Raw genomic sequence first — 72089 nt, 5'->3', positions numbered from 1 at the left:
AAAGAGGACACTCTGAAAACACTCAGACTTCTAACAATCAGATAACAATAAGAAACACAAGGCACAAGGGCATCAGTGAAATCATCCAGAGGGGCACCACAATCATTTTTTTTTCAGGACCTGTCTTTGATATTGTGTAGACACTTCAACAGAGACATCAAAATAACGGAAATAAATTTGGATTTCATCAGCAAACTTCCTGAAAATCAGCAGCAGGTGTGATGAAAACAGAGTAGGACCCAAAACAGAGCCCTGTGTTACACCAAAGGAAACACGGGCTAAGGAAGAGGAGGATTCCGCGATGGCTACAGAAAACAGCCTTTCTGACAGACATGAGCCTTCAGGACCAACAGCATGCTCCAGTTTAGATGAATGAATGTATGATGACCACAAGAGTCCAAAGCGATCTGAAAACTTGCCAGGACATTTTTAATAATAGGCTTCAGCTGGCACACAGCCTGATGACAAAGAAACATTTAATAAAAGTAAATTATACTAAAATATACTGTACTATATCCCTGGCCCAATAACGTGGAGCGATTCATTAAGAAGATGACTGGGGAGGATATCTGGAATGGAATTAGAAGCTCTTAAATAATTACTTAATTTCCTTCCTTCCTTTCCTTACTTCCTTAAAGATTACTTCCTTTAAAACAAAGAAATGTCCCAGGCTCAGGAGTGTTTAGGAGGTAAGACCAGGCCCAGCACAGATTTTATTCATTTTCACAAAGCACAGAAGAAGCCTCCACAGGAACAGTCACAGGTTTGGACACAGCCCGGGCAGTAACGGCTGCCATTAGTGAAACAAAGAATTGTGGTGAAATGAGGTCTGTCTGTCTCTCTTCCTCACTGTAATGCGTTTGGAGACAACGACGATGATGTAACTCTAGATTAAATTTGGCACTCAGGAAACAGGAAGCAGAGCTCAGGCGCTCACAGCCAAATCATGCTGAGAAACCGCAATGCCACAAAGCTGCTGACGAGCCTGGTTTATAGTTTCACACCTGAGTCATTCACACAGCTTTATGAACACACAACTGTTCAACCCATTGCTGTAAAGTCACTGTGTGCACCAGGGGGAGCATCTACACTGTGATAAAGGGACAGAAGGTTCCAGATGTGTGAAGGAGCTGCTGGTTTCACTGGAAATGCAGATATTATGTGGACTCGGTGTCACTGTATGACGTCCTGCTCTATGTGAGGCGCCTGAATTCCTCACAAACAAACTGACTCTTTCATATGCTTCAGCAGCGGCTTTCAAACAGACACATGGGAGAGAGGCAGCATCAATGCAGCTCTCTGTTTCTGAACTGGTGACATTGAGGTCAGTGCTGTTAATGTTCCAACAGCTGCAGCGTTCCCTCACCTGCTCAGAAAAGACACGCCTTCACATTTCATCTGCAGGGCGACACAGGCGAGCCACCCTGCAGGCTGGACTCCACAAGTGACTGGATTTTAGTGTGCTCATTTCAGTGTGAAAAAAGCTGCAGACTTCACAGTCCAATCCAATTAGAAGCTGAGACACCCCGTGCATTCTGTACCACCCCAAAAACAACCACTAACAGACTAACTGACCACAGTGGACGTCTGTGTCTGCGCATGTTTAAACAGAGCAAATCCTCTTTGTGTGTCTATATCTATCACCCGGCATAAAAACACACATATATACCTGCAGGGACGAGAGGGGAATTTTAAAAATATATATACAGCCTTCCACCCCCAGGGAAGAACTCTGGAGTAAAAAGTAAAATAGCACAAAATATTTCGAGTTATTGCATGTCACTGTCACATGGGGGCGCATGTGAGACTCTTTTATGCATACATTTAGTGTTGCCAGCATGCTGCTAGGCAAGACGTGAAGCAGCTTATGGCGGTGAGAAGCGACCGTCAGAGGAGAGCAGACACACAACCTGACCACGACCAGTATTCTGAGAAACCTTCCTACTATGGCAAATTGTCCTACCCGTATTATAATTTGACGGTAACTTCTGACTGAACCTAATCCTAACCATAACCCTAACCATAAGAAATATTCACAATGGGTTAAAAAAATGAAGTAAATTTGGGTTTTGTGTTGAGCGCATGCACAGCATATGCTCAGAAACAGCAGGATGGTTTGTGAGGTAGGATGGATTCCCAAAACAACAGGTTTTCGAAAAGCTTTTATTTTGAGAATTCCACTCACCCGTACAATAAATTTGCACGTTAGCTGGGGGTGACGTGACGTTAATGGCAGAGTGCTTTTCGCCCGCTCCTACAGCTTGGCATTCGTTTAGGCTTTTATATATGTCTAATTCGGTTAAAGTCTGCTTTATTTCCACCTTCAAACTTTGTATGATGCCAAGCACCCAGAAGAAGCTCAACCTTGGTCCAAAATTGGGCAAATCTGGAGAAAACCACCCTCCGCTGAGCGACCAGCTGCAACGGTAAAGGCTCCCCATCGTTTTCACCCCTCTGCCAAGTGGACACCAAAAAGCTGGTGGAGACAATAACAGCGGAGGTGCTGAAGGCTGTGGAGGCCTCCTTTGAGAAGAAGATTGACCCTGTTCTAAAAAGACTGGAAACATGCACAGCTAATATATATGCATTGGAGGTTCAAATGAAGGAGGCAGAGGTGCGCATATCAACGCGGTTCAGAAAGGCGGTCTTGCCACTCCCTCCCTCCCACAATACCTCTGGGCTGCACAGTTTAAATTTCTCACAGAATGGTTTATAGGTGATCCTGATTTCATTTACCTGAGTGCTGAGTCCACTCCTTTAAAGGGCATTCCATTGCAGAACCTGCTATATATTTCCATAGATAAAGCCACACAAGATAATATGGTGTTAAAAAATATGTTCACTATTTGGCACAAAGTCAGGCACCTGGAAGTATATGGTAATTGTTTCTCCCTTCTTACTCCTATTCATGAAAACCCTGACTTCTTACCTGGTCTTTGGGCTGGTTTTGCCGACCGGTCTCAAAAAGGGATTAATATAGTGGGTGATCTTATTCATGGGAACTCTTTTCTTATATTTAATCAATTGACAATCAAGTTTGGTCTGACCAATAAGGATTTTTGGAAGTACTTTCAGATAAAGAACTTTATTATTTCTAAATTGAAGGATTTTAATGGAGGGTTTGGTGTCTCTCCTACAGAATCCATCATACTCAACCAAAATGTATAACTAAAAAGATTTATAACATTCTCTCTGATCTTAGAATGGATAACTCTAACAAAATCAAGAGCCAATGGGAATCATATGAAGGCGTGATAGATGCTGAGGCTTGGGATGAGCTGTGTTGTCAACTTTTAAGGAATTGGCATCCAGTTCTATTTGGGAGAGGCAATTTAAACTCATACATAGGCTTTATATTACACCTGAGAAAAGACACATAATGTTTCCAGCTTTCTCAAATCTCTGTAACAAATGTCACGCTGCTGTTGCTTTTCTTTTTTTTTCAGTCTGTGGAGCTGTTCTGTTATTCTACAGTTTTTTTTACATTCTACAGCTATGCATCATATTTAACCCTCTGGGGTGCAGAGTATAATTGGGTGTTTTTGACTACTTTTGATTTTACCTCTATATATTTCACATTAAAAAACTGTTTAACTTGCCTTGTTTGGTATTATTATTTTCAGCACAACCTCAAACATCTGAAATCGGAAGGTTTGTTTTTCATTTTGACATTCTGTATTAACCAGTGTTGGGTAAGTTACTATTAGTAAGTTAGTTACATTACTAGTTACTTCTATCAAAAGTAACTCAGTTACTTCAAGTTACTCATACTTTCAAAATAACTAGTTACTAGGGAAAGTAACTTTGGTTTTACTCAGAATTCTCTTGTTAATGTGTTGCTTCCGTAACTGGATACCCAGCAAGATTGCCAGTCTTCTAGCTTGCTTACTTGCCACAAGTGCACTGTGCCACCTACCAATAGAAAGGAAAAAAATAATGTGCATATTTCCACGAGAGAAATCCCACGACTGGACCGTCGTTGACCGCCACCATGATTCTAGCCTACGTCACAGCGTCATGTGCACTTTTTACATCCAACACCAAAACTGCAGTCGTGGTCCTTTGATTGTACTCAGAACTCAGAAATTCTGCCTTCTGAAAAGGAAGATGTAGGTAACACCAGACTGCAGATGAGCTGCATACAGGGCTGGACTGGGACAAAAAAATCGGCCTGGGCATTTTGACTAGAGACTGGCCCACCATTATAGGAAAAATCATAAAGGCTTTGAATGAAAACAAACGCCGTTGTGACAGTGATGCACACTGTTCTGATGGTATATATGTATCAATCATTTGTAAGATTCAGATAATTACTTTTTAAAAGATAGACATTTTAAATGAGAATAACAAAGAAAAGTATTTCTTTGTGCCCCCCTTTCCCTGTTAATGCCCTAACTGGCCCCCTGGCAACACTTTGCTAGACCCGGCCCTGCACAGTTACCAGTTGTCAGCTACTTAGAAAAGGATCCTGGTGTTATTTGTCTCTCAGAAACAGTTCATAACTTCCCTTCAACTCATTCATGTCACCTAAAAGGTAAACCTGTTTCTCCATCACCTGTTCAGCTCTGATGATTCAGTGAGGACATCTCCTGGTTTCATCTTCATGTTTCCCTCTCACCAGATAACCAAACCGATATCATGACCAGCAGCTTTTACAGCTGTGGCTCCAGCAAACATCAGCTGATACTAGAAATTAATATTAAATAAATTCTAACAACAGCTGATCAAGCTTAAACGTGGTGCTGTTGTTTAGCGCGACATCCGACATCCTCTTTTTTCTGGCGCGAAGTGGGCGATAAACAAACAAGAGAGAAAAGCTGATCAGCTGATCATTGATCAGTTTCATGATTGAAGTAGAAACGAGAGAGGGAGGGGGAGAGAATGAGAGAAGAAGAAACAGCTGCAGCGTAAAGACAATAACTCCAGCTTTGTGTCTTTTTCATTGTAGCTGAAGTACAGGACAAACTGTATTTCTTTTCACCTCAATACGAAACGCGTAATATTTTCTCTGAATATGGGACAATTCCATTTTTTACAGGATGGTTGGCAACTCTACAAACTAACCTTATGAATAAAATAAAGTTCAACATCAGTAACATCATAGCACCCACCCAGCTGTATAGAAACTCCATCATGCTAGCGAGTACGCAGTAAGAAAAAAAATTAATTCCACCTAAACTTGGTTTAGGGAACTCAAAACTGGATTATAGATGGCAGACAGTTGGTGTCGTAAACCACCGCCTCTGTTCAAAGATGGTCGCTCACAGTGGACATAGATGGCTTCTTTCACTCCTCTTTCAAACCATCTGTCCTCTCTGTCCAAAATGTTAACATTGGCATCCTCGAAAGATCCTTAAGATGCAGAAGGACTGCTGTGTCTTGTCCCGTGGAGATGGCTCTTCTATGTTGTGCCATGCACTTGTGAAGTGGCTGTTTGGTCTCTCCAATGTAGAGGTCTGGGCATTCCTCGCTACACTGTACAGCATACACCACATTGTTGTTTGTGTTTTGGAGTTTTGTCTTTCGGGTGAACCAGTTTTTGTCTGAGCATGTTGCTGGGTCTGAAATGCACCGGGATGTCATGCTTGGAGAAAACTCTCCTGAGTTTTTCTGATACACCGGCTACATAGGGGATGACAATGTTGTTGCATCTGTCCTTCTTATCCTCCCTCGCTGTTGTCTGATCTTCTTTTCTGTGCCTCTTTGCTGACTTTAGGAATGCCCATTTAGGATAGCCGCACCTTTTGAGTGCTTCTTTACATGTGTGTGTTCCTTCTTTTTTCCTTCAGGCTTAGAGGGAACATGTTCTGCCTGGTGGTGTAGGGTCCTGATTACTCCAAGTTTGTGTTCCCTGGGGTGATGGGAGTTTTTGCTAGTTTACCTTACATGCATTAATGTAATAAAGTGGTTAGCGTACTCAACGTAAATTACACACGAACAACATTAAGCTACTGACACAGAGAAGAACGGCTGCTGCTGCCATCATCATCCGTCATCATTTCTTTTCTTTTTTTTTTTTTTTTTTCTTTTTTTTGCCTGTCCCGTTTGGCTCTTTTGCCATCAGAATTATTGTCTAAAGGCAAAGAAAGATGCCCAACGGATTTACTTTACCAAATTGACCATCCCAGCCTTGTCGTAATGGTCCATTTGATTCACCTTTTATTGTTTATTTTATTTTCACTTACTGAATACGGGACAGACTTGACTGGGGGAAAGAAGGGGAGAAAGAAAGAGGGAAAGAGAAACCGCTGAGAAGAGGGACGGGGGAGAAGGGCAAAAAACAAAAACCAACAGAACGGGCAGAAAAAAAAAGAAAAAGAAAAAAAATGCATATATCGATCACCTGGATCACCTGCTGAGAAAGAAAAAAGAAAACAAGCAGAAGAGAACAAGAGTAATAGAATAAACAACATCACAATGATATATGGGAATATGACAGTAAATACTAAATCTTAAACATTATTGTGCAGCACATAAGATCAACAGAACACAGTGTGCTTTGAGGTAGAAGCCAAAAAGGGTGTAGTTTGTGGGTGAGATCACCAGTGTGTACACCTGTGAGCATGGACGCGCTTGTTTTTTTAAAAGGTTCCTTCATGTAATGATCTGGTAGAGGGTGTGGGGGGGGCCACAGCCCCGTCCTCCGGGGCATGAAGCAGGTATGGAGGAGATCAAAACTCCAGACATCCAGAGGCCCCCAGAACACAAGAGACCAAGGAAGACCAACAGAGGGGCAGCCGCGCCACTGTCCCAGAAAGAGCTGAGGAGAGTCCCAGATGAGGGCTCACTCAGCAGCCGCGGAGCAGAAGCCAGGGGGAGTTGCAGTGACGCGCCCGTGAGCTCTGCCGGCAGCCAGCCGTGCCTGAGTGACCGAGCCCCAGGCCGAGAGGCCGGGGGCACCCCACCTCCGAAGTGGCCCGAGCGAGCCCCAGGCTCCAGGCCCCGATAAGCGGCCGCCAAGGAGTGAGCCGGTGTGTACCTGGACGCCCATCCCCAGACACAAAGAACCACCAACGCACCGATGTCTGAGGGAGTCCGCCACTGGCAGGGGAAGTGGTGGTGGGGGAAGATAGGCCTCCAAACCTTGGAGGGCCTGAGATGTCCCCAGAGAGGTGGTGTCTGACACCCAACCTGACATATAGACACAGACCTACAGGCACACACAGATACAAACATCCATTCCCACCCTCATGCTCTCATATGCACTTACTCCACACTCAACCAACGTGGAGACAGACATAAAGAGACGCTGTACACACGATCACACTCCCCAAGCGTACTCTACGAACCGGGTCTAGGTACCCTTGCCCCTGGAGGGGGGAACTGCACCCAGACCCAGGTGGTGTTACCCTTTTCCCTGCGGTGGGGGGAGGCAGACCGCCCCGACTCCGCAGCAGCAGGGAGGCCCCACACTCCAGACCGCAGTCGGACGGCCAACTCCTCCTCCTAGCCCCCCCGCTCCAGCAGGCCGCAGAGAATGGGGGTGAGAGAAGACTCCAAACCTCCCTCCACCCACTCATTGTAGTGTTGATGCATGTGTGCTCTAAGGTGCATTTAAAACCCAGGAGGGCATGGAGCTACCTGCCAGAGAGCAGCAGGTAAGCGCATGGTCCCTCCTGCTAGCCCTCAATGTCTACGTGTATTTAAAATTGAGAGGTGGGCAACGACGCCAGGGGTGAGGTGTACACCCTGATGGTAATTTGGATTCCGTGTATCGTGCCCACCCCCAAGATCCTATATGTATGTGTAATGAGAGTGTGAGTAATGTGAATGTCTAAGTTGTGGGATAAAATTGAGGAAGAGGCAGCCAGAAGGGGACGGGGACGGGGGGGGGGGGGGGGGGGTAGCCTCCTCTGCACCCTGGTGACATACCCCTACTCCAAGGTCCTGCATGTGTGGGTGGTTGTGGTGGAGCGGGAAGAGGGAGGCAGCTGGAGATGGGGAGGGAAGGAAGGGAGGGGCAAGTGACCCCTCCCTGGGGCCAGCTCCCCCGCTGACCCCAGTAGGCACCCCCATACTCTGCGACCCGCTAGGGAAAGGGGGCCCAGGCCCATCCAGACCGGGGCCCAGTGCAGCAGCGCCTCCCGGCCCCACAGAGCCCAGGACAGTCCACCCAACCCCACCACAGAGAAAACTGCACCCACCCCACCATCCACTCATCTTCCAGACTACATAAGACAATAAACGCCCAGGCTGAGATCTTCCTCCACCTCTCCTGTATCTCCCCCTCCTGCAGAGAGAGTTCCTGAAGAGAGGAAAGTTCCTGCAAGATGTGACAATCTCCCCCACCAGTTGAAGAGCCCCCCAGGTGGCTCGATGCACTGGCGGCACCCTGCTCCAGGGCTGGGCCCCCATGCACCCACCCGCCCACAACCCCGGCAACACACCAACCAGGACCCAAGCCCCCCAGCCCAGAGACGGAGCGCCCCCAGAACCTCACGCCCATCCCGGACCCACCCAGGGGCAGCCAGGCTACCAGGTCAGTAACCCACGTCCGTCAGCACAGACCCTCCCCTAGCCCCGCTGCACGCAGCCGCGACGAAACAGTCACCTGAGAGCCAACAGAGCCCCTAACCGGACATGACCGCTACCCCAGGTTGAGCCCCCCAAGGAAGATGCCTCCGGGGAACCCCCCGACGCCCTAAGCCTGTCCCTACCCCCACACCAATCACAACAGTGAAGGCGGGACCAAACTATGACCCCCCACCCCCACTAGGTGATGGAGCTGATAAAAGGAGCCCAGAGCAATTGATCTGATGTGGTGGCAGAGGCTGTATCAAAACTAATGTAATCTAATATATAATTTCTATATTGGTTAGAATTAAGATTATTTTTATTTTTCCAGTTCATGAGGACTGTTTTCTTGGCTATGCATAGGGCAGTGAAAACCATATGGGCGATATTCTTTTCTGAAGTGACATTATCTAAGCTGCCCAACAAGCACACTAAGGGGGAAGTTGGAATGTTACATTTCAGACACTTCGATAAGTCTTCACATATCTCGCGCCAAAACTTCTGAACTGGTGGACAGAACCAAAGAGCGTGGATATAATTGTCCGGTGAATTGGTTTGGCAGTATGAGTAGTTGTTGGTAGACGTAAAGCCCATCTTGAACATCCGATGACCTGTATACAGTGTTGGGAAGGTTACTTTTAAAATGTATTCCATTACAGAATACAGAATACATGCCCCAAAATGTAGTCTGTAACGTATTCCGTTACGTTACTCAATGACAGTAGCGTATTCTGAATACTTTGGATTACTTAATATATTATCATACTTTTTACAACAACGTGAATGTACTATTGCTGTGTGATTTATTACTATTACTGAAGGTCCGCGACTCCGAACTGTAGTAAAGGGACCTCTGGCTAATACGGCGGGGTCCCTGTCGCCTCGTAGCCGAAAAATAGCTTTACTTTGTTGTGCGGGTCAACTTTTCTTGCGAGAGACAGAGAGAGGCGTTGAAAGGCTGCTCTAACGGAACTTATTGTTTTCGGAGGAAAACACGAACACGGTGTACAGTCGAGTCTTAATAGCTTACTTACAACTGGGCTCGTCAGGCACTCTTCTTGGCTGCAGTGGTTATTATTATATTTACATGCTTCCAGCTCCCGTTTTTCCTCGATGACAACTCGTACCTTTCCACTCGCCTTTTTCTCCCTCCTCGCGCTCACAGACCCATAACGGGTATGGCAGTCCATTCTCCCTGCAACACGGACTACACTGCCCATGATGCTACATTCTTTAGAGCTATGCTTGTAGCATTCTGCCTGTTAGCTTAGCACAACAACAACAACAACGAAAAGGCGCTCTCTCACCCAGGAAACACACAGTCACAGAGAGAGAGCATCACCCTGTAACCATGGCAACCGTAACGCTGCCGCCTGGAACAACAGAACGTAGCTGTCAAACAAAACCCAAACAGTCCTGACCCGCGACAAAATGAAACAGGAAAGTACGGCAATGTAATCCATTTATTTCAACAAAGTAACTGTATTCTGAATACCACCTTTTTAAACGGTAACTGTAACGGAATACAGTTACTCATATTTTGTATTTTAAATACGTAACGGCGGTACATGTATTCCGTTACTCCACAACACTGCCTGTATAGTGCACTCTATGTAATATTTTGTATTGAATTAATTGAAGACTGGGATTTCTAATTAGATGAAAGGTTTTTAAGCAAATCTGAGACCAGAAGTTTAGGTCTAAGTTAACTGATAAATCCGCTTCCCATTTTGCAATAGGAAGTGATATTGATTCATCTGTTTTAGAAAGCATTCTGTATATTTTGGATAGTAATTTGGGGGTTTTAAGAGTAAGAAATTGAACCACACTTGGTGGTGTTTGTAGTTCAACTTGACCCGGTTTAAATTTATTTTTTACTATGGATTTAATTTGTTGATATTCTAAAAATCTTTTCTTGGTGATCCCATATTGTGTAACTAGTCCGTCAAATGAAATAAATTCTGTTCCTTCTAGTATATGTTCTAAATATTTGATTCCTTTACCACTCCAATCTGAAAAGTTTATCATATTATTGTTTTGTAATATGTCAGGGTTGTTCCAGATAGGTGTACGTTTGCATGGGATTAATGAAGACGCCGTCAATTTTAGAAACTCCCACCATGCTGTCAGAGAAGAGCTGATGTTGATGCTTTTAAAGCATTCATGTCGTTGGATGTTTGAGCTGATAAATGGTAGGTCTGAGATCTCTAGATTATTGCAAAGTGCTTGTTCTACATCTAGCCAAGGTTCATCTAAGAGGGGATGTTTTAGCCATCCTGAGATAAACTGAAGCCTGTTGGCTAAGAAGTAGTGCTGAAAGTTAGGCAGTTCTAGTCCTCCTTTATCCTTGGTCTTTTGTAGTGTTTTTAAGCTTATACGTGGGGGTTTATTTTTCCAAAGGAATTTGGACATACATGAATCTAGAGATCTGAACCAATCTTGTGGCGGTTTAGTTGGGATCATTGAGTATAAATAATTTATTTTTGGTAAGACCATCATTTTTATAGCGGCAACCCTTCCCATGAGTGATATGGGTAGACATTTCCATCTAGCCAGATCATCTTCTACCTTCTTTAAAAGTGGGATATGGTTTAATTTAGTTAGATCTGCAAGCTTGGGAGAAACATTAATACCTAAATATTTTATATTTCCCGATTGCAGTGGTGTAGAAGAGGAATTATGGAGGGAGCAATTAATCGGTAGGACTGTAGATTTTGACCAGTTAATTGAGTAATCTGATATTCTTGCAAAAGAGTTTATCAATTCAATCACCCCAGAGATATTGGTTTGTGAATTTTGGAGAAAGAGTAACACATCATCCGCATAAAGGCTGATTTTATGTTCCACGTTCTTGCATTTTATGCCCTTAATTACTGAATTCTGTCTAATTGCTGCTGCTAGTGGTTCAATAAAAATTGCAAACAGTGAAGGGGAGAGTGGGCATCCCTGCCTGGTGCCCCTCAAGAGACAGAAGCTGGATGATGTCTGGTCATTTGTTCTAACACAAGCTGTTGGGGAATTATATAATATTTTTAACCAGTTTATGAAAGAGGATCCAAAACCAAATTTGTGTAAAGTTGCAAATAGAAATTTCCAGTTAACTCTGTCAAATGCTTTTTCTGCGTCTAAAGAGAATATTGTAGTTTCTAGGTTTGTACTGTATGAGTAGTCTATCAAATTAAGTAATCTACGTGTATTTGTTGATGAGTGCCTACCTTTTATGAAACCAGTTTGGTCAGGATGAATTAAGAGGGGGGTTATTTTCTCCAGTCTCTTTGAGAGAGCTATACAGATTATTTTAAGGTCTACATTTATAAGGGATATTGGACGATAGCTTGAGGGATATACAGGGTCTTTGCCTGGTTTTAGCAGGAGATTAATGTTTGCAGAATTCATATTTGATGGAAGTCTGCCCTTTTCTTTAATTTCCAACAACGTTCTGTAGAAAACTGGTGCTAGAATCGACCAGAATTCTTTGTAGAATTCTGCAGGAAAGCCGTCTGGACCTGGAGCCTTATTATTGGGCATACTTATCAGGGCTTCCTGGAGTTCACCTGGTGTCAGTGGTGAATCCAGTGCCATTGCTTGAGTGTCTAATAATTTTGGAAGAGTTATGTTGTCCAAAAACTGATCAATTTCTTTTTTAGATGGGTTTATTTGTGGTGAATACAACGTTTTATAGAAATCCCTGAAAATGTTGTTTATTTGTATCGGATCATATATTGTGTTCCCAGATAAATCTTGAACAGCACATATAGCTGTTTTTTATTTATTTATTTTTAGCTGGTTTGCTAGAAATTGACTGGATTTATTACCATGTTCATAATTTTGTAAGCGTAGTCTTTGTACTAAGAATTTTGTTTTTTTATCAATTATCTCATTTAATTCTAGTTTTGTTTTGCTGTCATCATTTCTGCTACACTGACAGGGCTAGGGGCCAGGACTCTCCTCTTCGGGTTCTTGGGGGATGTTGCTAACTCCCGGTTCGATAACAGGCACCACACCCATAGTAGGTACGGTGCATTTCGCAGCTTTAAAAAAAACCCGGCTTTAAAAAAACCCGCTATGCGTCACCAGGTGTTTCATCAGATTCAAGGTGTTACCTCCTTTGCACAGTATCACCTTAAAGCACTTGTTGCAGGTTGCTGAGTTTGCATTTTTTCCTGTGAAGACTTTTGACCGCTGGGCATTTTTAATCTGTAGCTCTGCTCTAAAAGAACGTACGTACCTCGGACCGCCTACTATCCTTGGAAACATAAAATGATTGGCTAGAATCTGAAGTGTATCACATCTCAGGAAACAAAAAGCACCGAAATAAAGCACCGAAATGTGCGCTGATTTTAGGTCTGGTTACTACCGTTTATGTCAGAACCGGTGCCCATCCCTAATTACAAGTATTATGCTGTAAAAGCAACAGGCTGCACTCTGCTTCAGCTCCTGTGCAGAGCTGATTATTAAATATGTGCAAACAACAGCATGTTTTCAAGTCTCTTGCCACATCTGTAAAAACAGTAACACCAAATTAAAAGCAAAAAAAAGCTTGTACCTCAGTAACTCCTCATTAATCAGTCTGGGGAGTATCCGAGTATTTATAACATTACACAAACCAAAGGTCCCCATCACAGTGTTCATTAAATGCTGGGTGTATCCATCTTCTGGGATTTAAATAGTTTTAGATCCATTACACTCACAGTCTTAAATGTTAAAATCTCAAAGGACAGCATTACATTTTTGATATTAACAATAACTCTGGTCCTCTGTGGAGTGTGCAGCTGATCTTATCGCTGTCTAAAAAAATGGATAACAAAACCTAAGGAGTACTGAATCATTCAATAATACAGACTATTAGAGTAACAGTTGTATAGCATCGCTAACTAGCTAGCAACAAGCCTCCAACACATTGCGTATGCTAGCGGCTAATCAAGAAAACAAATTAACTGAGTGATTTTAGATGTTGTAGAATTATAAGACGTTAAGCTGTGTGTCTTTTTCATAACAGTGACATAGTTGTGTTTACCTTAATTGAACGAGTCGTCAGTCGGTATACCCATCAGCAAATAAACTGGAGCAGCCGGGCTACGTAAAAAGTATAGAGGGGCATGTTTAGGGGCAGGGATAGCTCAGTAGGTAAAGTGGTCGCCCCATGATCGCAAGGTACCGTCCCTACACACTGCTCCCCGGGCGCCTGCTTAGTGGGCTGCCCACTGCTTCACTGAGTGAATGGGTCAAATGCAGAGAAAAACAAGTAATTTCCCCATGGGGATCAATAAAGTATCCATTATTATTATTATTATTTGCGGTCACATCCAGCGGATGTGTGGGTGGGAGCGTGACACAGTCGCTCCACTCTGGCTCCAAAAATGCAAGATGGCAGCCTCCACAAGCGGGATATTTTGGCTTCATTTTTGCACAACGGGAGGCCATGTTTTCTACAGTCATTGGTTAGGACTAAATGATGAGCTACCTGCCAACTTCCACAGCAAAGATCTCCTTCACATATTGTTGCTCTATGCTCAAAAGTACATTATGATACTGTGGATTTCTGATAAGGGATACCAGATCAGGTGCTGGTGCTGATGGTGCTGGTGAGGCCTTAGGGCCTCTCAGGTGCCATCGGTTATGCCGTATAGTCTGCCCCTTGCTAGTGCGGATGACGAAAGGCGTACAGTCTCTGCAGGTCGAACGATGACAGCCAGTTTCCAGCTTCCTGTCTCATGCTGAAAGCGAATGTGGCCCCCTGCTGCAGCCGTGGTACGAGTGTGGTGCTGCGATTGCAGTATCGCCTTTAGTGCTCTTGTCTTTCCATCCGTTTCTTTTGTACCACCCTCTGACTTATGACGCGGGATACCAGCTGGTATCCGGTGATAGGAAGCACTCATCCCAGACGTCGACTCATGAGGAGCTGCACTGATGATCTGAGGCCGTCAACTGGTGTGTTCTTTTGCTCTAATAGAGACAGGTAGGGATCTGCATGAGCTTTATCAGAACTGATTTGGCTGTACTGACTGTTTTTTCGGTGAGGCCGTTGCTTTGTGGATACAAAGGGCTTGAGGTTATGTGGATAAGTCCTATGTGACTACAAAGTCCTTGAACTCTGGACAGCCGTACTGTGGGCCATTATTGCAAATAAGCTTTTTTGGTATTCCGCGTCTGGCAAATATAGCCTTGAGCTTTTGGATGACTGACCCTGCAGTGGTGGAGAATAGCCTTTTGAGCTCAAAGTAGCAGCTGTAATAGAGATTGAAAATGTGATGTCATTCAGGGGTAAAACCGTAAAGGATTCTGGGAACTCGTGGCAAGAGGTACTAGCGCATGCAGGCTTTCAATTGAAATCAGTTACACAGCAATAAAAAGAAACACAAAAAATGGCAAGAAGCTGTTGTGTTATTAACTGCAATAGCTGGTTGCATGACAGCCACGGGAAGCCGACGGGTAAAGAGATTGGTTGTTATCAGATTACGTCGTTGAAGAGAAATTGTTCAAGCCATGTTTCCAAAGTAACAAATAGCCGACGGATGGCCTGGATTGCAGCCATTCAAAGACCAAATATAACGTCCCAGAACACTCCAGCTCACATGTTAGTCTGCTCCAATCATTTCCACAAAGGTAAGTGTTTTGTAGTAGACCGACCACAGTATGTGAGAACTCAGGGCTGTGTGTTGGACAGGGTCGTCTGCAGTACGGGGGCCCCACAGGGAACGGTTCTGGCTCCGTTCCTCTTCACCATCTACACTGCAGACTTCTCCCACCATTCCACCCAGTGCTTCCTGCAGAAGTTCTCTGATGACTCTGCAATAGTCGGCCTCATCACTGATGGGGACGACAAGGAGTACAGAGGACTGACTCAAGACCTAGTGGGAGTATCTGTTAACAACAGAGGCGGTGGTTTACGACACCAACTCTCTGCCATCTATAATCCAGTTTTGAGATCCCTTCCCAGACGCCTTAACGCCCACTCACATCCTGGGCCATCTGACCTCAGGAATTCGCATGATAAGGTGGGGCCAGGTTTCACAATGAACTCACCCGAAACTCTGGCTGATTGGGACCCACACCCAGTTTCACACCTTGGCTCAGGCGATTAGAGGATCATCAGGGGGTCCTTTTGTCCCTCTGTGGGGGGATACTCCCACTAGGTTTATATCTGGGACTCTCCACCATTTGACCTTAGAACTGAAGAAGCTTCTCGGATGAGAGGTGAAACGTCTTCAAGTAACTTAAAGAAGTCCAGACGCTTTTCTTTGCAAGCTCCTTTGACTTCGCAGGTCTTTCCTCCCCACTGCTGTCAGACTGTACAACAAAGACTCCAACTGATCAAACACACACATCCACAAATGTGCAATAACACTAATGTGCAATAATCTTTTCTGGCATCATTGTATTTTTACTCAGTTGTATATAGCATTTGTATTCTATTTTTATCTTATTTTATTTTATTCTATTCTGTACAGTTGTGTACTGTATTTATTCTTATTGTATTCTAATTTTTGCTTCATAACTTTTGCACTGTCCACTTCCTGCTGTAACAAAACAAATTTCCCACGTGTGGGACTAATAAAGGTTATCTTATCTTATTTTTCTTATACATAATTGGTGATATAGGTTACAAGCACGTCGGGCGCTGATCAGAAATTGTCACGCTATGCTCCTTGTTTATTGTGCATAAATAGTGAATTGTCCTGACACAATATTGTGTTTCGCTTCTGTTATTACCATGGTACATTGACAAAAACATATACTTTTATTCACAGGATAAAACAGTTTTTTTGTATCACTAATTGCCCAGTACGATTACAGCATACAATATTATTGTCACTGCTACATTTCTGTATCGTGTACCAGAAATTATTTCCACTACTAATTAATTACCGTTGAGATCAAAGGTCCTATTAATAAACGGTTAACGATTGTGTATTTATGAAGACGATTTGTGAGACTGGTAAACTTATGATAGGTACCAGGGTCTTTCGTTCTACACGGTGCATTTCAAGGTCCTGTACCCATCTGTCGGTAAACTGTACCTGGGCTTGTTGCAGTGACCTGAAGTTACTAAAAACTTCATGAGTGTATGCACTCACTCCAAGAACCGTATAATTATAAATATGAGCGTGGTGAAAGTTGGGCAGCACGCTAACGTCTTTTGTCCACTCTGTGTGCTCGTAAGGGTCTAACCCTTTCACTCCTTTGATTTTTTTTCCTTGTATCTTTTCTTTGACTTTTCATCAAGTCTGTCTTTGTACAGACCGGCATTGTTCTCCTTCGTTTTGTACATAACTTTTTGGGGGGCCAAAGAAAAAGCAAGAAGGTATTGGAACCGGAGAATGAACGTGTTGCAGTACTTGGATTGTTTTGCCACGAGTTTCCGGCATGCAATGCGCGAAAGTCACGTGGTCTGTCAATCTCTAAAGTCCACAACTATGATGTAGTCTCGTCCACGCCATGTGAAGAGGTTGAGGCCACAGCCTTCCATGGTCTCTCAGGAATCTGGTGTGAAATCAGAGGTTCTTTAGGGTTCGTTGCACGCCTCTCCTGACATATAGAACAGTCCTCTACTGTGGCAGCAATGTCATTGCCCATGCCTGGCAAGAACAGGGCATCCTTAGCTCTCTGCAAAATTTTGTCTCTGAAATTCCAGAAATCCAGAAGGGTTTTAGGACATTTTTTCCTGTCTTCAGGCCAGCCACCATGTACTTTGCTATAACTGGGTGAGCTGTGGGTCGCTTGCTGTAGCAGCTTGTATTTCCGAGATTTTTTTTATCACTTACTGGAAGGCTGTCTATCACTGAGTGGACCTGGTCCTCCATGCCTTCATTTAACGTGCTTGTCTTGGTCGAGCAATGAATTTTCTGGACAGAGTGTCGGCCACAGGTATGTCTTTTCTAGGCCGGTGCACAATCTCTATGTCATATCTCTGAAGCTGTAAAAGCATGCACTGCAGACGAGTTGGGGCTACAGAGATTGGCTTCTTCAGTATGTGCTCTAATTGCAGGCCCTGGTGGTGGAGCAGAGATGAGACAGTTGGCATGACAATATGGGCTCCAACTCACAACCCTCTGTCCCACCCAATCCAGGTGAGGGTTATGATGCCTTAGCCAGGGGAAACCTAAAATTATGGGTGTGTCACGGGATTGAGAGGAGTAAAAGATCAGTGTTTCTCTATGGTTGCCGGAAGTAATCAAAGTAACTGGTGTGGTGCGATGGGTTATGTAAGAAAAGACTCGATTGTTTAATGCTTTAACTGGGATGGATGGGTTTAACTCAAAAAGAGGGATCTGAAGTTGTTCAGCAAATCCCCTATCAGTTAAACTCTTCTTGGCCCCCGAATCAATCAGTGCTTGTGAGGCGTAGGCTCCCTGACCGAGCAAAAGTGTGACCGAAAGTAAAAAGCGGGGCTTAGTGTTAACATTGGTTCCGCCCACCCATTTTCCCTGACCTACCGGCGGGCGGCCTCTTTTCCTTTTTTGGGGCAAGTGTCACGGGTAATGGGAAAATACGGACTCAGTCGCGGAGCTCTGGATGCGAAGCAAACAGTGCGTTTATTTACAGTGCTCAAAAGCAGTCTCAAAACACAAAGCAAAGTGCAAAAATCCAACGATCTTCTCTAAATTCCAAGTGGTGTGCAGGTGAGTCTCCCAAGTGATTATCCGAGTGTGTTTCTCCTCCGAGAGCTTAATCCAGTGGGCTCCTGACTGACATTCATGCTTTTAACAACGGGCTGGTCCGGACCGGCCTAATTTGAGAAACATGAAACACGTTGTGTACCTTCATGTTGCGCGGGAGGGCCAGCCGGACAGTCACTTGCACAGACAGCTTGCACAGGACAGCTTGCACAGAACAGCTCAGGACAGCTTGCACAGAAAAGGGTCCAAGGAACCTGGGAGCCAGCTTCTTGGACTCAGTCCGCAGAGTGATGTTCCTAGAGGAAAGCCATGCCTGCTGGCCCACCCGATAGGCCGGTGTAGGGACACGGCGGCAGTCAGCCAGTCTCTTATTTTGTGCGCTCGTACGCAGTAGGGCCGCTCAAGTTGCCCGCCAGATCCGTCGACAGCGCCTCATGTGATGTTGGGTACGGCCACCTCTCTCTCCATGATGGAGAGGAGTGGGGGTTGATACCCCAGGGATGCTTCGAAGGGACAGACACCTGTAGCGGCCGACGTGCTGGAGTTATGGGCGTATTCGGCCCACGCCAACTGCTCACTCCATGATGACTGGTTGGAGGAAACAACGCAGCGCAGCATGGCCTCCAACTCCTGGTTCGCTCACTCTGTTTGCCCATTAGTCTGCCTTGTGGAAACCAGAAGACAGGCTGACCTGGACCCCCAGCTCGGCACAAAATATCTTCCACACCTGAGAGGTGAACTTGTGCCCACGGTCAGAAACAATGTCCAGAGGAATGCCGTGAAGGCGAAAAACATGCTGGGTTAGGAGCTGGGCAGTCTCTAGAGCGGTGGGAAATTTGGTAAGGGCAACAAAATGGGCAGCCTTAGAGTAACAGTCAATGATGGTGAGTATAACAGTTTTACCAGAGGATGGAGGGAGAGCAGTGATGAAGTCCAGATCGATGTGTGACCACGGCCAGCTGGGGACAGGCAGTGGTCTAAGGAGTCCCGATGGAGGTGAGTTGGACGTCTTATTTTGAGCGCACACAGGACATGCAGCCACATACTCCCGGACGTCCTGAGAGAGAGAGGGCCACCAAAACAACCTTTGTAAAAAGGTTACAGTTTGATTCCTACCCAGATGGCAGGTAAACCACGCGGTGTGTGCCCAGAGGATAACCTTACCCCTGACCGCCGAGGGAACATACAATCTACCTTCCGGACCGGTTCCGGGGTCGGGCTCTTGTTGTTGGGCATCTCGGACCACCCTTTCTATCTCCCAGGTGAGGGTCCCCACAATGCACGAGGCCGGCAGAATGGGTCTCTCCTTCTCCTCAGGGTCTGTGTCTGGCGCGAACTGGTGTGACAAGGCGTCTGGTTTCGTGTTCCGGGACCCGGGTCTGTAGGTAATGGTTAGGTTAAGCAAAAAACAATGCCCACCTGGCCTGTCGGGCGTTCAGGTGCTTAGCCGCTTGGAGGTAGGCAAGGTTCTTGTGGTCCGTCCAAACGACAACAGGATGTTCGCTCCCCTCCAGCCAGTGCTGCCACTCCTCAAACGCCAACTTGATGGCAAGAAGCTCCCGGTCACCCACGTCATAATTCCTTTCGGCCTGAGAGAGACGACGGGAGAAAAAGGCACAGGGGTATAATTTAGCTTCCTTGCGCTGAAAGAGAACCGCCCCAACTCCCGAATCAGAAGCATTCACTTCCACCACGAACGGCAGGGCCAGTTCAGCCTGGGCCAGGATGGGGGCCGAGGCGAACAAGCTTTTGAGACAGTCGAATGCTTGTTGAGCTGCTGGAGACCACAGGAACGGCTGTTTGGGTGATGTAAGTTGTGTGAGAGGCAATGCTACCTTACTGAAGTCCCAGATGAAACGTCTGTAGAAGTTGGCGAATCCAAGAAAACTTTGCAACTTCTTCCGGGTGCCGGGCACAGGCCACTCCAACACAGCTTTGACCTTAGCCGGGTCTGCTCGCAACCGGCCCTGTTCAATGATGAAACCCAGAAAAGAGACAGTTGAGGCACAAAACTCACATTTCTCCCCTTTGCAAAACAGCCGATTCTCCAGCAGACGGCGCAACACCAGTCTCACATGCTTAACATGCTCAGCTCTGGATCTGGAGAAAATCAGAATGTCATCAAGATAAACAAACACGAAGTGGTTCGAAAAATCTCGTAGAACATCATTTACCAGGGCCTGGAAGACAGCAGGGGTGTTTGTGAGTCCAAACGGCATTACCAGGTACTCGAAGTAGGCCAGATGGGTGTTGAAGGCTGTCTTCCAATCGCCCCCCTCGCGAATGCAGACCAGGTGATAAGCATTGCGGAGATCAAGTTTGATGAAAAGGGTGGCTCCTTGAAGGAGTTCAAAAGCTGAGGCGAGCAGAGGTAGAGGATATTTGTTTTTGATCATGATTTTATTTAGTCCCCGATAGTCAATGCAGGGGCGTAGGGTCTTATCCTTCTTTTCAACAAAAAAGAAGCCTGCGCCCATGGGAGAGGTGGAGGGGCAGATGATGCCAGCTGGCAGGGAGTCCGTAATGTAGCGCTCCATAGACTTGCGCTCGGGTTTTGAGATACTATAGTGTCGGCTAGTGGGCAAGGGGGCGCTTGGGAGCAAATCAATCCCGCAGTCGTACGGACGATGGGGAGGCAGCGATTGGGCCCCGTCTTTGCTAAAGACTTGACCTAGGTTGTAATATTCGGCGGGCACGGTTGACAAGTCGGGGAGAGTGGGCAGCCCCGCAGGATTGTCAGACATACAACCTGGCACCACAGAGTGTAAACACTGCTCATAGCAACCGGTGCTCCACCCAACAATACATCCCTTGGTCCAATCAACCTGTGGATTGTTTTGCTGGAGCCAGGGGAATCCCAAAACTAAGGGTGTGTCAGGTGCCTTGAAGAGAAACAGGGACATCTGCTCAGTGTGATTGCCGGAGAGAGTGAGTGTGATTTCTTGGGTGCGGTGAGTGACAGCAGCTAAAGGACTGCCATTAAGTGCTGACACTTGGAGCGCTTCAGGGAGAGGAACAACAGGCAAACCCATTTTGTGGGCCAAAGCCTCATCCAAAAAACTTTGTTCAGCTCCCGAGTCTATTAGTGCATCACAAGAATGGGTGCGGGAAAGAAACAGTAATTTAGCTGGGCAGCTGAGGTGGAGGAATTATTAACCGGCGCACCCGTCAGTATCCCCACCTTTACTGACGGGCTGAGTCTTTTAACCATGAGGGACAGGCGTCCGCGAAATGCCCCTTCTTCCCGCACACAAAACACTCACCCACCAGTTGTCTTCTCCTCCGGGTGAATTCAGTCCGTCCCAGCTGCATGTGTTGTACATAGGGCTCTGGTGGTTGAACAAGTGCTCTGGGTGTAGCAAGCAACATACCTTTCAGTTCAGATACCACCTGTAGTAGCACGGACTGCTCCTTGGCAACATGCTGCAGCATTTTTTTCATGTCGTTCCAACTGTTCAGCTTGAAACGCGAGTTCGCGCTCGATGGGAGTTGAGTCCGCTGAGTCCATTGCTGGCTGGATTGTTCTGTCATGGGTAATGGGAAATTACGGACTCAGTCGCGGAGCTCTGGATGCGAAGCAAACAGTGCGTTTATTTACAGTGCTCAAAAACAGTCTCAAAACACAAAGCGAAGTGCAAAAATCCAACGGTGATCTTCTCCAAATTCTTAGTGGTGTGCACGTGAGTCTCCCAAGTGATTATCTGAGTGTGTTTCTCCTCCGAGAGCTTAATCCAGCGGGCTCCTTCTCTCCAACCTTCTGCTCCGTATCTCTTCCTCCTACAAACAAGCGACAACAACATGTGAGAAGGCTAGCCGGCTAAAGCTATGTTACGAGTAACAAGCACTCTTTACTACCGAGCTTCAAGTACAATCCAGTGTCGACTGCCATCAGGACACAGTTAAATACCTCAGCCCAAAACGAAGAATGATTAGTGACAGCTGGGTGGCAAATTAGGGGCAGGTGTGTCGGCCGCTGGGTGGAGACAACAAGGGTGGGGAGGAGGAGAGAGAGACACACACACATACACATAGGCAGGTCTTCTGGGGAGGACTGTCCAACCAAGACAGCAAGAGGAAATCAGATGCTAAATAGGAATAAAATATTAATTTCACAGTGCTCGATACAGTTATAGATCCAGAGGGCAGATTCTTAATCATAAAACTATCTATACTTGATAAAAAGCTATGTATTGTAAGTGTATATGGTCCAAATGTTGATGATCCCTCATTCTTTCATGGCTTTTTCAGTGCACTCTCTGAATACTTAGATCGCACACTTGTTCTTGGAGGGGACCTCAACCTTGGACTAAATGAAGAAATGGATAGGCTCAATACAGCAGGAACTCAGCGTAATTGGCAATCCACAAATATAATCAAACAGTATATGAGCGACTTTGGCCTTTGCGATGCATGGCGCTCCCTTCACCCCACCAGTAAGGAATATACTTTTTTCTCACATGTTCATCACTCCTACTCTCGTCTGGATTATTTTTTGGTCAGCAGCTCACTGCTGAGTGACATTTCAGACACTGAGATTCACCCTATAGCTGTCAGCGATCATGCTCCTGTATCTCTAACACTAATGCACAAGAATAATACTACACCAAGTAAAAACTGGAGATTTAATACATCACTGCTTAAAGATGAAGACTTTATTAAATATTTTAAAAAAGAAGGGACTCTATATTTAGACTATAATGACACTCCTGGAACTTCAGCATCTGTTCTATGGGAGGCAGGGAAAGCTGTGATGTGAGGTAAAATAATGCAGCCTGTCCTGCTGGAGGCAATACAATATAAATTAGATTGTAGTGCATAAATATACTTTTTTTCCCATGTCAAATATATTAAGTTAACATACCTCCAGCAGACAAATGTGTTTGCTGCACACCTGGCTTGTCTTCTAAAATCACTACTAGAAACCTAAAATACAATAAACATCAAATACATTTCAACGAATTTTTAAAAAAAGCACTAAAAGAAAAACAGCCTGTACCTCGAACCTCTGCTGTAGAGGTTTAAAACAACTGTTTGTGTAGAAGACAATTAAAACTAGTGATGTGACGAGTAATGGAGGGGCATTTCCACGATGCGCGTAACAAGGCTTGCTTCATTTATGGGAGGAGCTGAAAATGATGACCGCGAGCTATGACAGCGATATAAACCCCCCAGACTCCATTCAAAATGTGGGTATTTGATGGAGAGTTGCGGTTAGTGAGAGTTTGGAGGTTTAGGAGAGTGAGGAGAGAAAGTCAGGAGAGAATGGAGCCAGCTAAGAAGAGGAGGATGTCCTCCCCTGTGTGGGAAATTTTTGATCTTATTCCTCCCAACAAGGTATGTAAATTTCTACAGAAGATGTATTTTCATAATACTGATGGTGCAATACAATTTATGTTGAGCTGTCTTTACTTTTGTACAAGGTGAAGTGTTTGCTATGTGCCAGGGAGCTGGGATATAACAACAACACGTCATCCATGCTTAGGCACTACAGAGCTTTGCCTGAGAATAAGTGGAACACCGATTGAGGAGCAAGACCAGGTGAGCCATCAAATGCCATGATAATATAGCATGCAGTAATGTTACTAAATGATATAACAATATTAGTAATAATATAAATAACAACTGTAATAAGTTACGTGTGTGATATTTATATTTGTGCTTTGTTTTTATTGTCTTTCCTCAGGAGAACAATCTCAAATAGATGAAGACCTGGTTAGCATGGTGATTGAGGACTCCCAGCCATTTAGCACTGTGGAGGACAAACGATTTAAAAGATTTGTTAAATCATTAAATCTAGCTATGTTCTCCCCAATAAAAAGGTCATAAAAGCAGTGAAAATTTAGTTTTTACAGACTAAAATGTGAACAGGCAGGACTGTGTAGCTACACTACACACTGCTTCACAGCCACGTCGTACTTTTAAACAAAATGTTTTTTCTTTCCTGTAGGCCCTGAAAGTCATGGTGGAGGCCAGGTAACAGGAGATGAAGGAGAAAGCTAAGGCCAGCATTGAGAAGGCAGCAGCTGTGAATCTGACATCAGATATGTGGACCTCCATCAACACAGAGGCCTATCTTGCAGTCACCTGCCATTTTGTTGATGAGTCCAGCACATTAAACACCGTTGTTGTCACGGTCTGGCTGGCAGACCATGGGGGTGTAGGGAAGGAGGACCCAGGCGCGGTGCTCTGTGTGTAAACAGTGCGTTTATTTACAGTGTATGAAACTAAACAACAATAAATCCCCGTGCTTTCCCCAGACTCCCGTGTCGTGTCTTCTCCCAGTGTTTGTGCTCTCCGCCCCCGTGTCTCAGCCCTCCCCGTGCTGGCTGCTGTCTGGCACTCCACCCCTCTCCTGGGGACACAATAGAAGCAGCCGTCAGGACACATACAACCGCGGGCATACACACACACTAACCAAGCACAACTGGGTGACTAACGTGGAGTCTCAAGCAATGATCCCGCGTCAGTGGGAGCTCCAAGACTCTCCTAAGTAGCTCCCCTGACGAGGCGGACGAAGCAGCAGGTGTGTGGCTTCGGGTGTGGCCAGACCGCCAGCAGGCCCACACCAACCAGGCCTGAAGACCCTGACAGTGGTTTTAGGAGTGCAATATTTTCCTAATGCACACACTGCAGAAAATATTGCACAAGTGAAAGGCTCACTCATGACAGTGGACAATTACTGACAAAGTTACATGCCTAGTAACAGATGGGGCTGCCAATATGGGGGCTCGTGCAAGGGAGCTACGACTTAAACATGCCATATGCATAGCTCACACCCTGAACTTAGTGGTGAAGAAGGCCCTTGACCAGACCCCAGAGCTCTCTCACATCCGAGCCAAGTCCAGGAAGATCGTGGGATATTTCAGGAGCAGTACCACTGCAAAGGTAAGTTCTTAAGTGGATTAATTACAGTTTCTTTAATGCTACTTAAGTGTATAGTTCTGCTCCCTTGACAATCTAATGTATGGTTTTTTAAATTGTATTTTGTAAGGAGAGGCTTTCAGTGGTGCAGGAACAACTAAGGAAGCCTCAACTCAAACTAATACAGGAGGTGGAAACCCGCTGGAACAGCACTTATAATATGCTGCAAAGACTGTTCGAGCAAAGGGAGCCAGTGGGTGCTGCTTTGGCAAGTCTCACAACAGAGATCCCACCTATTTCATCTGAGGAATTTGGTATAATTTCAGAGTGAATAGAATAGAATAATCCTTTAATTGTCCCACAAGGGGAGATTTGGGTGTAACAGCAGCAAGAAAACACATATGCAAACAAACAGTACACAAGACACAGAACAGAAACACACACAATTTTTACATATTTACATGAAGGACAATGGTTACCAAAAACTGAGTACCATACTGTTGTTAAATTAAATAAAATTAAATATAGATAAGAGGCAACCCTGGTTATAGTGTGAATCGGTTGATAAAATAGTGCAAGATACAGTGCTGATGTAAACACCTATGTTTGTTGGGAGCAGTTCTGATTGTACAGTCTGATCATGCAGGGAGCTGCAGGGAGGAAGGACCTGCGGAAACGCGTGTCTGGTTGTCCTAGTACCATTTAACGATGCAACCACTGAGCTCTCTCAGGAAAAAAGAGTGTCTGGGTCAAAGATCATACCTTTGCTCACTATGCTGGATCATTGCCTCAATGAACAAATGGAAAAATCACCATCCATTGGGTCTTCTCTGGCTCAGAAGCTGAGGATGCTATTGAGAGAGAAGCTGGATAAAATACAAACCATGAGCATTATGTGCCTTGCGACACTGCTGAACCCAAGGTTCAGAAAACTCGGGTTTCTCAGTCCTACAAGAGCTAGCGAAGCAGAAAAAAGACTGAAAGCAGAATGTGCTTCCGTAATGAGGGCCTCCACCACCTCCTCGTCCTCCGCACTACCACCACAGCCATCAATGTCACAAACTGTTGAGGCTGTTTCCCACGGTACTATTGTTATTGCATTTGAGTTGCACTTATATAACCTGATTGTACAATAATAGATACAGAGGAAAACCCAACAATCTACTGTACAATATAAAGTGCCTTGAGGCGACTGTTGTTGTGATTTGGGGCTATATAAATAACAATGAATTGAAAATTGAATTGTTAGTATCACATAAAACTCTCCTTATTGTTTAGGTAACAACCTGTGGCTGGATGAAAGTGTCAGGCAGACACAGACACAAAATGTGACAGCAGACGCGAATATTGAGGTCCAACTGTACATGATGGAGCCAAATATTGGAAGGCTGGAGGACCCCCTTAAATACTGGGAGAGACAAAAATATGTCTATCCTCACTTATATAAGTTAGCACTGACATACCTGTGTACCCCTGCCTAATCTGTGCCCTGTGAGTGAGTGTTTTCAAAAGCAGGGGAAGTATTGTCCAAAAAAAGAAATCGCCTACAACCTGCCACAGTGGAGAAACTGTTGTTTTTAAATAGAAATCAATGATGTGTCCCCTAAACACTAATCACTGTCCATACCTCAACTTTACAAAAGCACAACCACTGTCCATACCTGTCCAACCTCACCTCACAGTAAATGATCATTTCCATTTGGGTCTTATCACCAACGGTGATGAGACGGCTTACAGGGAGGAGGTCAGCGCCCTGACCCACTGGTGTCAAGACAACCATCTCACCCTCAACGTCGCAAAGACAAAGGAGTTGATAGTGGACTTCCGGAGGTGCAGAGAAGTACACACCCCCATCACCATCAACGGCGCTGCTGTGGAGAGAGTGAGCAGCTTCCGGTTCCTTGGCGTACACCTGGCTGAGGATCTTACGTGGTCAGTACACACAAACAAAACAGTGAAGAAGGCGCAGCAGCGCCTCTTCTTTCTCAGGAGACTGAAAAGATTCGGCATGAGCCCCCGCATCCTCAGGACCTTCTATCACTGTGCCATTGAGAGCATCCTCACTGGATGCATCACCACCTGGTATGGCAACAGCACCGCCTACAACTGCAAAGCTCTCCAGCGAGTAGTGCGGTGCTCTGAACGGATAATTGGAGGTGAGCTTCCCTCCCTCCAAGACATCTACAGGAAGCGGTGCCTGAGGAAAGCGGGGAGGATCATCAAGGACTCCAGTCACCCCAGCCATAAACTGTTCAGACTGCTTCCATCAGGAAGGAGGTTCTGCAGCATCCGGTCCCGTACCAGCAGACTGAGAGACAGCTTCTTCCACCAGGCCATCAGACTGCTGAACACGTCATAGACACCTCAGCTTCACTACTGGAACTTCAACATTATGCACTCCACACTGTATATAAATGCCACTTGTTTTGCACATATTAAACTCTGTATATTTTATATATTTTATTATTATTATTATTATTATTATTATTATTTTATTTTATTTTTTTACTATTTAATTTGTAAAAATGTGTATACACACACACACACACACACACACACACACACACGTAGGAAAATATTTAGTATACACATCCAAAAATGCATACACTATTATATATTGTACATATATTTATTAGTTTCAGGTTGGCCATTCTTGTATTTTGCTCGTTTGTGTTGTTGTGTTTGCACATCTCTGTTGCTTGTGGGGCTCGCACACAAGAATTTCACTCGCATGTGCTGTGCCAGTGTGCCTGCACATGTGATGTGACAATAAAAAGTGATTTGATTTGATTTGTGATTTGATTTGATTTTAAGCATTTCCAAATAATCATTTTTCATACTGCCAGTATAAATATACACAGTATACTGCCATCACTACAATATACATGTTTTACACACTCCTTTTTTTGTTGACATTTACAGGCTGTGTGCAAAATGCCACACTTTTCCAATTCATGCCAACTAATATTTTTACATCCAATGTAATCTAAATCAGCGGGAGCTCCCAGACTCACGTCCTACTCCATCAAAGCTCAACCGGAAGTCCAATTTTTGAGAAGTTTAAGTGCGCCTTATAGTGCAGAAAATACGGTAAGTAATCCAAAGTATTCAGAATACTTTACTGATTGAGTAACTTAACGCAATATGTTACAAAATACATTTTGGGGTATGTATTCTTTAATCTGTAGTGGAATACATTTTAAAAGTAACCTTCCCAACACTGCAGTACAAGTTACTCACCAGAAATGGAGATGGAAGCATGTAAATATAATAATTACCACTGCAGCCAAAAAGAGTGCGTGACGAGCCCAGTTGTAAGTAAACTGTCAAGACTCAACTGTATACTGTGTTCGTGTTTTCCTCAGAAATAAGTTATAATATATTATAATATAATAAGTTCTGTTGGAGCAGACTGTTAACGCCTCTCTCTGTCTCTCTCTAGCAAAGTTGACCCAGACAACAAAGTAAAGCTAGTTTTCAGCCGCAGACCTGTTTTATATTCGCAGGGAATAGTTTTCTACACGAGATCACTGCAAAAAGTGCAGCCTTACCCACCCTTCTGTTACTCATTTTAGATTAAGATCTAAAAATCTAGTTGGTATTGGTATGGCAAGTAACCTTCAGTAATAGTAATAAACCATACAGAAATAGTACATTCATGTAGTTGTAAAAAGAATGATCACTTTAAATATACCATACCCATTTGTATCATTGCAGTGTGACAGTGGACTGATAAAAATTCATGCTCAGAATAAATCAGTACATGAAAGTTGTGACTTTCACACTCCTGTGTTGGACAGTTTCTGTTTTCCACTCGTGCACTCGTGTCTGCTTTCATACACTAATGTATCCACAGTTTGTCCTCAGTGTGGTCATGTCATTCATAATTCAATCATCATTCATGTGCCCCCTTCTGATTCATGCACATGAACTCAAGACACAGACATGGTCTCATTATTTACCAGAAGTGTTGGTGAAGTTACTTGAAAAAAGTAATCAGTAACTAATTACTGATTACGTCCCCCAAAAAGTAATCCCGTTACTTTACTGATTACTTATTTTCAAAAGTAATTAATTACTTAGTTACTTAGTTACTTTTTAAAAACACGATTTACAACCTGAATAGGTGATAAAGCGATAGATCTTTCAGCCCAATTCTACTTTTTCTACATAATCCATCATACAAAATGTAAAACTTGTTTTATTAGTTTTAATCTTTTAACTTTAAGCATCAAGCAAAAATGTAATTATATGCACCATTCTCTGACTGGAAGAAATTTCTTTTAAACCTATTTAAACCTATTTTCTGCACATTCCAGCACATAATTTTTTTTGTGTGTGTTTACACTCACTCTTTCAAATAGATGCAAGTAAAACACAGCAGAAAATAAAGTCAAAGACTAGCGGTCCTGTTGCTCTATTTTCACCTGTAAAGCAGGAGTAGGGTAGGCAGAGGTTTACCCTGGTGCAGGTGTGCCGCAGCCGTCAGTGGAAGAATCCGCGAGTTTCTCTGTGAATTTCCCATTACGTCGTAGCGCACTCGGTGCTTGCTTGGAAGTTTAGGGGGTTGTTTTCGCTGTAAAAAGAAGTTTTCTTCCCACGCACGATGGACGCTAATGTTTTTGTCACTTTTTATGGAATCAAACTAAAAGTAAGGTCAGTACTTCCACGCTTTAAACGCTGCACGCTCATACTCTCTCCCGCACTCGATCCATTGTTGATCTGCACACAGCTGTTGTCACAAACGTCGCACTTGCTTACGTCACTGTCATGAGACATTCTCGCAAAAAAAATCACGGTTTTAGTAACGCAGTAACGCAGCGTTCCTACGGGAAAGCAACGGTAATCTAATTACCGTTTTTGCAATAGTAATCCCTTACTTTACTCGTTACTTGAAAAAAGTAATCGGATTACAGTAACGCGTTACTGCCCATCTCTGTTTACCAGAGGGTCGGTAAGGTGACAGAACATTGTCTCTGAGACTTCAGTATGTAGAGTCCAGAGGTCCAGTTAGTGAAGAGACAGACTCTGATCTCTTCACATAAATGCTAAAACATGCATTAAACACAGTGAATTGACTGCCCAGTGTTACACTCTCAGCAGAGCTGTAAGCAAAGCTGTACATGGCGTCAGGGTGTCCTTAAAGCAGAAGCAGTGCTGAAAGAGATCAAGTGTGCACGCGAAAGCCGCCATGAAAGAAAGATCAGACGAGTTTAAATCAGATGTGTTTTCATGGTTCCGCCTGTTTCTAAACTAATGCAGTTCCTCTCTCTGCGTCCAAATGACTTTTCTCTGTGCATAAATCATCTCTGCAGGAAACTGCAGCAGCATGCTTTTACCAGACCCCAATGTCTAACAGCAGGCAGACTATAGATGTTTACACAATAGATTAAAACCCTCATTTCTAGCACAGTGTTGTCTAGAAAGCTTGTTTTTTTTTTTTTGTTTATTTGATCGTAATTCTGTTTATTTGATCGTAATTCTGTTTAAAGTAGTGCGATTTTGCAGATTTGTCCTGTTCTGTGCCATTGTCCTGTTTTTGGGGAGTCTAACTTTGTTACGTCCCCCCCGAAGGGGTCTAGGCATGCGAGTGAGGGGACCAGTAACAAATGAGTCCAGAACAGAATGAAAGGAAAACAGACAGGTGTTCTTAGTAAATAACAGTCTTTATTGTAGATAATCATAACATAAGGAGCCGGCAACGCCGTATTACCAATAACATGCCGAAAAAAGGTTGCAACAACAAAGAACACAACAACCAAACAAAAACTCCACACCACGAGGAGGCACTTCCAGGGGCCCACAAGCTCACCCTGTCACTAACAGCAGCTGGCTTTACTGCTGCCAAGGCCCACAAGCCCACACTACTCACGTAAAGCAGCTATACTGCTTCCACAATTCCACAACTCCACACTTCAGGCAGGCTACCTACACACCAAGCAGAGACACCCCACACCCTGCTCACAGCTCATCCCCAGCTTATATGACCTCAGAGAGGTGATTGCTGACTGGGCCCAGGTGGTAAGTGAGTCCAATGAGCAGCAGCTGTGTCCTGGGGAGAGAGAGAGCAAGAGAGAGACAGGGGGGTGGAGCAAAAGAGGAGGAGGCGGAGAAAAACACCACGCCCACACAAGGGCAGTATCAGGAGGCCCAGCTAGGGCCGTAACACTCTGCAAAGAGTCTGAACATCGAAGACATGCCATAACTCAGCTGAGTACAACAAAGAAAATACTCCTTTAAAAGGAAATCAGTAAATGCCCTTTACACTCCAGAGGTTTAAATCCCGTTACAGTTCTGGAAAAGGCGCCACCTAGTGTTTAGCCATAGAATGACAGAGACGTTAAAACAAAAACTCGGACCCATAGCTATAGATGAAATAAACTGCATTTATTTTGAAAGGCACAAATCTGACAGCTCAGCTGTAATATTACATTCAAAGGATACATTCACTGTCACAATAATAAACACAGGTATGAACAGGAATTTTAAAAAAAGAATGAGAGGAATCACAACAAATAAGAGTTGGATATGAAGAAAAGCCGAGTTTTCTAAATGTATGTGCCTTGAGACAAAATTAAAACTGAAAAACTGAATTTCATCAGGGTTTAAATGAGGATGTGAAAATCTCTGAAAAGTTTCAATTCTTAATCCTGGAAATCACCCAGAAGCAGATTAGGATTACACATTCACATCAATGCAGACTAATCGCACAGCTGAATGAATGAAATGACAAACAGCAAATAAACATAAAAAAATACATTCTTAAGTACAAAATGTTAAAAAAAAGGATTCAAAACATGCCTGCAGTCTCATGTGGATGGTGGAGCCTATCAGCTGTTGTTTGTTGGTAGGTTTTAATGGTCAATGTCCAGTTAGTCTGGTGAGTAACCTTCTAATGGGTCAAGGTTCATTCATGGGCGGCAGCTGGCAATGATTCCAGTAAAAACAGCTCTTTAAAAGCTTTCACAAAGCAATCACAGACATTGTCACCAAACATGTTGGTTTCGACTCTGATGATGTTTAGGAGACCAAATGGAGTTTGAAGGTGCTGGTCTGAGGGCGAGTTTACTACAATGAGCTGATCAGGTGTGTTGGGGATTGGACAATCCCCCTTGCTCTTAATTTGAAAATTCATGTGCTTGTGTCGGGGTTTTTGGTACTGATGGTGCGATTGGGGTGGCTTTAGTTCTGGTTCTGTTCTGGAGGGTCTTTCTAACCAAATGGTGCAGCAGGTGAAGAACTGGATTATGAGCAGAACCAGGACCAGTGGGCATGAAAGTTGTGGGAGGAGGGACTCACTGGAGAGGCAGCTAATTATTGCTGCCTGTGCAGGTCACATGGCTATTTTAGCACAGGAATATTTCAGCTGTGCAGGATTGAACATCAGAGCCTGTTTCAGTATCCTTTCTGAGACCTTCAGAGGACACGAAGTTTCGAGTCGCCATCAGTCTTTTCAGGAACACATCAGTCAGCTCTTCCAAGGTCATTTTTTATCCTCGCTTAGAGCTCATCATCTGCAGGTGAAGGAAATGATGAGCTCTGGGCTTCATTTGTGTAGTAAAGACAGCAGGAGGCTCTGTGGGAGACTCGTCTTCAGTCATCACTCACAAAATAATCACACACAAAAAGAAAATGCAGGAGTTGGAATATTTCATGATTAAAATAATGAAGTAGAACAAGAGGTGTAGCATGGGGTTAGAACTCTTTAGCTTCTAAATATTTTTCTCTGGATTTTAAGAATCTTATCGGTGTGACAGAAGTGAGTCAGTTTCGGTGTTAGAGACCTGGAGCTTCAGAGATCAACCCACGAATGTCTTCACATGGTGAAAGAAGCACCACTGTTGCTGGACCCGTCCATTGAGCGCCGAGTGGAGGACATGTAGAAGTCGGAGGTGACTCTGGAGAAGCGGCGTGGGGCCATGTACTTCTTTCCAAGACACCACAGGTCCCTGAAGATCCTCCTGAAGTGGTTCCTGAAGTTCACTCCCACGAAGGCGTACAACACCGGGTTCAGGCAACAGTGCATGTAAGCAATGGTCTGCAACACCTTCAGGGCCATCTCCAATGTTTCTGCATCATCACACGAGCGTTCTTGAAACAAGGTGACCGTGTCGTACAGCAGCACTATGTTGTAGGGCAGGTGGCAGATGATGAAAACGGCCACAACCACCAGCACCACCCGCACCGCTCTGTGCCGCTGGAAGTTTTTGGCCTTCAGGAGGGTGACGATAATGGCACTGTAGCAGAAGATCATGATGAAGAGTGGCAAAAAGAAACCCACGCTGATCTGGGTGCTGGGGACGGCTACCTTCACCTCTTTGGCTGTTTTTGGGTCTTCAAACTTGAACTCGCAGACGTACTCAGAGGTTGAGTTCAGCATCTGGATTGAGATATCATCGTCGAATATGATTCCAGTCATGTGTGATGGCTTGTACCAGTCGTAGAAGTAGAAGGTGGGGACTGACACGAGTATAGCAAAGATCCAGACAATGGCGGAGATAATGCGGCTGTATGACAGCGAGCGCAGTCTGAAGCTGCGCCGAGCCTGGACGATGGCGATGTAGCGGTCGGTGCTGATGCAAGCAAGCAGCAGCATGCCACTGTACAGGTTCACACTGTAGGAGCCACGCAGCAGCTTGCAGGCCACCTGCCCCATCGGCCATGACCACAGCTCGTTGTAGACAATGAATGGTAGTGCCAGCACAAACAGCAGGTCGGCGATGGCCACGTTGAACAAGTAGATGTCAGTCATGGACTTGGTCCTCTTGTAGAAGGCGTAGGTGACAATGACCAGGCTGTTCCCCACAAAGCCTAGGATGCAGATGATGGAGTGGACATACGGGCCAATCACCTTCGCCATACTCTGGTTTTTTTGAAACTGACAAAACCCATCATAATCGTAGTTTTCTTCTTCATCTTTGGTTTGGTTGTATGACTGGTTGAACATCCCCGTGGTGTATGATTGGTTGAATATCTTCGTGGTGTATGACATCAAATTCTTTGCAGAGTAGACTGTAAAGGAAGCAGAGATAAAACATCAAACTACAGCAAAGGTGTCTGATGAACTCACAGTGAAACAAAGGTGATGGCAAGAGGAAGACCTGAGGGCACACGATGAAAAAGCTGTGTGGATGCTATAGCATCTTCAGTTGGCACATTAAACAGCTCTGTATCTTCATAATAATTAAATGAGAGCCACGTTTTTTCATTTGCATCTCTTCAAACAATTAGCAGCATAACTAAGGGCAGGTTCAGGTGACCATGCACCTGAACCTGCACTAACTATATACTTTAGCACAAAGGAAAGTTTGAAATCTAATCTTAAATCTTAAGTGTCTGTCTCCTGAATCCAAACTGGAAGCTGGTTCCATAGAAGAGGGGCCTGAAAACTGCATGAACTAGTATTTCATCATCCCTCGGAGACACAATGTTTTTAATGTCGTTGCCCAAGAGAATTTTCTGCTTCGTCCTTTCTCAGCTCCTTTCTCTAGCCACTCCATCATTTTCCTCCATCTTCTCCTATCCCAGCATCCTCCTCTGTCACACCAACCCTCTGCATGTCGTCCTTCACTGACCTCCTCTGAGGTCTTCTTCTTCTCCTTCTGCCTGGCAGCTCCATCTTCATCATCTTTTGTCCACTATATCCACTCTCCCTCCTCTGCACGTTTTCAAACCCTCCATTTCACTCTTGCCTGTTCTTCCTACTTCCTCTCTTTTGTACATCTATAATGTGAAGAAGTATTGGTCCCAGCACAGAACCCTGTGGGACTCCATGTCTAATGCTGTGTGTGAGGACGACTCTGTTTTTTGGAGTCTATTAGAGAGAAACAACTCAAACCAGCGCAATGTTTCTTTTAACACCTTTTTGTTGCAGTGAAACTCTGGCAGGGCGAGCACTAAGATGAGTTCACTGTCCAAGGCCACGAGACAGCAGAAAGTAGCCTGAGCTGGACATCCACAGACCTGTCTATGGATCCCAGACCTGTCGTCCTAAACCACCCAAACTCTAAGAACTATGTGTCACACCACATAACTTTAACCTGAAGCAGGCGTGTTTCAGGCTGATGAAACAGCATTTCAAAATACCACAGTGACTGTTGTTATTCATTAATTTAAACACTGTTTTTGTGACTTTGATGCAAACACAGTGAGGAAGCCTCACAGTGGTTGTAAGCTCCACAGTTTGTTTCTTGGAAACGTCCCGTTGTCCACTCAAATACTCTAAATGTTCCCTTTTTTCCATTGTCTCCCTCTGAGGAATCATAAGTTTTCACCTGATCAGAGGTTATATCTCATTTTCATGTTTCTGCTGCTGTTCTCTGCATGTGTCACACTCATGTTCCTGCGCTGTAACATAATTGGATAATTTTTATGCCATCATAAACTAGGCAAGAAGCCCGCAAGGCTCCTGGCTCTCGTTTGGGTTGTGAGCTCGATGTGACAGTAAGAGTCGGCGTTTGTCAGTGAGTTTTCACTCTAGAGTGAGATGGAAACAGCTTCTGAAGAAAGTCTGGAATGATTTTTAAAGAGTAAACTTTCACATCAGACAGTGTCAGTCACAAAACTCTTTGAGATTAATAAGTGACACACTTTACAGCCTCCAGATTTCAGCGCTCACTCATGCTCTGACTCGTCCCCGCTAAGCAGCGAGTCCTGAAACCTGAACAGGACTTTGTCATGTTAAACATGTGAAAGTGGTGCAGATGCCGGCTCCCTTGAGCTGCTGCTGCTGGTAAATTCCGATGCAGACGTCCTCATTGCGGTGCCATTGGTGCACATGCCACACCGTTTCAGGTGTTTGAGCATTTGCAGGAGGTTTGCAGAAATGAGGTCAGAAACAGCGAGTGACCCACTTCATGCATGCATGGCTTCCCCCTCAGTTACTTCCCCCAAATCACAAGACGCTCCGCAGCAGAATGAACACCTCCCCCTCTTCATCTTCCTTCTTCCTCACATATTCACCTTTTTATCTTCATATCAAAGATTAAAGTCGAGCAGAAAGAGCCAGGTGTTGGTCTACCTGAAAGGCTCAGGTGTGTTTGTTTATCAAGGGGTTTCCTGTAAATAAGAAAACTTCTTCCTAACCATCAGCAGCAGTTAGATGTCAATAAATGTCCAAATGTCACGAAATGCCATGTGCAGAAAAAAGGCACAAGTCCATTTAACTTAATTCAGTGTAACTTATTTTAATTTCATGTAATTCAATTTAATTGAATTTAACTTTATTTTATTTTATTTGACCCCGTGTGAGTAAGGGAGCAGCTTTTATTCATCATCTTTTTAATATAATTTCATTTTTCATTTAGATTTGATTTATTTTCATTTTTATGTCTCTATGATCTTTTTACCTTTGTGTAATTTATTCTTATTTATTCTGCAGTCTGTTTTATTTTATTTTACAACATGATTTTTATACCTTTAGTTTTTTAAAAACTTTATTTTTTTACATTTTGTTTTATAGTCTGATTTAGTTTAAATCTTTTTGTATTTTCTTCTGTCTTTATTATTTTCTATGGTTAAATTAATGTATTTATTTATTACCTTTTTAAACTTTTGTTGTGATTTGGTATAAATAAAAAATATAAATAAAATTAAACTGAATAATGTAGTCTGCCATTTTATTTTTGACTGTCTTATTTTTATATCTTTATTGTGTTTTTAATTGATTTCTGATTTTATTGGTGCGTTCATGCTTTAAATAAAGTTCAGTCAGGGCAGTAATCACAAGGCTGGAAATGTAATAGATTACTTGCAGTATGTGGGCAGGTGTACTAAATGCTGACCTGAGATCAGCTGCTGGTTTTCAGGAAGTTAATTACACAGACACCTGAGCAGGTGACAGGACACAAACAGGAAGTGGCCATTTCCCGCCGCTTGCACATCGGACAATTCTGCTGTGTGCGTCCTTCGGGGCAGCGCGGCAGATGAAATCATCTGAGGTCTTCTGGACCTTTCGCTTCCCCGCAGGTGACATTTGAAATACGGGAAGTCTGAGGGGAGAAATTACAGCCGAGGGCCGCTGGGAGCAGAAGTGCAGAGCAGGAACCTGAGGTATTTGAGGAACTGTTTATTTCTCCTTTAAGATGAGTTTAGCCTGCACGACACAGACGCCACATTGCTGTCCTGCGGCGGGTAATGGGAAATTTCTCTTCTGCTTGTGCAGAAATGGGAGCCAGTTGTTCAGGACAGCTCGGAGCTCGCCTCGGCTGGCACTTTTATACTCAGTCCTTCTGAGAGCAGCCCCCCAACTGTACTCAGGCAGGTCAAAGGTCAATTTCTCATTTCAGATGCTTGGAAAAGTTCAGGCTGCAGAAAACATGTTGAACTGATTATAAAAGTTTTTATTTATTTTTTGTCAGAGTTTAAAAAACAGATTTCTTTTGTAAAAACTGTAAACAAGTTTTTTTTAACCTGCAGGTGATGGTGAATGTGGTCACGACCTCTCCTTTCAGCGCACACAAACTTTATCAGATTTATCAACTGTGTTTCTGAGCTGCAGAGATGCTGCACAGCTGAGAGACTCAGTTACTCTTTGATTAAACTTTGTTCCTGAGGTGGTGATGATTTTTGTAAATGTGTGGTTTCTGTGCTCGTGCGAGCAGCTGACGGAACGTGCCGTTTGCAGGGAAACGCCGTCTTATCGGTTCAATCTTTACAAGATAAATCAACAGAAAACGCCTCTTCACAGCACTCCTGATCTTATCTAAAAAATATCCCACATTACATCATCTGACAGAGTTTAACCCCCAACTTGCTGAAAAGCAGGAAAAACACACCTGAAGGTTCAAAGTGCCACCTCTGAGCTTCAGCCTCTGTTTCCAGCCTGAAACGTTGAAACAGTCTTCAGAGTCAGAGTCTTCTGACTGTCCAAGTCAGCGCTACGGCAAAAGCTCCGATCAGAAGACTCACAGGTGTGGTGGCGGATGATGAAGCCGGCTGCTGAGGCTGCACAGCTGAGGACGAGGATGACGAGGGCGATGATCCAACAAACACTAAACGCTGCGATTAAAGAGAAATACGAAGCAGTGAGAAACCCCAGTGTGAGCCTTCCTCTTTACCCTGCCCTCTCTCTCTCTCTGTGTGTGTGTGTGTGCGTGCGTGCGTGCGTGCGTGTGTGTCTGGCCCAGCACACATTACTGTGACGTCCGCTCTTCATCTCAGCTTCCTCTCACACTATGATAAAAAATGAAAGGCTGAATTTTTCCATTTTTCTACTGAAGACCCCGTCACGTCCCCTTTATTCACACTGAACCTTATTTATACCTCCTTTGGAGACAGAGCTTCATAACATTTGGGGGTCACTGCTGTAAGATTAAAGGCTGTGTGTGTGTGTGTTTGCTGATAAAAATAATTTTTGTATTATCTGTTGTGTCGGTTTCCTGTTGTGGTTCCTCTCGTGCTATCGGGGGTTAAAACTGTCATAGCAGCATTACACATGATTTATTGTTTATAGTTTTGTTTCACCTCAGATGACTCTCAGACCATCAGTGACGTTCAGACTCTCAGCTTTAATATAGTTCTGCATGGACCGCTCAGCATTACAGACGTGTCAGGAACATGTAGTAACACAGTCTATGGCATCATTACATGTTTAGATTTTCTGTAAAATTACAGTGTAATTATATTTACATACAAACACATGCTGTAAGTAAGCTTTGCCCGTGTATAAACTAAGAACATCATTATAAGCTCGCATAGGCCTGCAGGTTTATTCTTTATTGGGAGGGAGAACAGTCATTACCACGTTCATATCTGTAAAAGAAAAGCTGACATCCATCATGCACAGCAGCAGAGTGAATATTCAATAGAGATGTAAAAAGGAAGATTCCCTCCGTAATGCGGCACACACCCTGAGGACAGACCTGCAGGGCCTGGAGAAATAGTTTGTTGCTTTATAAGAAAGCCTTCCTCAAAGCCAGAACATCTTACTATTCATCACTGATTGAAGAAAATAAGAACAACCCGAGGTTTCTCTTCAGCACTGTAGCCAGGCTGACAAAAAGTGAAAAAAAAAAATGACTCATAATCATCTCAGATGTAACATTACCTACAACTACTTTCAGTACCATTGATATTCATTTAGAGTCTTTCATTTAGAGGCAGTATCAACAGAATGCATAGCATACATTTTCACTGCTATGCAGATGACACCCAACTTTATCTATCCATGAAGCCAGATAACACACACCAATTAGTTAAACGGCAGAAATGTCTTAAATACATAAAGACCCTAATGGCCTCTAACTTTCTGCTTCTTAATTCAAATAAAACTGAGGTTATTGTTCTTGGCCCTGAAAATGTTAGAAATATGGTATCTAACCAGATTCTTACTCTTGCTGACATTACCTTGGCCTCCAGTAACACTGTGAGGAACCTTGGAGTCATTTTTGACCAGGATATGTCCTTCAATAAACATATTAAACAAAAATATAGGGCTGCTTTCTTCCATTTGTGCTATACCTCAAAAATTAGAAATATCCTGTCTTAGAGTGACGCTGAAAAACTAGTTCATGCATTTATTACTTTTAGGATACTTGTTGTTCCTAGAGTATTTAAAAGTAGAATGGGAGGCAGAGCCTTTTCAGGCCTCTCTTCTGTGGAACCAGCTTCCAGTTTGGATTTAGGATACAGACACTATCTCTGCTTTTAAGATCAGGCTTCCTACTTTCCTTTTTGCCAAAGCATATAGTTAGGGCTGGATCAGGTGACCATGAATCCTCGCTTAGTTATGTTGCAATAGGTGTGGGATTCCCATGATGCACTATGTCTTAATAGGCCTCTCTGCAGTGAATGACACTTATTAATCTCTGGCTCTCTTCCACAGCGTGTCTTTTATCTTGTCTTCCTTCTCTCACCCCAATCGTTCGTGGCAAATGGCCGCCCCTACCTACCAGTGACCCAGCAACACACTCAGACAAAAACTGGTTCGCCCGAAAGACAAAACTCCTAAACACAAACTTAACAATGTAGTGTATGCTGTACAGTGCAGCGAGGAATGCTCAGACCTCTACATTGGAGAGACCAAACAGCCACTTCACAAACGCATAGCACAACATAGAAGAGCCACCTCCACAGGACAAGACTCAGCTGTCCATCTGCATCTTAAGGATAAAGGACACTCTTTCGAGGATGCCAATGTTCACATTTTGGACAGAGAGGACAGATGGTTTGAAAGAGGAGTGAAAGAAGCCATCTATGTCCACTGTGAGCGACCATCTTTGAACAGAGGCGGTGGTTTACGACAGCGGTTCCCAACCCCCGGGCCGCGAGAGTTGAGGCTCGGGTGTGAAATGTATGGTATTCAGGGTTTTTATCAGTTTTTAGCATTATTTTGTTATCGTTTTGATCGTTAACTCTGTTTTCCTGGGTCTTTTCACGTGTGTTATGAATAAATCTTCTTTTTTTTCGGTACCGGTACTAGTTTTATTTTGTTGTATTTATCCGCGACACATTAAAGGCCGGTCCATGAAAATATTGTCGGGCATAAACCGGTCCGTGGCGCAAAAAAGGTTGGAGACCGCTGGTTTACAACACCAACTCTCTGCCATCTATAATCCAGTTTTGAGATCCCTTCCCAGACGACTTAACGCCCACTCACATCCTGGGCCATCTGACCTCAGGAAATCACATGATAGGGTGGGGCCAGGTTTCACAGTGAGCTCACCCGAAACCCTGGCTGATTGGGACCCACACCCGCTTTCACACCTTGGCTCATGTGATTAGGTAGAGGATCATCAGGGGGTCCTTTGTCCCTCTTTGGGAGGAAATTCCCACTGGGTTTAAATCTGGGACTCTTGACCATTTGACCTTAGAACTGAAGAAGCTTCTCGGATGAGAGGTGAAACGTCTTCAAGCAACTTAAACAAGTCCAGAGGCTTTTCTTTCCAAGCTCCTTAGACTACGATGACCTGGATGACTGAGAACCTTCACAGACAGAGGGCTGTCAATGTTAACGCCGTCATCACGATTAAAGCGATTAGAATTTTAAATGCAATCAACCCATGTGGAGCGCAGAATGACCAATGGTCCGAAATACGTTGACAGAGACATTTCAGGGATTTTCAGTCATTCAGTGCTCCAAATTGATTAATTGCGTTAAAAATTCTAATCGCGTTAATCATGATGACGGCGTTAACGCGTTAACGTTGACAGCCCTACAACACACACAAAAACTGAAGACATTATGATATAAACGTATAATTTGCACTGATGTGTTTTCTAAAATCTATCCCACACATGTACGCGAAAAGTGAGCACGAGGGCCCTCGGTGTGCCTGCTTGCTTCTGATGCTGTGCTGAAGTCTCACAGGCAACTTGTCGAAAGAGGAGGGGGCAGGCTGCTTCCAAATAGTGCACCTTTCATTCAAAAATATTGTCAATCCAAGCCCATTATGCATTAATTATTTTTCCTGCGTTGTGTGAATTCCTAGGAAGAAAAAAAAACCTATACAGTGTGTAGGTCTATTAGCTTATGTTGTGGGTGTTCATACTGGAGAGCAAAATTACTGATCGAAGATGTACAAGAAAAGGTCAAAGCAATCAGGTCCTCGGTTTAGAAACAAAACAGAAAAGGAGAAACAAGCAAAAGATACAGGTAAGCAGGTAAGCAGCAGTCTTTGGAAGGTATTATGTAACATGAAACAAGATAACATTCATTAGTAGTGATTGGGAAAACTTGTGTTTACCTTTGTTAGCCACTTGGCTATGATAGTAAAAAGTAGACAGACAGTATACACTGATGTGGCTTATTGAATCTTTTGGACTGTGTTCAGAACAATATTAATTACCCATTAATTGCTGATTTGTCTGCTATTCTCAATGTGCGATGAAATATAATGGCTGTTTGTTAGCCATGTGCATATTCTCTCTCTCTATATATAAAATATTTATCTGGGTAAATTCAGTTTGGTTCCGACAACAGTTTTCCATAATAACATATGTTAATATACAATCCTTAATATGTTTTATGTGTGTGTGTGTGTCGGGGGGAATGGAGGGTGGCAGAGGGAGTGTTCGCCCAGGGCACCAAATAGGGTAGGACCGCCCCTGAGTAAACCAGAGTTTTAAAGTCTGCGATGCCTCTGAACAATAAAATCAGCCCCGAGCACCGACAACCTCTCACCCTGCTACATTTTCACTGAGTAATGAGAAACAGTCTCTGTTTCTGCTTTTTACTTATCTCTGTTTTATTCACACACACACACACACACACACACACACACACACACACACACACACACACACACACACACACACACACACACACACACACACACAGGATGTCTTGATTTATGAACACAGAGCTTTATTCTTCACTGAGACTGTACAAGCTTAAATATCAGGATACAAAGAAGAGGTGCATGATGGGAGGCTCAGCCGACGTCCTCCATGTAGTCGGCTCCATGACTCTGACTGAGCTGAGAGATGCTGACGTCCTGAGTGGATTCATCCACCTGTGGACAGAGACAGAAATGAGCCTGAGGCTGCAAGTGGAGCTACAGGTGGAGCTGCAGGGGCATGGTCTCACCTTGTCGCTGTGGTCGGGGCCCTCAATGGAAACCTCCTCGATCTCCTCGCCGATGCTCAGCTCGCTCTTGGAGAACTCAGAGCGGTGACTAAACAAATAGAAGAAGAAAAGTAAGACGATCCTCCATCTGCCCAGCCTGACTGCAGGACAGATATCACTTTAACGCAAAACATGACAGTGGCTCTGTGGCACTGCGATCAGCAACACATCTGTCCTCTGTTCCTTCGAGCTGAATCTGAACAGCTGCTGTAAAGGTCTGGAAGGTTTCAACTACTTTCTATTTCTATTTATTTATTTATATAGCACTTTTAATTACAACAGTGGTGTTGACCAAAGTGCTGTACAAACATACAAATTACACAATAAAATAGCAATATCAATTAACATCAATACCAAATAGCTAATAACAAATAAATAAGTAAATAACTCTCATGCAGAATTAAAAGCCAGTGAGTAGAAATGCGTTTTAAGATAGGATTTAAAAAGGTTGAGGGTAGGAACCAGTCTAATGTAGAGAGGCAAATCATTCCACAATTTAGATGCCACAACTGCAAATGTACAATCACCTCTAAGAACTAGTCTCGACCTTGGTGTGCCCAAGAGCAAAAGATCACCCGATCTAAGAGCTCTAGGGGGCGTATAAGACTGCAGTAGGTCTGACAGATACCCTGGGGCCTGTCCATTCAGTGCTTCATAAGTCACCAATAAGGTTTTTTTAAATTGATTCTAAAACGTACATGGAGCCAGTGAAGCGATTTGGTCATAGCTCGGGAACAATTCAAAAAAATTTGAAAAGTCTTGGATAAAATCTTTATGGTATTTTGGAGGTCTGTAGACTGCTGTGACAAGTGTCGGTCGAGGATGCCCCACTTCAAACCACAGAAGTTCAAAACTTGAATAAGAGTCAGTTAAAACCTGTTTGGATGCGAGCTTACTTTGTGCAGAAACATTTAAAAATCCCTGAATTCTGAGAGCAGCAAAAACGGTGAAGCGTTAAAATCACAGCTGTGATGGTAAACACTGATTTAATCCATCATCCACATCAGTGATTACGACGCAAGAAAAACCACAAAATACTTTTCCTGTCAATGTCTAAACTCTGGTCTAACACGCTTTTACGAAACATAACTTCATTTTGCCACTAGATGGTGCTATGACTGCCGTTAGCTGTGTTCGGGATTGGACTTTCATCAGACATCTGGAGCAGGCTGGATTTCTCAGTGAAAGTTCAAATAAAGTACTAAAGTAATAAAGTACAAACACGGTGCCATAGAAAACATGCTCTGATGTAATAATAACAATAATAATAATACTAATAATAATGATGATGATGATGATGATAGCGATGCGTGGAGCAGATCCAGCAGCACCTTCGAAGTGTGAGTGCTCGACTCACAGATATCACAGGAACATCAGACCCTCTGAATCCTCGTGAATAAAAAGGACGTGAATAAAAACAAGTGTGTGTGTGTGTGTGAGAGAGAAACTCACACACTGGTACGTACCTGTTGAAGTCGTCGTCGTACTCGACCTCGTCATCTGAGGGAAAAAAGTGAAAACCTCGTTAATCGTCTGACTTCATCCAGTTCAGAGTCAGGGTGGTTGAGGACCTGTTTGTTTGTTTGCATTTTATTTATGTTTCTGTCATTGAGCAAGAAGAACATACAGCTAGCTGTATGTGCTGCTGCTGCTCACTTCCTGTTCCTGCAGTGGACACTTGTGTAAACAGGAAGTTTGTCAGTACCAGCTAAAGGTGTGGGAGCTCAGGCTCATCTGAACTTTATCAATAAATCGTTTTTTTTAATGTTCTTTGTTTACTTCTGAATGTTTTTGTTTATCTTGGCCTGAGACCAATTGTGGACCACTATTTCATTAAGTATAATCATTTAGTTTTGTCTGTACAGGATCTGAGCCTAAGATATGAAGGATCTAATCTGTGTCTCGTATAAAATGAAGGGCTTGAATAGTCCAATTAAAAGAAAAAAGGTGTTGAACCAACTAAAAAACCTTAAGTGCGCCATAGCAATGCTCCAGGAGACTCATCTCTCTGAAAAGGAACACAGGAAGTTGAGGAGAGAGTGGGTTGAACAATAACATAGATCTACTTATCAGGATGGGAAAAAAGAGGAGTTACAATTCTTGTTAACCAGTCAACATATTTCCACCATGAAAAAATATTTGCGGATAGAGAGGAGCGCTATTTGATGGTGACTGGCTCTGTAGGGGGGGGGGGTCTAAAATTACTTAACTAAATTTATATGCACCAAATGAGGACTGTCCAATTTTTTTCAAGAATACTGCATCATTAATAGCAGAAAAATCTGAAGGAATGATCTTGGTGGGAGGTGATTTCATTTGTATTCTGAAAGCAGCTGTCGACAGACTCCCGTTACACAATGGCCCCAAATCCAAAAAATCTCATAGTTTAAATACAATGATTAAGGAACTGGGCCTAGTGGATGTGTGGCGTCAGTTGCAACCCCAAGAAAAATATTTCACTTTTTATTCACATGTACATCGCAGCCATTCAAGGATAGATATGTTTTTAATGCCTAGGACCTTTATAGGGCTAGTCAGTGTGGCATAGAGGCAATCACTATCTCTGATCACGCCCCGGTTTGTCTGAAATTAAGAATCAATCCAAACAATCATTTTAAATATTGGAGAGCCAACATATCTATATTGAATAATGAAACAACTCGACAAGAACTTCAAAAGAGTCTGACTGAATATATTCAGTTCAGTGATAATAATGAGGTGCCCCCTTTAATCTTGCGGGAGATTGCAAAAAGTTATTTGAGAGGTAATATTATAGCAGTCTCATCAAGACTGAAAAATGAGAGATTAGCAGAACAATTAGCAGAACATCAGCTAACTAAAGAAACTGGGACTTTGAACTCATTGAAAGAGCAGAGGCAAAAGTTGGATGATTTACTAACATTTAAGGCAGAGGGACAACGACGTTTTGCTAATCAGAAGTACTACCAACATGGTATTCGGGCAAGCCGACTGCTGGCATTTCGGCTGCGTAAGGAGCAATCAAGTAGGGTTGGTCATAAAATCAAATGTCCAAACTCCAGAAAAATTGTGTGCCAATCTAAGGAAGTTGCAAAAGCATTTTTAATTATATAAAGAAGAAAATGCCCCAAATAAAATTGAAAAGATTGAACAATTTCTTAACCCAGTCAATCTTAGTAAACTGTCTCAGGAAGAGGCTGGACTAATACCAAATCTAATCACCATTGAAGATATAAAAAATAGTATTGGAAAACTGAAAAACAACAAGTTTCCCGAAGTGGATGGCCTGCCTGGGGAGTATTACAATTTTTTTGAAAAAGAGCTAACACCATTGTTATGCAAAGTTTATAACTATGCGTTATTTAAAGGTGATCACCCACAGTCATGGTCTGAAGTAGGGCTGGGCTATATTATAGCGCTCACGGTAATACCGGTACAATGCTAGGCAACGATAAGAAAATGATATATCGCGGCAGAATGTGGGTAAAACGCGCATGCGCAGTGCTGAAAAAGCACGGCAGTGACAGAGAATGAGAATGGGGAAAGCAGATTGTTGAGTGAAACGGATGAACCAGAATTAGTTTGTAAAAATGATGCAACTTAACTGGTTTGGTGTTTGTCCGTCAGATACACAACAAAGCACATTTTTTTGTAGAACATGCAAGCGGGCCATCGTTATTGCTGTATTTGTCGGACTAAGGTGCTTGTAAATCTGGGAGTAATTTGGGTCCTAAACTCTGTCAATTCAATCAAGTCTCTTTAATGAGACTTTTATTTCATGGGTCCAAACTTTATATAAAAATCCCAAGTCTCGGGTAAGGGTTAATGGCCACTGTTCTGACTTCTCTCTAGGCCGTGGCACTAGAAGGGTGAATTGTTATCGCCGTCCTTATTTGCTCTCAGTATTGAACCTTTAGCTGAACTGATCAGATCCAACCATCTCATACAAGGAATTAGAGATGAAACCAATACACAACATAAGCTGTCACTTTTCACAGATGATATTTTGCTATTTTTAGGGAATCCGGACACCTCTGTCCCAGCCCTTTAAGATTATGGTACAGTGTCAGTTTATAAAACAAATACAAAGAATCTGAGGTGTTAATAATTGTCGGAACTGGGCCACACAGCTAGATCATCATATCTTTTAGACACTCTAAACATGGTTTCAGATACTTGGGGGTAATTATTACTCCTAAAACCAATCAGTTACTTACACACAATTATGATTCGGTCATTCAAGGAGATTAAGGGGGACTTGGACAGATGGAACCTACCCCACTCAATCTTATGGGGAGGATTGAATGTATAATTGTATCGCCTTGTAATCGGAAGGTTGCCGGTTCGAGCCCCGGCTTGGACAGTCTCGGTCGTTGTGTCCTTGGGCAAGACACTTCACCCGTTGCCTACTGGTGGTGGTCAGAGGGCCCGGTGGCGCCAGTGTCCGGCAGCCTCGCCTCTGTCAGTGCGCCCCAGGGCAGCTGTGGCTACAATGTAGCTTGCCATCACCAGTGTGTGAATGTGTGTGTGAATGGGTGGATGACTGGATATGTAAAGCGCTTTGGGGTCCTTAGGGACTAGAAAAGCGCTATATAAATACAGGCCATTTACCATTTACCATGTATAAGGATGAATATTCTTCAATTCAATTCAATTTTATTTATACAGCGCTAAATCACAACAATAGTCACTTCAAGGTGCTTACAGTCGCCTCAAGGCGCTTCCACGCCTATTATTCCTATTACAGAACCAACCCATTTTGATCCCACAGTCTGCATTCAAATTATCAGAAAGCATCACATCTAAATTTATCTTGCAGAATAAACGAACAAGGGTCAGACTCAAAATGTTAATGGAAAAGAAAAAGGGGGCCTCAAATTGCCTAACTTCACAATGTACCGGGGAGCTCAATTAAAATCAATGGCTGCCTGGATTATTCATGATTCAGAAATGCAGTTGGTATCTATGGAAGAGTATTCATTACCAGGTATCTCCCTTCGGAGTCTCCCATTTCTCAACCATCAATCACGGAAAAAATTTTTTAATAACTAATCCATGGGTCAAGCATACTGTAAAGATTTGGAACCAAGTGTTAAAAATGCTAAAAGGGAATTTGACCATGTCTCGAGCTGTTCCCATAAATGGAAATGTTGAGTTCCTTCCATCATTGTCAGATCGGAGTTTTGAGAGGTGGGCGGAGAAAGAACTGATTACAGTCAATCAGCTGTTTGAAAAGAATACTCTTAAAGTTTTGCCCAACTAAGGGCTAAATATGCTTTATCCCCAGGGGACCATTAGAGATATTTGTAGTTAACAGACTACATACAAAACATAAAGATTGGGACAATATTAGATATGTTTCATGTACTCTGTGTTATGTGATCTGAACCTGCTGCGTGTCAGCCCTGAATCCTACCTAAGTGCAGAGATCCACTTCTGTCACTTGGAGCCTTGAAGCCTCTGTCTTTGTCCTGAGATGCTCCTGCAGAGAAATCACGAGTTCCATTTTATCTGTCAGCACCAACAGCGTGACTGAGACTGCTCCAGATCAAACAGGAAGGTCCACATCACCAGAACCACACAACCATCCAACCACACGAACATCCAAACACACAACCATACAGTTGGAGTCCAGAGAACGGCCATGTCCAGGATCACAATCAGTTTGTTAAAGATCAGGTGACCTCACAGAAACACACTCAACCCAACTCGCTCCGAGAGAAATCAACTGACCGTTCCTGCTGAGGTTTGGCTCCGACATGCTGCTTTGTCCTTTTCCTCTCCTCCTTGACCCTCCAGCGACCCTCCTTGACTCCCCTGGATCCGGACACCTCCCCCTTCCTGTGAAGAGGAGACCGCAAAGACTGAAGACCCTGACAGACAGTCCAGCAAGTCAAATTAATCAGACACCTCCCACTCCACCCCAGATTAGACATCCTCTCTTCCACCTAACCAGAGCAGACAGCATCAAACAGCAGATTGAACATGGACCAGAAACAGCGAGAGAAGAGGAGGGTTGTAAAGCGGCTGGTCTATCAGCTCCGCCTACAGCTGCACAGTTCAGACTGCTGGTTCCCATGCTGTGGGGCATGGCCCTTCACCAGGTCAGGAGATAAACCTTAGGGGTCGTAATATGAACACTCAGAAACTTTTCGTAGATTTTACATTTTCTGCACAGATCAAACACTCCTGTTAAGTCAGCAAGAGTCTGACTGAAAACCGAAAGGGGTGCACTTGATTTATGACAAAGAGAAGCCAGCAACAGCTTCAAGGCAAAAATAAATACAGAAAACATGGTGTTTAATCAGTTTATCCTGTCTTTATGATTTCTAAAGTCATCCCTGAAACTCAAATCTGACCTATTAATGAAGCCTATAAATCATTTGACTATGTAAGGAGATCCCCTTTCTCTGACATCAGACAGTTCCAGGAATATAAAAACGGTTTATCAAAACACTTTCGTGCTCACGAGAGGAACCAAAATGTCAGAGCAGAGAGGAAAGCCTAGAGGTTTGATGCTGACCTGCTTCACCTGGAAGGATTCATCAGTGGCCAATCACATGAAGAGAGGTGCACCTGCAGCTCACCTGAGCTCAGAGGGATCAGAGAGAGGCTCGTCTCGCTCGCCCTCTGAGTCAGCAGCCAGCACAGACAGGCTAAAGCCAGGAGAAAGAGGAAGAGGAGAAAAGAAGGAAAGAAAGGAGTCAGTGAACATCAAAGTCTGAGCTTCTATTGAGGAGGACGTAATCAGCCATGAAAACTGTTAAACGCCCTCAGAGTCATGAGCAGAGGAGGAAGAGAAGCTTGGAGCTCCCCCGTGACCCACTTTCTCCACAAACGTCAATAAAGTTTTACATCGCCACCATCAAACTGTAATCTGAGCTGAGTACAGCTTAGTCCACGGGACTGGCGTCAACAGGGATGCTGATTTAACTCACGCGTAATGAGGCGGACAGGCGAGCAGCTCCGAGTTTACCTTCCCCAACACGTGACACGAGGCACAGCAGGGCGGGCACAGGTAAGAGCAGGGAGATCTTTGGCAAGTGTTTCTGTGGTCGCTCCGTCAGGTGGTGCTTACACGAGTGTTATTCCTGTATCTCTGTGTCCATCTGTGGGTGTGACGCCCCCTGCTATTAATGGGCAGCAGCGTGCAGAGCCCGTCACGTAGACAGGGAGCAGGGAGATCAATAACATCTGCTCATTGCTGATCGATCACTGATCTAAAAACTGTTTGATCAGACTGACATGGTTTCAGGTGCTGCCCAGACTCCGGCTGCTCCACTTTCATCACAAACGCTGAGCTGAGACCTGAGTCACGCTCTACAGGAGGTCACCCACATAGAGCTTGGCCACACCCACAAAACTCAGTCTCACACACACAAAGACAGCTCTGTCACACCCATAGAGGGCTCAGTCACAGCCACAGAGGGCTCAATCCACACCCAGTCCATCTAGGGAACACCAACACCGTGATCCTGCTCCACATTCAAACCCCAGCTCACAGCTCTGAACGCCTCCTGACAAGCTGTTAGAAACACAGGATCGCTCCCACCATGGAGGAAACTCTCCAGCCAATCATCATCATCCTGGATAAATCTGAATGTTTGCATTCATCAGCTGGTCAGTGAAACAGCCCAGGGCACAGAGACACTTCAGTGAAAATCTGCTCATTAAGAACAAATACAAATAAATTATAAATAATAATAATAATAATAATAATAATAATAATAATAACAACAACAACAACAACAGCGATTCTTTACGCAGTCTGTAGTGAAGTGTGTCTGTGTTGGTCTCTGCGCATCTGTTTCAATAAAGTTCTTTAAATAAAGAACGTACAGCTCCTCTGATTGGGCATGACGGGACGTGCACACTCACTCGCTCAGACTTTTGCCTCGTCTCATGGAGGACACGTTGGAGCCAGAGAGACTCTCTTCCAACACGGGGACGGCACTACCGCAGGAGGAGTAGGAGGAGAAGGAGGAGAAGGAGGAGAGGAAGGACAGGGAGCACGTTCAGACACAGCACAGGTGTGAACAGCACAGACAGGTAAAGTTCTATGGTGTTATTTTTGTGCAACTATTTGCCACTATCTCTGCGGACCTTGCGCTCTCCACATCTCTGCCCCTGCGCGTTCAACTCTTTCTGTACAGTGTTATATTTGTGCCACAAAACCAACCAATCACAGACTTGGATGCAAAAATTCTGATTGGCTGTTTTGGTCTCCAATCAGTTCACTAGTTACTGTAGCCAAACCCAAGCAAATATCCTAGAATGCATTTCGTCAAAAACTCAAACGAGGCAGTTGCAGAGGAACGCAGAGTGGCAGGGTTTGATCACAAAATAAAATTTTAAGATATTTTCAGGCTAGAATGTTGCTGCGTAAACGTCAAATATCTGCTCAATTTATAAAGACATCACATATTTGCAAAAATGTTTTCGGAGATGTTACCCACCAGCTGTGCGGTCAGCTGGTGGGTAACAGGCATCTCCGAAAACGTTAGATCAGCACTTTTGCGAGCGGGTCCGCAGAGATCTGAGCAAGAGCAAATGCAAAAACTGAGCAAGAGGGGCTGTTATTGTATGTGTATACAGCAAACCCTGAAATACATTTTTTGCACGCAGCAATGAATTTTGTTCGCTCAAATTTAGCTTTTCTTTGCTCAAAATAAATTTCTCCTCAAAATGCAACACTTGTACATGCAAATTTGTTTTACATGCGCTCAAAATGTTTTTATGTGCGCTCAAAATAGTGGCACAAATATAACCCCATAAAATTCAGGTGTGAGCTGAAAGAGAGAAAGCTGGAACAATTTCTTTTAAATGCAGAAAATTCAGTTTTCTATTACAACATGTTTGCATGTATCAAAATGTTCAGATTGTTTGCAACATTTATTTTATTGAAACAATTTGTAGGAAAGAAAATCTTAAAATTATTTTCCTTTTTTGGATTCAGCAAATATTTTCTGGAAATTTTCCTTTTATTTTGGAGGGGAGGGTAAATGTGAGGGGGAAGGATAACTACTGTGGTTTGAAGCTGAAAGGAAATACGTTTGACCCACAAATTCACACTGACTCAGAGGTCAAAGGTCAGCCAAGCTCACCAGCCATAGGTCTTCTGCGGTTTGGGCAAGGGGTCGTCAAAGAAAGAATCTCCTTCATCGAGGTCTTCCTCCTCCTCCAGGTCCAGGTCCAGGCGCTCCCTCTTGTCGGCAGAGATCTCCTCCTTCTGCTGGAAATCTCCTTTACTCAGAGAACGTTCTGAGTCCTAAGCAGCGACATGACAAGTTCAGATCACACCGTGCACCCCAGACTGGAGGTGAGCAGGTGATGAAGACGCGGTAAAGAGGAAGATGTGGAGGCCGATTAAAGCTGTAGTAACGAGGTCACAGTGTTTCAGAGCAGAAAAGTTAGATTTGATCATAATCAGCTGCAGGTCTCAAACAAAAGCTGATGTTCAGCAGCCGGGAACTTCCTGTATGTTTCACAATACAAGCTTTTAAAGAGGCAGCAACACAAGTTAGAAAAATGTTCACGTCTTCATTCAGAAATAAACAAATCTATTTAATCAGTAAAACTAAAGATGTGTACTCTTTTGCAGCTTTTATTCTTAAAGATGCGAACAGGAAGAAGCCATTTTATCACATAAACACAGAATAAACTAGGTTTATGGTGGCAGTGATAGTGTCTGGTGAATTCAGATGCTGTCGCTCACAGGCTTAGTGTACTGCCCCTCAGCAGGCTTCCTGAAGTCCGCCAATCAAGAGAAATACAGCAGTGAGGGGAAGGAGGTAAAACGTATTTTCCCATAATCGGATAACTGATTATTCTGAACTACGACTGATGCAAAAGTACTCTGGAAAGTTGGGGATGTTTGAATATTAAAAGATTTAAAGTTAGAGCCTTTCATTTTATTTCCTAACCAGAAGAGCTGTGATCATTATAGCTGATGTCTTATGAGATGAACATAAGTCATAACATGAATAGCTTCCTGTTTCTGAGCTGTGACAGAGGAGGCCAGAGAGGAGCGTTAGTCAGAAGTGCTGCTGTTTATGGTGATGGTTAGCAATAGCACAAAGTGAGTCTCTCATCTGCTCCTCATTGTGTTACCTGGGCTGCTGTCTGACTTTGTCCTCTGAGGCCTTTATACCTGGGGATCTGTGCAGGACAGGATAGCAGCTATCAGCTAACAGGCTAACATCAGTGCTACACGGCTATCAGCTAACAGGTTATATCAGCTCTACATGGCTATCAGGATAGTATTACAGCTAAATGGTTATCAGCAGAGCTATCAGGCTAATATCAGCACTACACAGCTATCAGCTAAAAGGCTAACATCAGTGCTAATATCAGCTCTTAACATTACAGCTAAATGGTTATCAGCAGAGCTAACAGGCCATCATCTTCACTACATGGCAGTTAACAAGCTGAAATCAGTGCTAGCATTAACTCAATGCAGCTACCAGCAGAACTAACAGGCTAACATCAGCATCTTCATCTTGGTGTCAGCAGCTGTAACTGTGTTAGAACACAAATTAAACTGTTCTAATTCTATTTTGTGAACTATTTATCCCACAGTTTTCCTTCTATCGTGTACACATGTGCTAAAGTCTGCTGCAACCTGACCTTTAGTGAACTGTTTACTTTTAGGTTTGTTTCTGTATGTGTTTTAAATATTCTTTTAAATATTCTTTCCTTATCCAACTCAATTTTATTTTATTTAGCTAGCACCAAATTACAGCAACTGTCACCTCAAGGCGGTCGCGTTTGGGAAAAAAACAAAAATACAAACCCAGAATCGCTGTGATGTCACCAGCTTTAAATACAGGGAGATGAAGTAAAGCGGAATGACCTTTGACCGGTCAGATGACAGAGCAAACGTACCTTACTGACTTTCTGCTCAGGTAACTGGCTATGAGTCACACCCATATCAGAGTCCTGAAGCACCTGAACAAAGATGAGACCTTGTGAGACTCAGAGTTTCTGAAGAGCATTTTCTCAGATTTATACTCTAAATGTTTCACATTAACTCATAAAATGTGATCAGAAACCGAAAATTGAGTCTCACCACACTCCTGCACTGAGAGAAGAGTCGCCGGTACATCCCGAGGAACTGCTGGAAGTCTATAGCTGTAAACGTATTGATCAAATCAACCAGATCAACCAGACACAGATCAGTCAGAGCGCCATCAGAGTTTCTCATCAGTGTGATTGGTTTAAAATCGTTTTCTTACTTGTAGAGAAGTCTTTGTCTGAGGCTCTGAGCTCATCAGTGACGAACCTCTCCAACAAGTTCCTGTAGATCACACAAACAGATTAACCTTCATCATCATCGTCATCATCCTCAGACTCTTTCCGTGTCCCTCTTCACTGTCTGAAACAGGAAGTAAAACCTACTTGTTCACAGCGGGGAACAAATCAGTAAAGATGTTTTTCAGATTTTCTCTCAGCACTGAGCCGCTGTGGTCCTGCCGGGGGTCAAAGACAAAAGATCAATACTTGCAGCCTGTGGTTGGATAATAGCTGATGACATCACACACAGGTACAGTGTGGGGCTCACCTTGTCGTAAAAGTCAAACTTCTTATTGGCATTTGTGATCTGTTTCTGAGTCAGCTCCTACAACGAGGGGAAGGAAGGAAGTAGTTTATTTGCTGATAAGGATCAGATGTGACACGTGTGAACCTGTGACCTCACGCTAAACCTCTCTGAGCACGCTCAGTGATCAAAGAGCTGAAGCAAGATATTGGCTGAGATTAGATTGCAGCTCACAGAAAACAAACCACAGATTAAACCAAACCGGTGCAAGCAAACACACACACACAAAACACACGCCTTATATATACACACAGACACACATTGAACAGAAACCTTGGGGGGTTAAGGGATAACTCTGGATTATTTAATCTCACACTCAAATTGGCCTCTGAGTGATGCCACGGATGGAAAAATGTTCAGAGACCACGCCCACACTAACCCATAAATGCCCCTAACAGCAGGACGGGTTGACGAACTGACCAATCGAGCTCCAGAAATAGCACGGAGCCCCCCCCTCCTCTCCACGCTCCTCCTGACTCATCCATCTGTGGTGTCAGTGTTCAGTTGGAAGTGAGTTAAATGAATCATTTTAAGTCAGATTCTCATGTTTGTGTCAGCTAAGCAGTTTCTTTCAGAGGGATCAAACGTGTGCAGCCTAATTTTACATTTTGGTCCATTTCAGTTCTCATAGTCGCTCTGATCTTCTGTATTGTTCTTCATGTTAGCTCCACCTGACTGTCAGGGGTGAAGCCCTGCCCACCTGCTGCGTCAAATAATCCTTACTGATCACCTCATTGTTTACTTGAATGGGTGCATTGTTGTATTTTGTCATGTTTCTCAGGTCTTTGTCTGAATTTCTACGAACATTATTGCTAAGGATTGTCTTATTGCATTGGAGTCACACTGGGTTAAATATGTACACTTGGGTTTTAAGGGGTATTTATTATTTTCTTCTTTTTTTGGGTTGTATGGAAGCCCCAAACGCAATTTCATTGTTCTTGACAATGACAATAAATAAATACTACTACTTGCATGTAACCACCAATGTGATTGGTTAGCTTCTGTCATCCACAGACTTTTTTAGCATTTAAACGAATAAAAGTCCAAATGTCTTCAAACTACACAAAAATTAAACAAACTTGATGTGGATCATACAAAGCTGCCGTGTCAGAGTCCAGAGCTGAACAGAAGACTTCATGCACGTTACTATCAGTACTAGTGTCAGTAGCAGTACTGTAATACCAGTACTGTGGGCTGGTTGCGTGTGCTGCAGAGTTCGGAGCAGAAACTAGGACACCCTGAGATCAACAGGAAACCAAAACCCTCCATCTACTGACATCATGACCCAGAATAACCCACACAGACACACGCACCGACACACACCAACACACACACACACACAGTGAAGGAGAAGTCCGCTCATCTTGGGAATGCTCCCTCCTTGGTCTCCCTGCTCTCACACGCACACATTCCATCAATAACTCTTCATCACTTCACTGACATCATCATCCTCAGGAGGTTTGTCTCACCTCAGCCAAGGAGGCCGTTTTGTCCCGGTGGCGCCCCCTCCTGACAAGCTCCAGCAGCAGCGGAGACTTCCTGTTCAGGTCCAAGTCGGAGAGGCCAAGCTCCCTGGAGACCTGATCCCGCCCATCCAGACAGCTCGCCTGGACAAACACAGCAGCGGGAAGCAAATAAAGCTTTATCAATAAAACTAAACCAGAACTCGTCCAGCCGGCACAGGCCTCACGCTCAGCAACAGCATAAACATCCTTTATTGGCTGATACTGGCTTCTTTGTTTAAAAAAAAAAAAAAAAAAAAAAACCCACACAGACAAAACTTTATTTAAACGCTGAGCAGACATGGAGCGGACACTTAAAGGTCGTGTTGCATTTGTCAGCAATAATGTTTGCATTATTGCAGTCCGTTCACCCTCATCAGTGAGCCATCGGCACCCTTACTCGCTGACAGCGTACAGGTTGAAGTCTGAACTCGCGAGTGGGCTGAATGTATCACCCCTGAGCCTCCCAACGACACCGGCGCTGTCTGCACACCTGTCAGCAGGCCTCCCCTGCCCTGCAGCTTCTCATTGAACCCTTCATCTAAAACAGAAACAAAGTTCTTACTGTTGTCACCATGCAGGGTGGGCAGCGTGAACACGTTAGTTTGCAACTGTGAGAACTTGAAAACAAGGCGACACAGGAGCCTGAAATTGACTCCATCAGTGTATCTACTAAAAATCTCAGAGGAGTTCAAATCTTAGTGTCCTCAGAGGTCAGAGATCAAGTGTTCTGAAAACGACAGCAGGAAGCTCCTGCTGAGTAAAGTCAGGCCTAACAGAGTTTAATCTCAGCATACCAGTAAAATCATCATCATCAGCCGATCTGACAGTCATTACTGTTACCGATGGCTCTCTGCACGTCTAGCTCCATCTGTGCTGGTCCTTGAAACACCTCTGCTGTAAGGTTGTATGAGGGGATGCAGAGGTGGAGGTGCAGCTGGATGCTTCTCTGCTTGGGCCGAGCAGTTTGTTCTAACGTGGGAGAATCGCATCGTCCTCGAGGGTTTGTGAGCTTTCCAGAGTTTGTAACTAAACAGAGAACAGAAACCGTCACACAGTCGAGGGGAAGCCAACCAGTGATCTAAGCTTCAAACCCACAAACCACGAGAAGGAAAATTGAGTCAGTTTGTGGTCGCGAGCGCGCCTCAGCGAGTCCTCGGCTACAGGAGGAGGAAACCGCTCGCTGTGTGGCGCTGAGCTTCAAGTGTTGAACACGGCGTTCAGGAGCTGCTTCGGTCCTTTGTTATTTACACATCATCGCTCACATTTTCTTTCCAGTCACAAGCCGCCATCATCACGCCTCTGATTTATCGATACACTGGAATATGTATTATTATGGATCCTCTACTGATACCACAGCTCTCATAGCTCAAACACTCAAACAGCAAATACAGCTGCACTTTCTTCACAGCTTCATGACACCTGAAAGCAGCATGAGGAGTCAGCGGCAATGACGAGGAGGAAGAGGTGGAGGAGAAGCTTCTGGTACTCACAGAGTTGATCTCTGGCTCGAAGACGGCGAGGCTGAAGTCCAGGTTAAAAACCTGCAGGAAGTCCACGATCAGACTCGCCACCAGACGACCTGCAAGGGCATGATATCATCACTATCACCATAATCAAGATGCATCACAGGGAAAACTTCTCTCTCAGCAGCTGAGATCATCTGATGCTGTGTTCAGAGACAATCTACCAATCCTTATCACTCATCAATCACTTCACGTATTGATTGATTACCTGGCGTGTCACTACTCATGATCTGTAAGACTGATCAAACATTAAAATCTGATTGATGTGACTTTGCTCGCATTGTCCTGACACTAATTTTAATGAAGCTTTTTTCTTCTCATTGTTTAACATCATTTAATTCCTGAAGGCCACACGAAGCATCAGCATCTCATCACTTATTCACACAATTTAATCCCAAAAGGTGAAAAACATCCTGCTGGAGATGTCCAAACTCTTCACATGCCTCTGAAGCAGGGAACACTGTGATGAGCACTGTGATGTCACTAGGAAACCAGAAAACCATTTTTGGTCAGACGAACACGTCCTGACCTCCAACTCTCTGCTCGGCTTTCACACCACTGAACGTGGTCACTACTCATGCCACAGACCAACCAGGACTCAGCTGCAGGCCTCCAGTTTGACCCCAGTGGTTTAAACGAGCGTATGTCTGTGTGCATGTATGTGTATGTGTGAGCATGTCTGTGGCGTCCTGCTGCTGTGTGTTTGTGTGACACCCTCAAGGGCCAAAGAGATCAAAGCTCTGATCTTCATCATCATCAATGTGACTGCTGCTATATAAAGGACAGAAAATCACATACCAACAGGAAGTCACATAATGCAGGAGTGACCCAGAATCTCAGGGTGTGAGTTGGAGTTAGCTCTGATTGGTGGATTCCTGTTAATGGAGCACACCTTATAAAAATACTGACACCATGTAAACGTCACAATGAACACCTAAAATCCAGGTGAACTCCTGCTCGTCAACTCTGTCTGCTCCCTGCAGTGGTCTGAGATAAGACCAGCTGACAGCTGTAGCCACAGTGCCCCCCTGTGGGGCACATAGGAGCTGCAACGCCTGCTGACCGAGGTCATTGCAGCCTTAACCTTTGCTGTCACAGCTCCAAAGAACGCCAACTGGTCTGTTCAAGAAAACCGGACTTACCATACACAAAGAAATGTATAACAATCATATCTTGTTGTATAAGGACTGCACTGCTTCAGCCAAATCTACATACTATTCTATGTATTCTATTAAACTATGGTTTAATCAGTTCTAGTGAAGGTAACTCCAGGTCTCTCGTTTCATTGTTTAGTAAAATTACAAAACCTCCGGACTGCTGATTTTTGCAACTCTCATATCTTTTTTCACTCATAAAATCGCTGATATCCACCAACAACTTAAATCTGTAGGAGCTTCTAGCTGTGAAGTAGACTTTCTGTTTTCCTCTTCCCTCCATAGCTGATGTACCAAATCTTACTCAAAAATCAAAATCAACCACTTGTCAGCTCGACCCTCTTCCCACTGTGTTAGTTAAAGCTTGTCTCCCTTCATTGGCTCCTCCTATAACTAGTATTATCCACTCTTCCCTTAACACTGGAATCATTCCTCCATCCCTGAAAACTGCTTCTGTCACTATAATTCTCAAAAAGTCTGGTGCAGATCCCAATAATTTTGATAATCTCCGCCCTATATCAAACCTCCCCTTTATTTTGAAATTTCAGTCTGGTTTCCGCCCCAATCATAGTACAGAAACGGCTTTGTTAAGGATTACTAATGACCTTCTGATGGCAGCTGATTCTGGTCTTTTAACCATCCTCATCCTTCTCGATCTTAGTGCGGCATTTGACACAATTTCTCATGGTATCCTCCTGAGCAGATTAGCATCCATTGGCATTAGTCACACCCCCCTTGCCTGGTTCACCTCATAGCTCTCAGACCGCACTCAGTTTATCCAACTTAAATCACACTCTTCAAGTTTCTTTCCCGTTTCTGCTGGTGTGCCCCAGGATTCAGTATTAGGGCCCTTTTTCATTATCTACATGCTCCCTCTTGGCCAAATATTCCGAAAATATAATATCAATTTTCATTGTTATGCTGATGACACCCAGCTCTGCATTTCCTCCAAACCTAATTCATCCCTTCCACCTACCTCCCTCTTGAACTGTCTTATGGAGATCAGATCATGGTTCTCCTCCAATTTTCTCAAACTTAGCAGTAATAAAACAGTTTTACTCACTGGCACAGCCTCTATCTTAACCAAATCTAACAGTTTCTCCATTAAAAATTCCCCCATCCTTCCTTCCCCGCAGGTAAAGAGTTTGGGTGTCATACTTGACAGTCCTCTCTCATTTCATAACCCGGTCTGCATACTTTTCACTTACGTAACATTAACCAGCTTCATCCCATCCGTAGTCAAAGCTGTGTCCCAGATGTAACACAGGCACTTTTATTAACATACAGCGTAGATGTACATTAAAAAATTACTCAAAAATAAATTATCAGCATTTATTAATAGTGCTCCATAAATAAAAGAAAACAATGTTGTTTTTGTGATAACAAAAATCTCACAATTGTGCAATCAAAATGTAAACTAACAGACGCTGAGTATAATAACAAAGAGACAGATTTCACAGCTGCTCTGTTCCCAAGTTCTACAGCGTGACTGAAAGCCTGGAGTTTGAAATCCTCTGTGTAACCGTGTCTTTTAACAGGAGCCATTTGAGGTCCCAATACGCACACAATACGGTAACATTACATTGAAGCACAGTACGTATTACTCCGCAACAGTGGCGGTCCTAGCCTGTTTGGCGCTCTGGGCGAACACTCCCCACTTTTCTTGTCCATCTTCCATTGGTTTTAATTTTGCACTCCAGTATGAACACCCATCCCTCAACTCGAGGATCACCACAACATAATCTAACACACCTACACCTTAGTTCAGCGTTCCCCAACCTTTTTTGCACCACGGACCGGTTTATGCCCGACAATATTTTCACGGACCGGCCTTTAAGGTGTCGCGGATAAATACAACAACATAAAACTAGCACCGGCACCGAAAAAAAAGAAGATTTATTCATAACACACGTGAAAAGACCCAGGAAAACCAAGTTAACAATAAAAATGATAACAAAATAACGCCAAAAACTGATAAAAACCCTGAAAACCATGCATTTCACACCCGAGCCTCAACTCTCGCAGCCCGGTACCAAACGACTCGGCCCGGGGGTTGGGGACCGCTGCCTTAGTTCACAGATTCACTTTGTCTAGGGTGCATTTCTGAGATTTCACACAACCCAGGATTCAAATCGTGAATAGATAATGGGCTTGGATTTACAACATTATAAATTAAATGTGCTCTATTTGGAAGCAGCAGGGCCCCCTCCCCTTTCGATGGGTTGTGTGTGAGACTTTAAATCATCAAACTGTAAATTTTAAATTGTTATTGATCCCTTTACCCCTGGTCCTAAAGTGTATATTTATTTTCTTACTATTCTTATATTTATTGTTTTTTTACTTGCACTGCTGTAACTGGAGCCTCGTCTCTCTGTATACTGGACTGTATTTAGAGGAGATGACAATAAAGTTTACTTTGACTTCAGCAGCGAGCAGGCGCACCGAGGGCTCTCGCGCTCACTTTTCGTGTATAGAATTTCGAAAAAACATGGGTGCAAATTATAAGTCTGTATTATAATGTCTGGTATTTTCGTGTTTGTTGGTTTGTTTTTATTTTGTTTTATTTTGCGAGTTGGTTATTAGATGCTGCTCCAGCCAGTCAGAGAATCCCCCGCCGCCCCGCCCTCAACTCCCTGTGCCGCAGGCGCACATCGCAGACGAGGGCGACCTTACTCCCAGCAAATGGGCGATAGAAAACCGATCGGTGCCTATGCCATTCCCAATATGCGCTGGCATGACGTCGGGGCAGCATAAGTACGAGCATTTTTTTTTTTTTTTTTTTTTTTTGCCGATGCCCGTGATGCCGCCCCCCACCACGATGCCGCCCCGGGCAACCGCCCGTGTCGCCCGTATCTAAAACCGCTACTGCTCCGTGAGGCTCCAGACTACGGTAGCCGTAATGCTCCAACATCATCCATCAAGCGATGCGGCTTCGTAGTTCGTAGCTTACCAAAGTCGTACTAAAACATTTTTTGACAGATTGCTGAGCGCCGTGTACCACATAAAATCGGTTCACGGTCATTAAGAACAACCAGAATTCATACATAACGTGCACTGTCAACTTTTGAGAAAGCTGTTAGCGCGGTTAGCTCGTTAACACGTTAACACGTTGATGCGTCCAGCCCCACGCACAGGGCGATCCGCGGTAACGGAGATTTGCTGTGTCCGTCTTGTTGTTGCCTGCAGGTGAAGTGATGGGGGAGGGGGACTTGTGTTCAGTGAAGGAGAGGCGAGGCCGAGTAGAGACAAAAGAGAGGCAAACTTGCGGCTCCACAAGTATAATTATAACGCAACATATACCATATCGATATAAACGATGCTGTCACATCTTATATCTCGTATAAAAATATATCGATATTTTAAAAAAAAAAAAACCTCGATATATCTGCTGCCATCCTTGTCCATAGTCTTATTACTTCCTGGATCGATTATTGCAACTCTCTCTTATTTGGTCTCCCTAATAAGTCCCTCCATAAACTTCAACTTCTTCAGAATTCTGCAGCTCGGGTCATAACTCTTACTCCCTTAAGAGACCATATTACCCCAATTCTTCAACAGTTTCACTGGTTGCCCATAGAAGCCAGGATAAACTTTAAAATCTTAGTTCTCACATTTAAGTGTATTCATAACCTCATCTTACCCTCCTTATCTCTGTGATCTGCTTCATATCCCCACTCTTACCTGCTCACTCAGATCTTCATCTGCCACTCATCTTGTTGTTCCTTCTGCTCGCCTTATCACTATGGGGCACAGAGCTTTCAGTCGCTCTGCTCCTCGGCTCTGGAACTCACTTCCTTCAGCCGTAAAAAATATAGATTCCCTTCCCTTATTTAAGTCACAACTCAAAACCTACTTGTTTAAACTGGCTTACTCGCTTTAATACAGATTTTACTTGCTGTCAAATCGTGGTTTTTTTTTTAATTTGTTGTTTGTGGTTGTATTTTGTGTTTTTTGTATTTTAATTTATTATAATCTATTTTAATCTACTGTTTTATTGATGTCTTCTTCTCTTTGTAAGGTGACCTTGGGTTTTAGAAATAAAATGTATTATTAATATTATTATTACTTGTTGCCATTGTAACAAATACTGCAGTCTGATGATCAATGACATCAGGATAAGAAAGAAACGCATGGTGAACCTGCGGATGCTCCGCCATGGTGCTCACAGGCGGTTTCACTCTTAGTGCAAGCTGCTGGATCAGTGAGGGATTCTTTAGAGCATGTTTGAAATTATTTAAACCTTTATGAACTCTCTCGCTGATGAGTCTTTCTGTTGGACTAATTTTAGTAAAACTGTAAAATAACAGCCATGAAGCAGTGTGACCTTCATGTTTGTCAGCTTCACTATCCAAGGCAGCAACAGCCAAGGTATGAAGGATATAGGCATAATTGATGTGTGGCGAAACCTCCATCCAGGCCAGAGGGACTTCTCCTTTTTTTCACCAGTACATAATACACACTCTAGAATTGATATGTTTCTTGTACCACAAAATATGATGGCAACAGTGATAGATTGCTCCTACTTAGCAGCTACTTTTTCAGACCATAATCCCATTAAACTTTCCTGGGCTACCAATATGTCGCAAAGTGTAACCTACAGGTGGAGGTTTAAAAATTATATGCTAGGAGACTCTGATTTTATTTCATATATGAACACTAATATTGAAATATTCCTAGATGCCAATTCAAACTCCTCTTCACATGCCAATATTTGGGAAGCCCTCAAAGCCTATATGAGAGGTATGGTTATGTCATACGGTGCCAATAAGGTTAAAAAGGTCAGAGAGAAGATAACTAAATTGGAGATTGACATTAAAAACTTGGAACAGGAATATATTGCTACCAAAAAGGAAGAATACCTCAATATATTAACAAAAATAAGGTTGCAATATGATAATTTATGCACCAGCAGAGCAGAAGCAGCCATGGCCAGAACTAGATATCACTACTACGAATTTGGAAACAAAACAAGTAAACTACTGGCCTGGCAAATTAAGAAAGAAACATCTGATAAATTTATACGGACAATATTAACGGAAGATGATAAACTTCTTGATGAATCAGCACTCATAAATGCAGAGTTTAAACGGTTCTATGAAGATCTGTATAAATCTGAGCAAGGGGTCGACAGTACTGCTGCAAAAAGATTTATAGATGGAATAACTCTTCCTAAATTACATAATGAGGACAAAGAACTGCTTGATGCAGATATATCTGAGATGGAGGTTCTTCAAGCCCTCAAGTGTTTACAAAATAATAAGACCCCTGGACCAGATGGATTTCCAGTTGATTATTATAAGGCTTTTTCTAATAAATTATTGACACCACTTACAAATATGATTAAAGAAGCTTTAGAAAATAATAAATTACCAGAATCATTGGAAATTGCAACAATCACATTATTGCCAAAACCGGGCAAGGACAAACAGAGATGTGACTCTTACAGACCCCTCAGCCTTTTAAATGCAGATTATAAAATATTATCTAAAATAATTGCACTTAGATTGGAGGACATTATGCCTAAGATAATAAATGCCAACTAAACAGGCTTCATTAAAAACAGACATGAAGCAGATAATGTGCGGCGTTTGCTCCATATACTGAATACTGCTTAAAAAAACCAAGACCCACTGCTAATAATCTCCATGGACGCTAATAAAGCATTTGACAGGATTGAGCCAAACTTTCTATTTCAGGCAATGGAAGCCATGGGCTTCGGAGAAAAGTTCACCCGCTATGTTAGGACACTTTTTAATGCCCCCAGAGCCAATATCATAACAAATAATGTGCTTTCTGGCACTTTCTCTTTAACTAGAGGTTGCAGACAAGGTTGTCCAAATTCCCCCTTGCTCTTTGCGATTGCGATCGAACCACTAGCAGTTGCCATCCATACTAATGCCTCCATATCTGGAATCAAATTCGGCACAAGTGAACATAAACTTTCTCTATACGCAGATGACCTCCTACTGTATATAATGGACCCTCTTAAATCAATTCCCTCTTTAATGAAGTGTCTTAAAGAATACAGTGCAGCCTCAGGATACAAGTTAAACTATACCAAAAGTGAGATTATGTTATTAAATATACAAGATAGCCGTATTAGAGCTCTTACTGACCCATTACAGTGGTGTAATAATGGATTTACGTATTTGGGTATACAAATTGGTAAATCCGAGGATCAAATATTCAAATTAAATCATATCAAACTGTTGGAGCAAACAAACTTAATATTCAGAGATGGATGGATTTTCCATTATCTCTTATAGGGAGAATTAATGTTGTTAAAATGAACATTTTGCCTAAGTTTATCTACTTATTTCAATGTCTCCCTACAAATGTTCCTAAAAGTTTCTTCAAAGAGCTTAACAAACTCATAACGTCTTTCATATGGCAAAAGAAAAATCCAAGAGTCAAACTCTCCTCACTACAGGCCCCATATTCAAGGGGAGGACTTAATTTACCAAACTTTAGGAACTATTATCTTGCCTCCCAGTACCGATCAATTTGGATCTGGCTACATGCAGAGAGGAGTGAGGTTCGATGGGTTCCAATAGAACAACATGAGGTGAACCCCATACCATTAAAAGATGTTCCATTTTTAGGTACAAAAAAAATGTCTATCCAAGCTCACAAACAATTTGATAATATTAAACACCTTCTGTGCCTGGCAGGAATCCCACTCACTTCTGAAAATAAATATCTCTTTTCTTAGAAGGACACCCCTATGGGGCAACCCTGATCTCTCTTATCATATTGCTGACCCAATATTGCGGGGATGGAAAGACAGAAATATTCGAACTGTTGCCGACTTATACAATAATGATACATTTATTGACTTTCAACAACTAAAGGAAAAATTCAAACTCCCAGGACAAAATATCTTCAAATTCCTAGAAATAAGAGATTGGGTCAAAGAGAAATCCAAAGGATTATTCCCCGAGATTCCTAAAGAAACTCCTCTTGAAACGCATCTTTGCACCAAACCATGAAAGTCAATAAAAGGAATAGCATCTTCTATATACACTATTATCAATGAAAAGTTACCTGACTATAATAAAGCGTCTTTAAAAAGAAAATGGGAGACAGACCTGGGCTATGTCTATGAAGAGGTAGAATGGCACCATTTATTGGAACAGGCACAGACCATGTTAATTTCTACAAATCACAGGCAAATGCAATTTAATATATTTCATAGGATATATTATACCCCTTATAGGTTACATAAAATTGATATTAATTACTCCCCCAAATGTTTGAGATGTAAGGTGACAGATGGTGATCTCCTCCACATGCTGTGGAATTGCCCAGTGATAGAAGAGTTCTGGAGACGGGCCATTGAAATAATCTCAAGGGTAATGGGGATCCAAATCGAACTGGACCCAAAACTATGGATTTTAGGTGACACAGGTTCTATAAATGTGAATTATCACAAGAAATATTTTATTTTACTTGCGAGTGCTGCAGTGAAAAAATGTATTCTGCTACATTGGAAATCTGAAAACTCTCCAACACTGAGACACTAGATTAATGAGCTAGCGTCCTACTGCACACCTGAGAAGATATTGCATAGTGTAAAAGGGAAATATGGAACCTTCGAAAAAATTTGGGGCCCCTTCCTGTCAGTACTACCGTCTTTGGACCTAACAGATCATAGAGATGACGCAAATCCCCCTGGGTCTGCCTTGAGTTGATCCCCGGTTAGGCCCTTCTGACTTGATTTCCTGAATGCTGTAGTTTTATCTTGTGGGATGTTGATTCCTGTGTATGAGAGTTTCTATAGATAGGTGTAAATATGGGCTGTCTGGATACACGAATGTGATGAGGTTGAGAGCCATACAGGGGTAAAGGGGTGGGGGGATGGTGGGAGGGGTTCACATGATGTGTTTTCTGTTTTGCTCAATTTTTTATTTTATTTTTTTTGAATTCTTTGTTCTTTGTTTGTTTGTGTGTTTGTTTTAAATTTCTGTAATTACCAATATTGTCATTATTATTATTATTATTATTATTATTATGCCTGTATTTTCTGTGTTTGGTTTTCAGATGTTTGAGGTTATCCATGAAAGGCATAGATACAAGAGTGTGCACCTGGGAGTGCTTCTGTGGTCAGTTGAGAGTTTTCTGTTTGTTTGTTTTTTTTGTTTTGTTTTTTCTTTCTTGCTTTGTGTGTATGTTTGTTTTTTTGTTCGTTTCCAATTTAAAAATGAAAATAAAGCTTAGAAAAAAAAATTTGTTGTCTGTGGTTGTATTTTGTGTTTTTTGTATTTTAATTTATTATAATCTATTTTAATCTACTGTTTTATTGATGTCTTCTTCTCTTTGTAAGGTGACCTTGGGTTTTAGAAAGGCGCCCTCAAATAAAATGTATTATTAATATTATTATTATTACTTGTTGCCATTGTAACAAATACTGCAGTCTGATGATCAATGACATCAGGATAAGAAAGAAACGCATGGTGACCTGCGGATGCTCCGCCATGGTGCTCACGGGCGGTTTCACTCTTAGTGCAAGCTGCTGGATCAGTGAGGGATTCTTTAGAGCATGTTTGAAATTATTTAAACCTTTATGAACTCTCTCGCTGATGAGTCTTTCTGTTGGACTAATTTTAGTAAAACTGTAAAATAACAGCCATGAAGCAGTATGACCTTCATCACTGCTAACCTGCTCGTGAAATGTTGCTGCTCAGTGAAACCGGCTGCAGGCAGGAAGAGGAAGTTGAGGAACTCACCGTCTTTGGTGTTGAGACATTTTTTCAGGCTCTCGTTGACCAGCGGACTTTTATTCTGAGGAGAAACATCAGCGAGAGCTCAGAACAGGTCAAAGCTGTCAGTCACACATCAAGACCATCATTGACCCCTCCCAACTTCCTGACTCCTCCCACCTCATTGTTCACTTTTCCAGACTACAAACTTAGATTTTAATCTAAACACACCATGAACCTGCTGTCTCACGTATTCCTGAATTTGAATACTTTATTAATGACGTAGTAATAGTCGCTCCAAGACACTAAAAACTGGAACTGACTAAACTAAAGTTAAAATATAGCAAAATAGCTCTTATTATAAATATTCCAGTATGCTACACAAATTAAATATATTTGGTTAAGATTGCCCTTGTTATGTGCAGATATTTTAGTGTGTGCTGTGTATTAGATGGAGGAGTTGTTCAGTGCTACATTACGTATAATCTCATGCTCTCGTTGTGACTGGCCAGCATGTCACAGAGTGAGTGGGAGGTATTGTCCGGCATTGTCCTGATCTTGGACTATGACGGACAGCACTGACTGATCAACACTGTGCTTGGAACTTCTGTGTGAATCACTCACCTCCAGTTTGTCCTGCTCCTCCATTGCCAGGAACACCGCCGCTCTCATCTCCGCCTGCAGGAACATGTCATCAATACAGGTAGTTATTGAAACCTATCAGTAAATTCATACATGTCATTCATGACAGATATTTCAAACTAAAAGGGTTTCCTAAATATTATTTCATTTCCATTCATCAGTTTTCTTCCAGTTAGAGCAGGGCGATATGGCCAAAAATATTTATCACGATATATATTTGAAAATTTGCAATAACGATATAACCGACGATATAATTGATGCGAGACAAAATACAACTCCACAACATTACTAGCGCAAAAAGACAACCTTCCATTTATTTTCACTTAAGAAGCTGGTTTTTATGTACATTAAAGCTTTATAAAAATGTAACAGTGCAAATGCAAATTCCTTGCTGAAAGTTTAACCAAAAGGCATTTCCAGTAGAAATGGGCTGACATATCCTGAGCATAACCATGTATAATATCCACTGAAGTTAAAAAGAGGTGCTTTGCAACATTAAACTGCAGTGTGCAGTACGCATTTTTCGGACCATAAGGTGCACGGGATTATAAGGCACATTAAGCGAAACAAAGCAGTCAGATAAATCAAACTTTATTAAACTCATTCTTCTTGCTTCCTCCACTTCTGTACCATTGTTTCATTAATGTTGAATTCTCTGGCAGCTGCTCTATTCCCATGTTGTTGCAGTATATTAATGACTAACCTCGTATTGTGGATGGATTATCTCAGTTGTTCTCCTGACTGAAGTTTGGTCCGTTTACAGCATCCTGCCATGCGATTGCATTTGTCTCTAACCATGAAGAACCTTCACATTAACTTTTATAAGTGGAAAAGTGTTAGTGTTCGTCCTCCAGCTTCACTGTTTATGTTATGCTAACATAGCTGTGTCGCTAGCGATCACGTAGCACATCATTATATACCAGCTAGCCCAACTTCAGTAACCCTACAAACGTCACTGCTGTTTAGTTTCCTGTCTTCATTTATGTTGGAAGTGATAGCAGAGCTGTATGTTTGATTTTTTTCAGAAATCTCTCAGTCAGAACATGCAATATCATGCTTAGGTAACTAGCGAAACTAGCATGGATGCCTGGAAGTTAAACTTTATAGTTACACCTGGTAAAGCAGCAATGCTGATCGTTTTATTAAAGATGAAAGAATTTAGACAGTTTTTAACTCTAAGTGATGCTGCAGTGTTGTTTGACCTGAAGCGTACGGAGTTTAGGACCCAGATTACTCCCAGATTTAAGAGCATCTTAGTCCGACAAATACGACAATAACAACGGCCGCTTGCATGTTCTGCAAAAAATGTGCTTTGTTGTGTATCTGACGGACAAACACCAAACCAGTTCCACATCACGGAAGTTGCACCATTTTTACAAACCAATTCTGGTTCATCTGTTTCACTCAACAATCGGCCATGTGCGTATGAAAACAAAGGCACTGCGCATGCGCGTTTTACTCCCATTCTATCGCGATATTTCATTTTCCTATCGTTGCCTAACATTATACCGGTATTACCGTGAACGGTATAATATGGCCCAGCCCTACTTCCAGTCATCGTATTCAGGGTCGTGGGGGGTGGAGCCTCTCCCAGAGGTGGGACACACAGATATCAGTCACAAACTGATCAGATATCAGTCACAAACTGATCAGATATCAATAAGAGTGGTTTCAGGTTTGGAGGTAAGTCTTTCTCAGCACCTGACGCTGTCGAGTCACATGACAAAAACAGGGCGTGAAAGGAAATAAAAAAGGAAAGCTATTTCTATTTGTTCTGTGAGGTTTCTTCTTCCTGGCTGTGAGCTTTGAGGTTCTATGCTGAGCCGCAGTTACACGTTATTAGTAATAAAATGTCTCATCTACTCTCACGGATGTTTAAACCGGTTTCAAAGGTTAGATCCTGCTTGATCGACAACAGCAGCAACAGAGCTCACACAGCTGCTGAACCTCTACACTCAGTCAGAACTTCATCTCTCCTCTCAGGTTAAATAAAATAAACCTGAAACAGTCTCTGAGCAGCCGGTTAGCAGTCGTTAGCTGCGAGTAGCTGTAGCCTATCCCGCCGTCAGGGCGTCTCACGTTAAACGTGACCTTTCACCTTCAGCTTGTTCAGAGCTCCGCTGTTCTCAAGATTCTGGATCAGCAGGTCCCGCAGTTCCGTGTCGTCCTCGGCTGCTGACATTTTTCTGTCTGAAGCTTAAGGTGCTAACGTAGCTAACTGCTGCTGCCAGGACAACACGCCAAAACAACCTGACGCAACTTCCGCCCTTTATTCTTCTGTTGCTCTTTAGCCGATCTGTACGCAGTTCAGCCTGAATGCCATCTGCTGGCTTGCAGTCGGAACTACAGCTGGATAATTTACCAGTTTAACAAACGGCGTTCACGGTCCGTGAGAGGGATTCAGCCTCACGTTTTTCATGTTATTTCTACTTTTATTATTTTTTACATTTAAGCCTTCAGTGTGGGACGGACAGATTTCGCAGGTCTTTCCTCCCCACTGCTGTCAGACTGTACAACAAAGACTCCAACTGATCAAACACACACATCCACACATGTGCAATAACACTAAGTGCAATTCTCTTTTCTTGCATCGTTGTATTTTTACTCAGTTGTATATAGAATTTGTATTCTATTTTTATCCTATTGTATATTTTATTCTAGTTTATTCTACTGTATATAGTATTCTATTCTATTCTGTACAGTTGTGTACTGTATTTATTCTTATTATATTCTAATTTTTGCTACATAACTTTTGCACTGTCCACTCCCTGCTGTGACAAAACAAATTTCCCACGTGTGGGACTAATAAAGGTTATTTTATCTTATGATTTCTAAGTTTCTGAGCTAGTTTGTGACCTTGTATTTATTATCTCTCCAGACGGAGTCTGTCTTCACATTAAATTAATAACTGCAATCGTTGCACGTCTGCTACAAAAAGCTTCAGAGGGGCCGAAAAATAAAACAGAAGACTCATAAGATCCCCGGTGAGTAGAAATACTGCACTGTACTGCAGGGCCGTGCAGAGAGGTTTAAAGGGGCGGGTGCTCGAAGTTAAAAGGGGGCACATTGAACCAGGCTGAATAACAACAACACACATTCATCAAGAATCTAATATAGGAAGGGCAGGGCTGTGTTGATCTGAGACTGTAGACATTAAAAAGTCCATAGGAGAGATGGTAGCTGATTAAACAAGTGTCATGAGATAATAACAAAATGCAAAGATTGGTGACAGCGCTTGGAACCATAAGGCAACAAAAAACTGTGAGAAATAATTTAGGCTCTGCCTGTGAATCACTCTTTGCTTCTCTTCTTCCATCCCATCATTTCATATATCACTCTCCACTTGCTGTCTACCTGAGAACAAGGCACAACTTGCTATTGCAATAAACTATAATCTAATTATCCACACCTAACAACTCTTGCACTTAATCTTTAATAAAATGATGACAGAAAAATGTTATAGCACTGCCTTTAGTAGCCTCACACAGCTCCTGCTGTTTCCTCCTCATGTCCTTACCAGGCATGTCTGGACAATGTTATATCATGAGTAAATCCATCTAAATAAAACACACACATGCACGCACACACAGTGACATTTTAGACCTTCTTCAGAATACTGTATATACTATGGGCATCATGGTGCTCATCCAGAATCCTTACATTATTATTTATTACTAGAGCTACAATAATAAAGCAATGAGGAGGGGGAAGTAATAAATATGAAATAATGTATTTATGATGATTCCATTTGTTTCACTATCCACTCTGTGCAGGGGCAAAGCTTATTACATTTTTAAACTGTAGAGATACAATCATTTTACTGCTGTAAAATCCAAATTTTGTCTTATTTAAAATATAAATCTAATATAATCTGCTTCTTAATGTATGTTCTTTAAAATACAGCGTGTTTTTTAATATATTATAATTATAATAATGCATAATTATGTGGACATGCATACTAGATCGTTTTTTAGTGAAATATAATCCCTCCAGAAAGGCAGGAAAAGCCCTGTAACTTACTTTAAAACTAAATATGTTTCTTAATACTTTAAAACTAAATATGTTCCCTAAAACGGTGACAGAGCTACAGACCCATGACAGCCTTACACAGGTAGCCAGCAGCTATGACCAGCACTACCTGTGCAGTTAATAAAAGGACAGGTAATGTTTGTCGCGCTGTTGCACACACAGCACGCTCGTTTGTTTCAGTTCGTCAGTTGCCACAAGACAACTTACCAACGCGTACGTAATAAGCTAATACTCCTGTGTGCTATACACTACAGTGTACGCTGTACACCTACTTACTGGTTTTGTCGCATCAGTCTGTGTCTCTGAGTTAACTTGTGTTTCTCCTACAGCTCCGGACCGCTAAAAATGCGCGTGCTCTTTGTGAGCTCGTTCCCGGCTCGTAACCAGCGCGTTCTGCCGTC

At 43.1% G+C, this 72089-nt stretch overlaps 2 protein-coding genes across 2 annotated transcripts; both read right to left on the bottom strand.

The window, feature by feature from the left end:
• Window positions 1–30649: 30649 nt before the first annotated feature.
• Window positions 30650–42009, bottom strand: ccr6a (chemokine (C-C motif) receptor 6a). The gene is made up of 2 exons (XM_080882231.1): window positions 37772–42009; window positions 30650–34007 (listed from the first exon to the last, which is right to left on the bottom strand). The coding sequence occupies exon 2, from the start codon at window positions 33985–33987 to the stop codon at window positions 32812–32814; it is 1176 nt and encodes a 391-aa protein (XP_080738357.1). The 5' UTR covers window positions 33988–34007; window positions 37772–42009; the 3' UTR covers window positions 30650–32811.
• Window positions 42010–42190: 181 nt separating this feature from the next.
• cep43 (centrosomal protein 43) lies at window positions 42191–69919 on the bottom strand. The gene is given in 20 exon segments (XM_080882228.1): window positions 42191–42448; window positions 42523–42610; window positions 44028–44061; window positions 47957–48022; window positions 48274–48353; window positions 48355–48381; window positions 49128–49196; window positions 50419–50493; window positions 51645–51808; window positions 52651–52698; window positions 53425–53487; window positions 53609–53670; window positions 53775–53836; window positions 53938–54008; window positions 54101–54157; window positions 55606–55743; window positions 57132–57220; window positions 67045–67099; window positions 67642–67695; window positions 69758–69919. Coding segments are annotated over 20 exon segments (1467 nt in total). The 5' UTR covers window positions 69842–69919; the 3' UTR covers window positions 42191–42367.
• Window positions 69920–72089: the final 2170 nt, after the last annotated feature.

The sequence above is a fragment of the Rhamphochromis sp. 'chilingali' genome (assembly GCF_963969265.1).
Source record: "Rhamphochromis sp. 'chilingali' genome assembly, chromosome: 5".
Taxonomy (NCBI): Eukaryota; Metazoa; Chordata; class Actinopteri; order Cichliformes; family Cichlidae; genus Rhamphochromis; species Rhamphochromis sp. 'chilingali'.
The sequence above is the reverse complement of the archived record's forward strand: the minus strand, read 5'-3'. Positions and strand labels throughout refer to the sequence as shown.

What these genes read in the sequence shown, in the direction of transcription:
- ccr6a (XM_080882231.1), bottom strand. Translation starts at nt 33,987, where the DNA reads ATGTCATACACCACGAAGATATTCAACCAATCATACACCACGGGGATG.